At 35.8% G+C, this 66,480-nt stretch overlaps 10 protein-coding genes across 17 annotated transcripts in view; 5 read left to right on the top strand and 5 right to left on the bottom strand.

Moving 5' to 3' along the window:
• Positions 1-17,097: 17,097 nt before the first annotated feature.
• On the bottom strand, positions 17,098-21,148 carry LOC106635791 (tRNA pseudouridine(38/39) synthase). Of its 2 annotated transcripts, none has more exons than XM_089593844.1 (5): positions 21,069-21,148; positions 18,610-18,737; positions 17,672-18,541; positions 17,460-17,602; positions 17,098-17,376 (listed from the first exon to the last, which is right to left on the bottom strand). In XM_089593844.1, exons 1-5 carry the CDS (start codon positions 21,081-21,083, stop codon positions 17,312-17,314), a joined length of 1,221 nt encoding a protein of 406 aa, XP_089449970.1. In that variant the 5' UTR covers positions 21,084-21,148; the 3' UTR covers positions 17,098-17,311. The 2 variants fall into 2 exon arrangements, with proteins under 2 accessions (XP_089449970.1, XP_023246847.2); XM_023391079.2 differs by lacking the exon at positions 21,069-21,148 and adding an exon at positions 18,807-18,991.
• Positions 21,149-22,825: 1,677 nt separating this feature from the next.
• Positions 22,826-23,455, top strand: LOC149374361 (F-box only protein 17-like). The gene is given in 3 exon segments (XM_089593654.1): positions 22,826-23,110; positions 23,113-23,283; positions 23,357-23,455. Coding segments are annotated over 3 exon segments (528 nt in total). The 5' UTR covers positions 22,826-22,852.
• A 2,115-nt stretch (positions 23,456-25,570) lies between these two features.
• Positions 25,571-29,589, top strand: LOC106638344 (sorting and assembly machinery component 50 homolog). Of its 4 annotated transcripts, none has more exons than XM_014351470.3 (8): positions 25,571-25,676; positions 26,931-27,014; positions 27,102-27,179; positions 27,247-27,465; positions 27,551-27,765; positions 27,849-28,227; positions 28,311-28,605; positions 28,734-29,589. In XM_014351470.3, exons 2-8 carry the CDS (start codon positions 26,979-26,981, stop codon positions 28,916-28,918), a joined length of 1,407 nt encoding a protein of 468 aa, XP_014206956.2. In that variant the 5' UTR covers positions 25,571-25,676; positions 26,931-26,978; the 3' UTR covers positions 28,919-29,589. The 4 variants fall into 4 exon arrangements, with proteins under 4 accessions (XP_014206956.2, XP_089449915.1, XP_014206948.2 ...); XM_089593789.1 differs by having other exon boundaries at positions 25,591-25,699; XM_014351462.3 differs by lacking the exon at positions 25,571-25,676 and adding an exon at positions 25,723-25,966.
• A 927-nt stretch (positions 29,590-30,516) lies between these two features.
• On the top strand, positions 30,517-38,116 carry PPP1R15 (Protein phosphatase 1 regulatory subunit 15). Its single transcript, XM_014350066.2, has 6 exons — positions 30,517-31,001; positions 34,089-34,408; positions 34,591-35,168; positions 35,523-35,913; positions 36,009-36,603; positions 36,672-38,116. Exons 2-6 carry the CDS (start codon positions 34,194-34,196, stop codon positions 36,927-36,929), a joined length of 2,037 nt encoding a protein of 678 aa, XP_014205552.2. The 5' UTR covers positions 30,517-31,001; positions 34,089-34,193; the 3' UTR covers positions 36,930-38,116.
• Positions 38,117-39,759: 1,643 nt separating this feature from the next.
• LOC106637987 (serine--tRNA synthetase-like protein Slimp) lies at positions 39,760-41,292 on the bottom strand. The gene has a single exon (XM_014350988.2). The coding sequence runs from the start codon at positions 41,290-41,292 to the stop codon at positions 39,865-39,867; it is 1,428 nt and encodes a 475-aa protein (XP_014206474.2). The 3' UTR covers positions 39,760-39,864.
• Positions 41,293-41,346: 54 nt separating this feature from the next.
• Positions 41,347-42,064, bottom strand: LOC106637997 (zinc finger protein 593 homolog). 2 transcript variants are annotated; one of them, XM_089593758.1, is made up of 4 exons: positions 42,033-42,064; positions 41,876-41,954; positions 41,648-41,748; positions 41,347-41,563 (listed from the first exon to the last, which is right to left on the bottom strand). In XM_089593758.1, the coding sequence occupies exons 1-4, from the start codon at positions 42,041-42,043 to the stop codon at positions 41,347-41,349; spliced, it is 408 nt and encodes a 135-aa protein (XP_089449884.1). In that variant the 5' UTR covers positions 42,044-42,064. The 2 variants fall into 2 exon arrangements, with proteins under 2 accessions (XP_089449884.1, XP_014206485.1); XM_014350999.2 differs by having other exon boundaries at positions 41,876-42,064.
• Positions 42,065-47,745: 5,681 nt separating this feature from the next.
• On the top strand, positions 47,746-53,006 carry LOC106638493 (uncharacterized). Its single transcript, XM_014351669.2, has 2 exons — positions 47,746-47,981; positions 52,627-53,006. Exons 1-2 carry the CDS (start codon positions 47,858-47,860, stop codon positions 52,953-52,955), a joined length of 453 nt encoding a protein of 150 aa, XP_014207155.2. The 5' UTR covers positions 47,746-47,857; the 3' UTR covers positions 52,956-53,006.
• Positions 53,007-55,012: 2,006 nt separating this feature from the next.
• LOC106637008 (myotrophin homolog) lies at positions 55,013-56,629 on the top strand. Its single transcript, XM_014349628.2, has 3 exons — positions 55,013-55,161; positions 55,504-55,614; positions 55,690-56,629. The coding sequence occupies exons 1-3, from the start codon at positions 55,093-55,095 to the stop codon at positions 55,864-55,866; spliced, it is 357 nt and encodes a 118-aa protein (XP_014205114.1). The 5' UTR covers positions 55,013-55,092; the 3' UTR covers positions 55,867-56,629.
• Positions 56,628-61,332, bottom strand: egg (SET domain bifurcated histone lysine methyltransferase eggless). Of its 3 annotated transcripts, none has more exons than XM_089593793.1 (12): positions 60,828-61,332; positions 60,625-60,745; positions 60,395-60,541; positions 60,107-60,328; positions 59,778-59,929; positions 59,462-59,691; positions 58,987-59,395; positions 58,698-58,916; positions 58,277-58,621; positions 57,884-58,191; positions 57,077-57,806; positions 56,628-57,011 (listed from the first exon to the last, which is right to left on the bottom strand). In XM_089593793.1, the coding sequence occupies exons 1-12, from the start codon at positions 61,053-61,055 to the stop codon at positions 56,805-56,807; spliced, it is 3,318 nt and encodes a 1,105-aa protein (XP_089449919.1). In that variant the 5' UTR covers positions 61,056-61,332; the 3' UTR covers positions 56,628-56,804. The 3 variants fall into 3 exon arrangements, with proteins under 3 accessions (XP_089449919.1, XP_089449920.1, XP_014205106.2); XM_089593794.1 differs by having other exon boundaries at positions 58,277-58,647; positions 58,691-58,916; positions 59,778-59,961; positions 60,157-60,328; XM_014349620.2 differs by having other exon boundaries at positions 56,629-57,011; positions 59,778-60,328.
• Positions 61,333-64,506: 3,174 nt separating this feature from the next.
• The window catches only part of LOC106635783 (dual specificity protein phosphatase CDC14AB), a 2,300-nt gene continuing 326 nt past the window's right edge, over positions 64,507-66,480 (bottom strand). Inside the window, exons 2-7 of the mRNA XM_014347922.2 lie at positions 66,463-66,480; positions 66,133-66,374; positions 65,434-65,695; positions 65,223-65,352; positions 64,964-65,142; positions 64,507-64,654 (exon numbers count right to left, since the gene is read on the bottom strand). The exon at positions 66,463-66,480 is cut by the window's right edge and continues 199 nt beyond it. Of these exons, the coding sequence (XP_014203408.2) occupies positions 64,507-64,654; positions 64,964-65,142; positions 65,223-65,352; positions 65,434-65,695; positions 66,133-66,374; positions 66,463-66,480 (979 nt within the window). The remainder of the gene's footprint in view (positions 64,655-64,963; positions 65,143-65,222; positions 65,353-65,433; positions 65,696-66,132; positions 66,375-66,462) is intronic.

The following is a 66,480-nucleotide window of genomic DNA, read 5'->3' as shown; positions in this document are numbered from 1 at the left end:
TTGATTGAGTTGATGGAAACTATGTTTCTGAATAATCAGTTACTTAACATATACATACATATTGTGGAGTAACAATGAAAAAGAAAAACGAACGAAACACAAAAAAAAAGTGAGAGGGTGAATACAATCAGTCTATTATTTTTATTTGCACCAGTAAAAAATTTCTACCTCAAAATAAATACTTAAACGTACATTCACTCGTTGAAAAAATGTTGTTGGGTGGCAAAATAAACAGGCATTACCTGAATTAGTAAAAAATCATAAATGTAACTAGTAATCGAGATGATTCTACTAATCGCGCAGCAAAAAAAAAAAGTTGACTGACAAAATTATTCAATATTTAATTTACTGATTTTTAGAGTGTAAGCGCGTGAGCCTGGCATCCACTGTAGCACGTGGATGATACCGTATGTGACATGTATACCAAAACCCTATACTTATTAAGTACCGACGAGGCATTTTGTACACAACAAAAGTGATAAGTTCTAATAAAGTACAACAGCAGCAGAGAGAGAGAGAGCGCACGGTCAAAGTCCGCGGTGGCCCGTGACTCAGTATTATACATGTTACACACAAGTAATACAGTAGAGATGTTATGTAGGTACAGCTTCGATGTAAGCACAAAGAGTGAGAGTTAAGTGTAGAGCAAGGGGGGAGTCATAATCTAAGTATTTGTAAGCATACTGGTTCTTTTTTTTATTGTATTTATCGTATTGGATTGATTGCATTTACTACTCTTCTCGATTGTCTTTTTTTTTCTCCGTTACTAATATACTCTGGTCAATTAAAATAATATTCATTTTTAAATTGATTAACTAGAGCAAAGACAAAAAAACGTGTTGTTTTGGGCCAAGCAGCAGTGATGTGTATAGGTAGGTACACTGAAGGCATGGGTTCATTTTCGAACGTTGGGATTTATGGGACAAAAATTTGGTTTGTAAAATAACGCACACTTTAATCTGCTGAACTAGATTTTAATGAAAAAGCCAACATATGTATATATATGCATGCTATAGGAAGCCGTCCTTTAACTTTGTCGTGTCATTCGGTTCTTACACAAAAGCAAGATCATAATTTTATGTATGAAATTGAACACTTGTTGATCGTGAGCTCTATCAGGACAACCTACTTTATTTAACTTTATTTTTTTTTTTCGTTCAACACGATACAACCCTTTATTAATGACAGTTTAATTAAAAATTGTTTTATTCCAACTTGGAACAATGATGAAATAAAAGAAAGAGTTTTATTCTTTGTATATATACTCAATGTCAATAAAACAAGAGACGAGCTCAATTTTTTATCCATGCCCTCCTTTAAAATTGCGATAAAAAAATTCATAGTGCGAGCCAGAGAATCCAAGACATATTTAAGCATTCGAATGGCTTGTTTGTCCTTGTATTATGCATCTCACGCAATTGCCTGCACGTATTAAAATGTAGATCGGTAAATACACGTGGTGGCTATGTCGCTGCAGCATCACATAAAGGCTTTGTTGACGCGGATAAGCGATATCTTTCTCGCCTCTCTTTTGTGCGGGAAAACGCGAGCTGAGGCAATGAAAATAATAGCGTGCATGTGTACATCGAACGAGGGTAAGTATAGCGAAGAGCAGTGCATGACAACCAAGTGATCGCATTCATGCGGCAGGCGTGCAATTTTCCCCTGATTTTTCCGCAAGTTTAGAAACATGCTTAACCCATCATGGGGTAAAATCAAAAGATTAATTTTTATTCCTCTCGCAATTTTAATTACCTACTTACAGCATACAAGTAGTTTTTCTTGTACTACTTTGTTCAACATCAAATTAGTATTACAAATATTAACTATATAGAATTTATATATTCGCGCGTTAGCAATTAACTTTAGTATTTTGTAACCAATAGCGTGCGTACGATTAAGTTACTTTGGCTGCTCACGACTGCTCGCCTGTGAGCATTTAGTCAGTCCGCACCGATCGCTCGTCCAGTGAACCACAGTGTGGTCACTGTGTACACCAACCACGTAGACATTTTCTCGAGTAAATCATTTTAAATAGAAAAATAAAATGTCTTGTGTAATTTACTCGCGTGACTCAAACAACATCATTTTCAGTTAATTATATTAGTAAAATAACTGTTCTTCAACTTCGTTCAATATCCTTAAACTAGCGCACATAAAACGTAATTTTATTATTTACCACAGTTTTTCAATTTTTTCTCATCAAGTGTTGTAATTTCTGCTGTTAATATACTTTATTATTTTGTTATATATAAAAAGGTGTGAGTGTTAATCTTTCAATAAACCCAAGCAAATTGGCTCCCACTCTTTTCCCTCGCAACCGGTAAATCAAATCATACAGTCCACAATCGTTGGGTTTTCAATCCCAAACAACTTGAATACACCGACAGACGGCGTAGAAAAAAAAAACTCCTTTCTCATGAGTCTTACGATTCTCAATTAGGTCACACGTGCTAATAATATACAGTCGGTACGTACTGGAATTGCAATGGTCAACAATGGCACTTTCGATTCTCGCGCTTCCGCTCTTTCTTTAGGTGAACAGTACATGATGTACGTACCAAAGTTACATTACGCGGTACAGCCACAGGGAAGTGAATTATCAGGAGTGCAGGGTGTACATATATACTGTACTTGGAACGAATTACATGCTTAAGTGTGGCTGTGAATGTAATACTTGCGGAATGTGGAGGAATGCCATTAAGTATTGTTGCGCAAGCGTCGAAGAGCGGATGGAACGAGAAAAGTTGAGTGTGCACTCGTTTCGTGATTTCGGGGAGAATATTTTGATGGGTCACACGTTGCCGTGGGAAAGTTGATCGGTATCGTGATTTTTGAAATTAACTCACAAAGGTGCACCTACCAACATAATTACATATATATTAAACAAATCGGAATGCCTTACTTATTTGGAAACCTTGAAAAATATCTAATATTGGATTATTATAAATTTCATCGGATGGACTTCAAATTGTCAGAACTATAATGAATAAGTACTAGTTATTTTTCTGAGTCTGGGTAGTAAATTAATTAATATTATTAAAATATTTATTTTCAATGGTTTATTAAAAAAAAAAAAAAAAAAAAAAAAAAAAAAAAAAAAAAAAAAAAAAAAAATACTTGGGTCTATAATTGCTTATATATAGTGTGGCTAACTAAAGAGAAAGTGATCGGTTAATTTATATCAGGTGTATTATTTAATGACAATGTTTAGAGCATGATAAATTCAAAAGACTCGTAGTTTTGTTACAGCAGACAATCCGTATGAAATTAAAAGAAGTTGTTTCAAAATTTTTCAATCCTATAGCACATGAAATTGCGTCGACTGGTAAAGTATTATTAAATTGTTTATTTGTATATTTTTTTAATAACAATAATTTTATGAAGGAAACAACGATGACTCATTTACACCCTATGACTTTGTAAAATAAGAAAAAGCTTTTATATTATGCGATTTCACTTTACAGAAGATAGGCAATGACATAAAATCCACGCAATCTATCACAATGATCGTTATACGTTTAAACGGTATCGAGATGCACGAACGAGATACTTGAAATTTAATCTGACTATACGATAAACTGTAAGACAAAGAAAAACACTGCGGCACGACCTATACTCCACGCAAGATACATAGAAACTTTCCTTAAAAATGTATGTATGGTATCATATACAGTTATACGTATAAGAGCACAGATTCTGTTTTTTTTTTTTTTCCTTTTTAATCTTAGGTATTTAGAAATCTTTTTGTAACCCTGTTGTATCAGGCAGTAATCGCCGATATAAAAACACTGTAGATTAAACTTGATGTAGTATCAGTACCAAATATGTGTCTCGAGTGCACGCAAGACTGGTTTTTTTTTTTTCATGTCTTTATCAAGCCCACATTATATGTACTGAACACGAATAGATGATTCGAAGTTCTATTTATGCATGGACATTCTTTTTCACAAATGACACGAGAAAAATACATTTTTTTTCCATGCCTAGATAAAATGTAGTTAAGCCATATGAAGAAAAAAAAAATAAAAGCAAGTACGAGAGTTTGTAAAAAATAAAAGCTCAGAGAGGAGCGATTATAGAATTTGTCGAGTGTACGGAGATAAAAAAAAAAAAGGGAGGATGTATACATGATACGATGCGTGCTATGGCCGATCGAGTGCAATCTCTCTTAGCTCGTACGGGACAATTGGATATGGCTTCACTTGTCGTTGCAACCTATTAATTCCCATGCGTACGTAAATAGGCCCCTCGTGTTCGATTGAGTAGTAAAGTAAACATCTGATCCTCTCCCTCGGTTGGTTCCTGTGATTGTTGAATTTTTTTTCTGAATCGATAGGCAATTGATTGTAACATTGATTTTTTAAATGGCAAGAGCGGCTTTCCTTTTTTCTTTTCATAGAAAATAAACTATTGTTACAAGGGACGAACTTTAAATGTTTTTGCGGTTCATTTGCTGCTGGAAGGGCGATCGGATTTTCCTCGGAAACTAATTTGACAGTGGAAAATATAATAACTTGTTCGTCAAGTACTAAGAAAAAGACACGTAGGTATTCTCGAAATTTCATGATTCATGAAAGGTAGCGAATTACGAATAAATTAGCATCTTTTAAAGAAGACGAGTAAAAGTTACTTTTCCTTATACTTTTCGAGGCTGAAAATCATATGCCTATACAAGTTTTATTGCATCTTACGTATACTATACTTATTTTTGTGTCAACACGTAGTGTACCAAATAATAATGACGCTGTCCTCTTGACACAGTTTTTGTTGCTACAGAGAAATTGAAAAACTCAATTTTTCACTCTACTCTCGCTACGAGTCGAGAAGAAATGATAATGAACCAGATCAGAACAAAAGGAAATTTTCATGTGAAAATTAAAAAAAAAGAGGACAAAGCAAAAATGTTTGTGTTGCTACGCTGAAATTTAATTTTTGACGATGAACGTACGACGTATATGTAAGTTTCAATACAATCAGTCAAAACTTTATTTTTTATTAGAAATACACTAATCTCCAAACGAAAAAATGTTATATTTCTTGGAAATACAATGAGTGCTCCGATATTTTCACGCACGTAATGTAAGTGTAGTGCGCAAACCATTAATCGAGCAAAGTTTTTCTCCAAGTATAAATATAACATTAATTTCGAATCACATGCGAATGGAAAATTTTTATCACGCTCTTCCGCATGACGAGCAAAATATATATATATATATATACACAGTTCTCAGTTCTTTTATTGTGAGCTTATGCAAACATTGTCCGAGTGCATTTAACAAGTACTCTTTGTTTATATTTTTTGTTGTATTATATTTTTTGTTTTAATATTATTTGGAAAATTTTTAATCATATACCTCTGCCTATAATTATTTTTAATTTATTTAATCATAAACACGGACAGAGAGAAAAAGGATTAGATTAATCAGAAACCGTAGAAATCAATTAATTAAGATCTGTTACTCAATTGCCAGTGAGATTAAGATGATTTTTCTTTTTTGCTGGCGAAGTATTTATCTATATAGTACGTACAAACAGTTTAAGGCCAAATGTGTTGGTAAGCCTCTTGTATGTATGTATGTATGTATGTGTGTTTGCGAGAAAGATACCAATTTACCGAAACAGCTGTGGTGTGTACAAGTTAATAAACGTAACAATTTTTTTATTTATATATTTTCTTTGTCATAAGTCTATTATATATTAATATGAGTAAGTATTTTATTATAAACCACACTCTCTTCGAATATTTCATATGTACTTTATCGCCCTGAGGCGGAACCTCGTGTGTGTAGGTTTATTTCCAAATAGCAATAGTTCCGTATTCCACTATGTATACGTATAAGCTTTTTGGTGTAATGGTTGTTTACAAGAATATCAGTAATAGTTGAAAAATCTTCATTTTAGTTTTAATCCAAAATGTAATTGTTGGTAATTAATACAGAAAAATAAATAATCAAACTTTGATTTTGTTTGTCCTTTTATTTTTTCGTTCTTCGAATTGTACGAATGATATACATGTATTTCTCGATAAGATACGGACAAAGATTCGAAAATCGGCCCGATTAAATCGGTGATCGATCAGGCTCGAGAACAATGGAAAAATACGTATTCGACGTTCAAAAGTTTTTCTCTGCCAAACTCGTTTGAATTTTTATACTTCGATTAGCTTGCAATACGCAACTGCACGTTGACGCGGAAAATTGACGTAATAGAAAAAAAATTGTTTTTCATTACAGCCGAAAAAAAAACGAAACATTAATGCGTTACATCACGTCGTTAAATCCGGAAGAAGGACAAAAAAAAAAAACGATCCAAACGAAAGTTTTTTTGCGATTCTGAATTAGCACGAAAATTATATGCCGTGGAACGTCCATAAAAATTCGACGACTGTAATTTTCAAAAAAGCGAACCTGCCGAGACTCGACTACTTTCACTTGCACTGTAATACAACCGAATCCTTTTAGAGTGAAGTCTTTGCTACGTAGATTTTGAAAGCGTACCTCTGCAGAAAATACCTTTGTCAATTAATTCACTCCTTTTTCTCGAGTTTTTTTTTTTTTTTTTTTTTTTTCGTTTGTCACTCTGTTATCGTCGTAATTCCAGGCAAAAAAAAAGAGAATACGTAAAAATTCACATTAAGGCATTTACTAGGCATACGAACCGTTTTTTGCGCAAACTTCTCATTAGAGCAGATTAAACAACTTAATAAGTAAAAAAAAAACGCGTTTTTGGTTCATTAAATGCAAACTTAATTTCGTGGTATGATGGATAAAAAAAGCGCACTGTTCGACGAGTCTTATCGCTATTTAATGCTAAAGGCATATGTTCCTCTGCGAATGGAAATTGATGTCGCTGTTAAGTATATAGCTGCGCGCTATTTTACTTTTCTTTTTTATCACTTCGAAGCCTTACAAATAAAATGGATGGAACTATTGTTGAGGGGAAAAAACCGTCCATGAGTATACTGAGTCAAATTGCAGACAAAAAATCATTTTCTTTAATGATAAGTATCGAATTGGGACCCTGAACGATTATTTCCTTTAGCGATGAGTATCAAAATGGGGCTAAAAATTTAATTATAAATTTTTCTGATTAAATCATGTACTGATTCACTCCAGCTATAATACCATCAGTTTTGGTTTTCTATAACCTCTTGTTTTTCTTTAATTCATGATCCAAATAAATTAATCATTGTCCTCGCTCGCTCACATGAAGCTCCTTTGTTAAACGAGTCGTTTGAAAAAAAAAATATTGTAAAAAAAAAGATGTATGTACGTCTGGGTTACTAAAGAATCGAAGATATATTGTTGGTACCTGGTCAAGTTCCAAATACTTGTGTGTATAATCACAAGCATACAATGAAATAAACACGTAACCTACATAATTAAGTCATTAGACATCAGTCAATGAGTTGTTGATATACATACTTTCAAACAATTTTCAATCGAGCAGTGTAATATTAAAAAATAAACACTCAATGTAATTTATGTTCGTACGTGCTATTTAGAAATTCACACGAAATAACGATCTAACCCAAATTCGATACCGATATTGTTGATCACGAAAGGAGATAATCGCTCAGTGACGCATTTTCTCCTTTTCGGTCCCACTTCGGAATTTCCCGGAAAACTACACGTGGAGGGAGATTTTTAAAATCAATAATAAAATTGATTCACGCATTTTTATCGTAGATTATACAACATATACTTATATATGAGAAAGATTTAATTTACCTCTTTTGATTACCAATTATAGAATGTCCGCCACTCAAATATACTTGCAATGTGATTTGTGAAACAATAAGATTTCGACGTGACAGAGCTCATGGTAAAAAGTAATCAAGTAATTGAAACCTCAAACCAGCCAATCATATAGATTAGCAATGTATACATATAAATCACTAATGGAAATCGTATTCATAAAAGCGCTTTTTATTAATAGACTTCAGAAATGTTACGGACAACCGATGATAATTGTAATACTTATGTTAAATCTATTAATAATAAACAAATAATAATATGAAGCGAGAGGGGGGGGGGAATTAATTGTCAAGCGCCATAATGTCACAAATGTTTGACGAACGAAGACGAAATCTGCGCAAAAGCATATAATTATGCTATATAGCGGTTCTCTTTCGCGCAACGATGGCTTTGATGGTTTGTTTTGCTTCGGCTTTTAGCGAAAATGTCTTTTGGATACAGTCCAAATTACAAAGCCAAATTTCCACGTGAAATTCCACTGAGACATCTGCTATGAGCTTATTTTTCACTCTAAGCATGTATAGGTACCGTATGACAGTAAGTAGGAACTTAAATTGCTATTAATATTCCTACACCGTATATGTAACCACTGTGGATTTGTAGCAAGTGTTTTGATGTCGATGCACTCCGTTTCCCGCGATACCGCTTCGTCTTTTTTTTTATATTTTTTTTATTACTTTATTCGTATAAGTATAAGGTCAAACATTGATCTAAGGATTTATTAGTATTGCCTTCAACGTGACCGATTAAAGTTATTTGTTTTTTTGTTTTTTTTTTTTTTTTTTTTTTTTTTTTTTTTTTTCTTATCGGGATTTTAATAATAATAATATTATTAGTAGTATGTATTTTTTTTTATCAGAAATCTTATGCTAGTCATGTGATTCAGGTCTTGCATACAAAGTTTATTGAGTTGACGGACTAATTATGCGTTAAAAAAATTTACCCTATTCCACGCGGCTCATAGTGACAATTAAATAAAATATTGCAAAAGTTACAAATACCGTGATGATCTATGTGACATTTTCTATATGTAGTGTATCAAATGATCGCAAGTTGATGAGTCGATATGCAATGACTGCTTGAATTTACAAATTTCTTTGAATATCCTTCCGTAAAACTAAAGCGCACCCTATATCTTAGATCAACAAAAGTGCCATTACTCAAAATTAACGCGAGAGAAAAAAAAAGTTTTGCAAGTACTCACCAGCGAAGGGCTCGAAATTAAAGCTTCTTCGAATAACATGCGCTTGCGTGCGTCGCGGCAAAATTCAAACTCCACAATCAGCCAGCTGCGCTTTCGGTTCTCAACTACCACGAAACGGCACTTTTTCTTCGAGAAAAGGGTTCGAGAGACCTCTCGAAGATGATGAACCCACTCTAAACTCCAAATCGGCGAAAATACAAATATTTTAAAAAATCCTCGACGACAATATCGTCACGCTTCGACAATCATCGGTAAGAAAAAAAAAAAAAAAAACAACAACAAACATAAAAACTAAACAAAACAACGACGAGTCAATGCAGTGGAGGATAAGTTATCCATGCACGTATAAGTGTATATACCTTATTACCACTCGCTCGGCTCGTCCGGACGATTCTGTCCGCAGCGCGAAGTCCAACTGGCCATAGCGGCCTATCTCCTCCATAACTCCCTCTCTTTCCATCGAGAATCGGAGCCTATTCGGCATCTGTGTGTACATATACATATATCCGCGTGTCATTGTCATACACGTTGTGTCGAAGCTCGAGTCTCTTTCTATGATAAATGTGTTCACGTACTTATACACATCAACATGTATGCGTGCTCAAAAAGACGGGCCGGATGTTTTTTTTTTTTTTTTTTTTTTTTTCATTTACTTTTATTTCAAACATTATCTGATACATGTGTAGGTGTGCATCTGCATTGTGGGCATTAGTCACCAAATAGATATACTCACTTACTCCTTTACACTCTACCACCATGTTCTACGATTATATTTTTAACAGTTTGAACTGTTTTTAGTGTCCTTGCAATCGTGGACAGTGCAAAGTGCGAGCTTTGAAATATAGCAAATAAAATTTTTTTACTCCAAAAAATCGATTTGGGTCAACGAGTGATCAGATTATCGTGATTTTGATACGACAAATTGCAAGCCTCTTATACGTGGTGTACTTTTTTAAAACTCTTCTAGATCTCAGGATTTAATCGCGATATGTAAATTGTAATTTTAAGGAATATAATTTCCAGTCAATGGTCATACTATGCATGTGTGATTAAACATTCATACATACAGTTTTATATGTTTTTTTTTTATGTATTTATCACGTTAATGATGTAATAGTAAATGTGTAAATAATATCTGAATTTTTGTTCTCTCACTGACATTTTTAAGGAGTATAATATTAAAGTTAAGGAACTATAATAACAAGATTCTTGAATTGATATAAAATTTTTGCAATATTAATTTTTATCGGCTATTTAAAAAAATTTCTCAATAGGAAAATATGTAGTAGGTGGACAAAAAGATTAAATATCTGGTCTTGATTTTGACTCATGTACCCAAAAAAGTTATCGCGAGAAAAAAAAAAAAAAACAGATGAAACATAAAAATTTACCGATAATATGTTCGTAGGTATAGATCGACACACCGATTTGCGAGAACTCGAGATAAAATACATTATTCATGAATATTAACAAAGTGTCACTTTTAAATCAAATGTTTAAAAACCAATGAGTAAAATAATGATATTATGAGTGGAAATTCATCATATACATTTTTATGTATGCACGAATTTTCTCCCTCACTCCTAAAATCTATTTATTTTGTTGAGCGTGCTGTCAAAACAACATCACAGAAAGTTTTTTTTTTTCACTCTTATCTCGTGCTTTCTCGTAGCGTTTCAATAAAAACTTTTGAATTTTTTTTACCACGTATCGTTTGTTTACTCACTATTTTTCTTTTCACACGTTTACAACTTGGTTGGAACTTGGCTTCTTTTTCTTTCTCTTACTTCATCATGATATACTCTTTTGTTTCCTCGAATAAGAGTTAGGTGTGAAAATGTTTAATTATCGCATATATTTGAAAGACTCGAGATGTATTATGAAAATTCTTAGATAATTTTTTTTTATTTTTCATCCAAATCTATATCTTAGGATTGATACTTTGTACACATTGATTGTAAATTTAGCTCAAGTTGTGCAATGAGAGAATATGAGATTTAGTGTCGTTTGCGCGTTGTTTAGAGTACTTAAAATTTTCTGATCAACTTGTTTATCATTGAAAGCTCTGGAAACATTTATTTTATCGGCTCAGTTTGTCCAGCTCTTATTATCTTATTATTTATTATCTGACACACAAATGAGCTCCTTCATTTCTTTTTTTTTTTTTTTTTTTCTATACACCTAAAAGGTTTTAAACACATGTATAAACGCAACAAGTAACAGTATTGGGTGTTGTTATCAAACACAAAGAAAAAAAAAGCAAATATTGTTCTCGTTCCCAGTACAATTGTTGAGAAATGGATCCAAATTTTATCGGATTTTTCAATTAATCGATACAGATAAATCGACGAATTTATTTAAGAGTCAACAACCACAGCTACTACAATTTCCTGTCGTTGAGAAACGAGTTGAGAAACGAAATAACGTAACTCACCGACAACTTCTTGCTTTTTTTTTTCACGCTATCGACATTTTCACTTCCGCATTTTACCTTTTTTTTTTATCTTCTCCTCTACTATGACACTTCACCATTTTCCGATGCAAAAAGTCGTAAAGTTACCACCTACCACATCCATACCACGTGCTCCCATTCCAATAGTCATCTTTATCATAAATCGTTTCGTTTTGTCTTAAGTGACGCGCAATAATAATTATTCCGTGACACGCGTAAATGAACGCTCAATATCAATATAAATGCGAGTATCACAAAAGTGTGCCATCAGGCTGGATCACAAGATTTAAGAAGTCGAAAAGAATTATTTTAAGAGTAACCGAAATTCATACGGTCATAATTAAGGATGTAAAAAAAACTCTAATTTTTTTTTATAATAATATATTAATATTAAGAATAAACTTACGTGTTTTTGAAATACCCGAGTGTTTTTTCAAAATAATGAAAAATCACTGCTAGTACTTACGTTTTAAAGAATTTAATCGTAGAGTAAGAGTTTTTTTTTTTGTTTTTTTTTTTTACTTTGATAATTTATATTCTCAAGCATAAACTGACGAGAGAAAAATTTTCTTTTGAACGTCGCGACAAAAGTATCTCCTACCATAGGTCACACGGACTCGTAATAAAACTTGAGTTTTATATGCACGCAATTTTTTATTTATAATTGTACACGCACAATGATTTAAAATACATGCGATACGTTTTAAAATGTCCACGAGGTGGTGAAATCGACCAATAGATAGTTTGGACTCGGTTATTACAATTGCCTCGAATCGAGATTTTCCGGTTATTATTAAATTGTGTCGCACTTGTCACGCATCGACTCGTAAGCATTGCGGAATTCCAAAGCAAACAGTCAACAATTGAATTATCGTGTAAGTATACGTTCGTTTTACAATCGATGCGTTGACACAAGCTCCAAGCGACGATATCTCGTGAGCTACTTTGTTCCTGTATCAAAGTTCAAGGAGAGCGAGAAAACAGAGGCTTCGATGTAAAACTTGGCTCCCTCGACATCAATTTCGCAAGGAGAGATAAATATAGTCATGTGACAAACTGGCGCTATTGAAAATTATCCTTTTGTTGTTTTCCACTTCTTTTGCTTTTACGTAACAATATACTTCATAATAATATTTTTTGTTAATTTCATTGTTTACTACATTTAAAACGTTTATGCGAATTATTATTGTCTTGAGGACAACTATTTTCTACGTGCATGACCTGGTTGTTAGAGAACTCTTGTTCATCCCATTTTTAAGTTATTCCAGAAATTCTAGGAGGAATAAATCACATAGCAATTAAATAATACAGATTTTGTTCTTATAGGACTGACAATAGGGAACCAGATATAATTTCCACTACTAGAAAAAAAATCTGTATATTTCCGAAAAACTAGAAAATTTATTGTAAAGTAGTCGAAATTAAAGCTTAAATACTATTTCGAGTACTTTGCCTGTTTATTATTGTAATTTATTTTTTCTTTTAAATTATAGTGCATCATTTTTACTCGAAAAAATGTTGTCAAGTACTGTATGCGTTGTAAGTAGTTATTAAAAAATTTTTTCTTAGCACAAACAGTAAATTACGCTTATAGCAAAATAATAATATATTTGAAAAAAGTTTGTAAATTATTCATACCCAAGAAAAAACAAGCGCTTCAAATTATCGCCCTTTGAAACTTTTCGCACTTATTATAGATATATTTTTCATCGATAAATAATTAAAACCAATGAAACGCGAAATATGATCGACGTCGGTTGTCCAAGAGTCCACGGGCAGGTAAAAAATTTCAAACGCTGTTATCGAGCTCGTGTGTCCATCATATTAATCTATGATTAAATCCTAAAGTTTTCGCGACAACGTGCGAGATGTAGGTATGCCCGCGTGCGTGCGCATAATGTAAAAAAATTGTGCAATTAAGTATAAATATAAAAGCTATCGAGACCACCTGTAAGATTGATGCCTGCCTGCGTGCGCATGATACAAAAAAATTAAAATATGCCACCAGGTACTAAAAACTAGAGTCCATCGACGTGTTGTGCAAGTTTTAAAAAAAATTAGATTTTTGCGTCATTTAATATGATAATTTATTTCACTTTTTTTTTTCGCACGCGCTGGCAAACATTTTGTTTATCAGATCCATAGTTCAAATTTGTTGCGTTAACAAATCAATGCACGGAGTTGAAAAATCTCACAAAAATAATCGTGATGGTAAAACAAAGCGATTCACATAGAATAGAAGGCATATCATCGTGATATATAAGTACTTGAAAAAAAAAAAAAAAAATTTAACATAAAAATGGGAATTAAATATTTAATATCTAAAAGATTTACGCAGGTATTTACAATTGCCGTGATAGTAATAAGTAAACTTTCTAATGAATTTTTCTTTTACTCGCGTGAAAGTGTAAATATTTTATTTTGTAGTACATTTTTAGCTTGTATACAATTGTATAAATGTGTACCTACTGTAGGTTTATTATTTATGATCTTTAAAATATTTAAATAAAATGTCAAAATCGCTGTGGGCCATGTTCCATTCATTATGAAGATAAATTGCTGAACCTTTTTAATACATGGCAAATATTACGAAATATTACACGTCAAGACAAGAGCAAAATTTTCTTATTTTTTGTTTTACTATACGTAAAAAAATGCATACCCACATGCATGTACCACATTCAGTAATTTAATATTTAAATTGTACATATATAAGTCCCAAAGATTTAAAGAAAGGAAAAAAATGAAGATATGAATCACTTTGAAAATTTTTTCTCAGCTCAATGTATGTGGTGAACTTTGATTTACAATTCAATATTCATCAAGTGCCCTCTTTCTCTAGCGCGCACTCGCTTTTATCAAAAGCAGCTCAAGTGCTTTCCTCTCCCGTTGTTCTCTGAGAGCAAACACGTATACATGCACTTCTATGCTGCATCAGATTATCAAAGTCTCGCATGTATTATCTTCCTATATGTATATACATATATGTGTGTAACGCACAATGACCCAAGTGTTTGAGAAATCTTACGTATAATATATTGTACGTATTGGTTCTGTTGCCACTGTCGATTTTATTTGTTTTTTGATAGCAACCACTCGCACAACGATTAACAAATACATTTTTTTCTTTCTTTTTTTTTCCCTCCTATATCGCGGAAAGTATACATATAGCTTCCCGATTTTATGACGTACCACTGTTTTCATACAAGTATAAGTAATCTTGTTTTTGGATTCTTTTTTTTTTCTTTTGGTACTTTTGGATGTTTTATTATTACGTTAAAACACATAGAAGCGTATAGAAGCCACGCAGCACTATAACACAAGACTTTGCAATTATTATTTGTTGTCAAGGGATTTTTTATTAAAGTTCACGTCTACGGATCCACAAGACCAAAGCTTTGTTTCAGTGTTCGGGTGATGCCGTTGAGTTTCTTGACATGAGCCATCAAGCGCGCCAACGAGTCGTTCAACAGAACCCTGTCCTGTTCCACCAGGTCTTTTTTCTAATAAACATCACCAACCAACCAATTTATATACATATACGTGTAAAAAACACCCAAAAAGTACATCATCCACATGGACTGACGTTTGCCAATTTTTGCACGATTTCCTTGTCCACTCGGACATCCTTAACGATTGCTTGCGCTTCCTTTTGATTATTTATCACTTGATCAACTACGCAGGGATCGGTCAGGGAAATCCAGTCCATCATCAATGAGGCATGGTTATCCTCGTCCTCGTCACTTGGACCTTAACAAAAGTAAAAAAAACAAAAAGTTAATTGACAAGTGAGAATGAAAGACATCGCCGGGAGGCAAGGGTTTTTGGCACCTCCTGCTTCTTCGCCCCGACTAGCAACCGGTGACATTTTTCGCAAAGCTGTCACCTTCATACCCTTTGGCTCTTCTTTGATTGCAATATTGCTTGCACCCGCCTCTACTTCCATTATATTATTTCCTTTGGCTTGTGGAACTGGCTCCTCGTCTGACATATTCTATTGAAAAAAAGTCACCCAATTACTCTCTTGGATCGCTTTGGTTTTCAAAGGTCGAACAGATTCTTAATTAATTTCTTCGGTGTATCTACGTATACTTCGGACGCTTAGGTAATGACATGTGTGCCACTCCTGTTCTAATCGATATTTACTTGTGCTACGGTATTTTTTTGCGAAAAATCGTTTGTCTATCTGAAAAAAAAAATTTTAAAAAAAATATTACAAAGTAACATCAATTGTTTTTCACGTGCGGTCATACCGCGAACTGAAGAGCTCGTTGGACTATCTGTATAGCACTCGATTGTTTTACGCGATCACGATATACACTGCGCAAATAATCCTAAACCGATTTATTAATGTATAATCTTTTTGTAGTAGACATATCTTGAATTTACGAATATTTTGGTATTTATTCTGGCTTTTTCAGAAAATACCAATTTTATCCACTTTTAAATGTTTTTTAACTGTATTAATTTAAATACTGTACTTGAAATGTGTAACTTTATTCACAATTGGATAATCATCGAAATTTATGTAATTTTACTCCATCCGCCTTTGCGCTACTGATACACTGAACAACATAGCACTTTCTTACACCCATATTTCATAAGCGTTTTAATAATATAAATCACAATGATCATGTCTGATTTCGCGTAATTATCTTTCTTTTTGCCGTCTGTTTCTGAGAGTGTGCTCTGGATCGAAAACTAACGAGGCTTCATTAATGAGTATGTTGTTACATTCAAACATTTTACAACCGTTCTTGGCACCACATAGTTCATTTTTTTACATTTTTGTAACTGCAATTTTATAATACTGATACCATTCATGCATACGTGATGATAACATCTGTAAATTTGATGAGATACTGTTATTCTTTTCTTCATTAAGCAAAAATGACAGTAATTTGGAACCCAAGGTTTCCTTTTTTTTGCCACTACGTACGCTGGCGTCGACTCATCTATCCCATCACTTGCACCTGGCCAATATCTAATGTATGTGTACGAATATTTTCTAGTGTAAAAAAATTGTTTGTTTTCCCATCTAAGCATAAAAGTAATTTTCTCTCACAATCAGTAGTTTATCTCTCAGTTGGGAAGAAGAGCTACTTGACCAATACAATAAAGGTAGGTATCGGAAAAATACCGCATACTTATAACGTTTAGGTTGTCACGTGATAATAAAATTACCTAAATAAAGTATTTTTATTTACAATTAATTAAATCGTTTGATTTATTATACATATTAGTAGGTAACACGTTAAAATACTTATTTAGAAAAGCGCATTATATGTAATTTATTCAAGTACTTCCAAATGCAGCATTTTGGAGTAGAAAATTTTGTTTTGTATTTTAATAGTGTTTGGCCGATCTCTGGTTACATAATACTTTTTATAAGTTCGTTACAATAAAGTGATCATACGTACTAAATAAATGGTTTTGTCCTAACTTTATGTAAATTTTAGTACTTAATAAAAAGATTCTATGAAGTTGTCAATGAAGCAAGAAATAAATAAATAAAATTTTTTTAAACGATTTCGTATGATGTACTATGAGTAGTTATCATAGATCCATACGTTGCGGCAGTGTCACGAAATAAATGTAAAATGTATCGTGTTTCATAAATTTTATTTTAAGTTATATAATTTACAATGAATAAAAATTATTTATGATGTACTTCTGCATGTACACAACAAGTGTTTAATAAAAAAAGTATTCTATATTATAAAGTAATCTACATTATATAAAAGTATTATATCTAAAATATAAAGTTCCATGCATTTGGGAATTTTACTAGATTTTTTGAACTTCAGTAAGTAGATGATTTACGTTTGATTGTTTGCGTGGAATCAACTTTTTGTAATCTATACTGATGGATTGAATACATTTATTTGTGTATTTCTATTGACTTGTTTTTTCGAGTCTGCGTTTTTTCGTGTAATGCTCGATTCGATTCTCAAGGCTTTCTAAAAAAAAAATAATAAAAATAAAAATCATTTGTGATAATTTTTACACTGTATTGTACTGTTTTAGACAACCAAAATTTTACCACAGGTGTCCCGCTGCATTAATGGCTTATAAACTTTAGCCTCAGACCCTTGTAATAAGCTATCAGGTTGAAAATTGACATCGCTAATTTCTTTTGCGAATAATGTTCCTAAATCATTTAGCATACATCTTGTCATGGCACACCTAAAAAAATATAGTAATAAAATGAGAATTACAAATTTCATTAAGTTTTGTTATTTAGAGATTTCTCACTTGACAGATGCATTAGTCCATTCTTCTTGTAAATCTTTTATAACTTTTTCAAGTTCAGTTATGTCAGTATACCAATGAGTATTGTCATATTCACAATAAAATAAATTCAAAGGAGTATAATGAGCTAGACTGTACTGTGGTTTGCACGGACACTTTTCAATATCCAAAAGGTCTTGTACAATTTCAGGTGTTTCTTGTTCACGACCAACAAGGAACAAAATCCCTACTATGCAACGAATTTGATGCCATAAGAAAGCATTACTTTTAATTGTTAATGTGCACATGTCATAACCCATGATATCATTACTTTCTTCTTTCGTTGCACAAGTTATTTCAGCTTCGAGTATATTTCTAATATAACTAGTAACACCATTTGCCACATCCATTTTACATAAATTTCTAAAATCATGGCTACCAATCATATATTTTAAAGCAGCATTCATAGCACTTATATTCATGTTTCCTCTGGGAAAAAAATATTTGTAACATCTCCATTTGCAATCAAATCTGGCTGATACATCAGGTGCTGCGGAAGACCATGACAGACAACGAATATTTTTTGGCAGAAGCCTGTTCAAAATTTTACAGTATTTTATTTCTTTCTTAAAATTATCCAAATCATTCTGTTCATTTGGGGTCTGTGAACTTCTAATATCCAAGGATATCACTTGAGAATATGCGCTCACACCTTTGTCTGTTCTACCACAGCGATGGTAGTTAGACGTTTCTCTGCTCTGTATCAAACAACTTTGTATCAATGCATTGAATAAATGATGTTCAATGGTGCTTGTTGTATTTTCTTGAGTAGCAAACCCTTGATATTCCCATCCCAAGTAATAAAGCTTTAAAAGAATGTGCCTCTTGTGACATCTGCAACATACGTTTTCATTTTAAACTTATCAATAACAAAAGTGTACAATATGAATTATGATACTAACTTTGAAAAATCAAACTTCCTTTTTGAAGAGTGAGACTTTTGTACATCTTTTACGTTTGCATTTTTTTCCATAATCTGTTTTAGTTGGAAATTGTAAGCCTCAAGCTGTAAAATTCTGCTAATTAAATCCTGCAAATAATAAACAAAGAATTTATCAATGTTCCCGTAAACTTTATAGCTGCATTTTAACTTATATACATTTTTCTCTAAAGCTTCTAATTCCTCTCTGCTCAGTACTTTATTTTTTTTAACGACTTTAATCATTATTTTAACTTTTTTTTTATTACAAAACAAGGTACTTTTCAAAGTAGTTTGAGTAAAATATCAATGTGATGTGCGAGGTTAAATGTACATTTATGTTTGACATTTGACATGAAGATCGATCTACAATCGCCTATACGTGTACTAGCATGCTACTAGTACTTAATTTTTGGGTTAAAGATAGATAAAAAGTTGCCGCAAACAACACAGCAACGTCAACTATTTATTTCATATGTATAACATTAGTTGCGGCTGGTTTATAACTGATTGAATGGCTCTAGGGCTAAACTGCCTAAAGCTCTCCTTCAGAATTTCAGAAGCAATTTTTGGCCAAAAAAATCACGACCGCTAGATGGCGCTGATGCAAATAATTATTACTACTTATAGTAGAGCCATTTAATCAATGATAAACCAGCCGCAACTAATACAATAGATATGAATTAAAAAGTTAACGTTGCTTGCACTGCTAGCGGCAAGTTTACAATTAATCTTTTACCCAAAAGTATAAATATATAGGAAGTCAATATTCGTGTAGAAGATACATTGAAAACTTGCCGCATAAAATATTAACAATGTGGATTTTTTATTTTGTATTAAAAAAATTAGTTGCGGCTGGTTTATAATAAATTAAATGGATCTACTATAAGTAGTAATAATTATTTGGATCAGCGCCATCTAGCGGTCGTGATTTTTTTGGCCAAAAATTGCTTCTGAAATTCTGAAGGAGAGCTTTAGGCAGTTTGGCCCTAGAGCCATTTAATTACTTACAAACCAGCCGCAACTTATCAAATAAATACAAAACAAATAGTTAACGATGTTTGTGCTGTTTGCGGCAAGTTTGCAATTTATCTTCTACCCAAATATTGACTTTTTTAATATTTATACTTTCGGATAAAAGATAAATTAAAAACTTGCCGCAAACAGCACTAACATTGTTAAATATTCATTTTGTATCTCTTTGATAAGTTGCGGCTGGTTTGTAAGTAATTAAATGGCTCTGAGGCTAAACTACCTAAAGCTCTCCTTCAGAATTTCAGAAGAAATTTTTGGCCAAAAAAATCACGACCGCTAGATGGCGCTGATCCAAATAATTATTACTGCTTGTGGTAGATCCATTAAATCAATTATAAACCAGCCGCAACTAATTTTGTGGATAGGAAATAAGAAGTGGACATTTTCTGTGCTGTTTGCGGCAAGTTTTTAATATTAGTAATTTCGACACGTGCACATATTTCAATATAATTTTGTAGAAATTCCGTTAAAATAAAATTATTTTGTTAAAATATTAAATGTAAAAGTTCGTGTCATCCATCTGAATCTAATAAATATTAAAGTTTGAATGTGATATGTAATGATTGATAACAGAAGAGAAAAATATAAGTATATCACATGGTTAAAGTAGATGTAACGATATTATGATAAAAAGTCACTCTAGAATTATTTACAATAAAATTCTATACTGTTAGAAATTTAGACTATGGAAAAGTGTAACAGGGTTAATAGATAATGAATTAGTTTTTGTACAATACAAGAAATTACATTATTTACCGAAATCAGCATTTTTTAATCAAAGTTTAACAACAAGTTTAACATTTAGTTTGTACAACAAAAAAGTTGATTGCTTAAATAAAAAAACTTGGGATTATTATTATTTAAAATAAGTTATCGTAGCTCAGGATTTTCGATATGTTTGATGTAGATTTCAAATTTGTTCATACACAAGTAGAACATAAATATTTTTAATTATTAAAATTACACAAATACATTAAGAGTATGAAAATTAACAGTATACAATAATTTTGTTAGACTGTGATTATGCATGTAAGTACTGCGATATAAACGAACGTCGAATGTTTAAAAGTGTTATATTCTGTATAAAATAAATAAACCTTAGTAAAAAAAATGGTTGTTTATTTTTTTTTAATTTGTCTACACTACATTGTATTTTACAATGAAAACCTTAAAAATTGATACTTGTTCAATGTGAGTATAATAACTTTTCTTATCTTCTATCGATTCTTAAAATATAATTTGTACTTTTGTACCATACTGTTACTGTAATATTTTTTACCATAAAATTTTATCACATTAATTATGTAGTATATAGAGTTAATATTGTCTATTTACGTGCAGCAGAATTTTTGAATTATGCATTATTATATTGATCCATGTAAATTAGATATTTAGTTCTAATCTTACACTTGCCCCAGCCATTTTGCTGCCACGAAATCCACTTTAGTAAGATCTATCTTGTCCACTATGACAGAATTTAATTTTTCTCAACCCTTTTCCATAATCTTTAAATTCGTGACAGAATTTAAACCACTGATTCATTTGGTCTTTTTCAATAATTTTAGTATAATTCAATACTTCCATTGCTGTTCTGTCTGATTTTTGCTCTCTCAAGAGTTTAATGGTGCAATCATAAACTGCTGGTACATTAGGCCGACTACAAAACCACTCGCTGACCTTGAAAACAAGTAATAGTGACAATTTGAAAAATGTATCGTTGGTTGCAAAAAATCTAGCAAGTATTCGTTCATCCCTTCGTCAATTAAATCGATTGTTTGTTCCATGCAACACCTTCCAAAAAATGTGTCAAAGCAGAACTGTTTGTTTTCAAACACGGGATCAGCTGGCAGTGCCATGAGTACACAAAAACACGTAAATGAGATGCACGAAAGCGCGCACACAAGTTGCAAAGCGGACGGTTTCTAAGTATTTCATTTACTTATAAGTACAGCCGTACAGCCTGTTACATCGTTTTCGCGGCGCGGTGTAAAATATGCGTGAGGTTATATGTAGTAATTATACTTAGTAATCACTTCTAAGGTTCTAAGTAGTGCCATACGGTCGATTTTATTAAACCATGTAAGTAGAGAATATGTTAACTTTTAGAAAATTTTTGGGTAAAAGATAAATTGTCTACTTGCCGCAAACAGCACAGAAAATGTCCACTTCTTATCTCCTATCTTTAAAATTAGTTGCGGCTGGTTTATAATTGATTTAATGGATCTACCACAAGCAGTAATAATTATTTGGATCAGCGCCATCTAGCGGTCGTGATTTTTTTGGCCAAAAATTGCTTCTGAAATTCTGAAGGAGAGCTTTAGGCAGTTTGGCCCTAGAGCCATTTAATTACTTACAAACCAGCCGCAACTTATTAATTAAAATACAAAATAAATAGTTAACGATGTCTGTGCTGTTTGCGGCAGGTTTTCAATTTATTTTCTACCCAAATATTGACTTTTTCAATATTTATACTTTCGGATAAAAGATAAATTAGAAACTTGCCGCAAACAGCACAGACATTGTTAAATATTCATTTTGTATCTCTTTGATAAGTTGCGGCTGGTTTGTAAGTAATTAAATGGCTCTAGGGCCAAACTGCCTAAAGCTCTCCTTCAGAATTTCAGAAGCAATTTTTGGCCAAAAAAATCACGACCGCTAGATGGCGCTGATTTAAATAATTATTACTGCTTGTGGTAGATCCATTAAATCAATTATAAACCAGCCGCAACTAATTTTGTGGATAGGAAATAAGAAGTGGACATTTTTTGTGCTGTTTGCGGCAAGTTTACTACTTATCTTTTACCTGTAAGTTCACCTTCAAAAGTACAGATATTCCACTTATGTGGTTTAATGAAATCGACTTATGGCACTTACTTAGTAGACGTTTATCTTACCCGTGCTCTCTTAACTAAAATGATAAAATCAGTTGTAGATCACTCTTGTAACATACATTTTATAACAAATAAAACAACACAAGTTAGAAATTTAAAAATACTTTGATAACTAACGTGAATTTCGAAATATAATGTTAAGGATACTTTTTTAACTTTATTTGACAGCCAAAGAAAAAATTAAAAGTTTGTTTTACGGATCAAGTTCTCAGTCCCATTGATGATCATGACACTATCAATGGTTCCATCATACACTCTGTAATAATTTCAGACGAACTGCTATTAAGTATATTTTATGCAATGGATGCCAAAAGTTTGCTTCATTGTCACATGGTTTGCCGGCATTGGCGTTATCTCATTAGAAATCGAGTGTGGTATAAAAAAGCAGAACTGACAGTTGGTCAAAGTTTGCCACTTTCCGACAAAATTCCATGGACTGCGTATTATTTCATTTGTGCCAATAAGCCCTTTTACAAAAATTTAGTAAAAAATCATTCTGGAGAAGAAGGTTTATTTAAATACTGGAAAGTAACTGACAATGGAGGAGCAGGCTGGGATATATAGAGTGTCCTCCTCAAGGAGTCAAACCACTGCCAGCTGATCCCGTGTTTGAAAACAAACAGTTCTGCTTTGTCACATCTTTTGGAAGGTGTTGCATGGAACAAACAATCGATTTAATTGACGAAGGGATGAACGAATACTTGCTAGATTTTTTGCAACCAACGATTAAGGTTTGTTTGTTGCTTGAAAGTTGCATTCAACCGTGTCATATTTTTCAAATTGTCACTATTACTTGTTTTCAAGGTCAGTGAGTGGTTTTGTAGTAGGCCTAATGTACTAGCAGTTTATGCTAGTATTATGCCAAAAATTGCTTCTGAAATTCTGAAGGAGAGCTTTAGGTAGTTTAGCCCCAGAGCCATTTAATTACTTACAAACCAGCCGCAACTTATCAAAGAGATACAAAATAAATATCTAACGATGTCTGTGCTGTTTGCGGCAAATTTACAATTTATCTATTACCCGGAAGTATAAATATATAGGAAGTCGATATTCGTGTAAAAGATACATTGAAAACTTGCCGCAAACAGCACAAACAATGTTAACTTTATATTTTGTATCTACGAAATTAGTTGCGGCTGGTTTATAATTAATTAACTGGCTCTAGGGCTAAACTGCCTAAAGCTCTCCTTCAGAATTTCAGAAGCAAATTTTGGCCAAAAAAATCACGACCGCTAGATGGCGCTGATACGAATGATTATTACTACTTACAGGAGAGCCATTTAAATAATTATAAACCAGCCGCAACTAATTTCATAAATACAAAATAAATATATAACGATGTTTGTACTGTTTGCGGCAAGTTTGCAATTTATCTTTTACCTAAAAGTATAAATATATAGGAAGTCAATATTCGTGTAGAAGATACATTAAAAACTTGCCGCATACAGTATTAACAATGTGAATTTTTTATTTTGTGTTTGAAAATTAGTTGCGGCTGGTTTATAATCGATTAAATGGATCTACCACAAGCCGTAATAATCATTTGTATCAGCGCCATCTAGCGGTCGTGATTCTTTTGGCCAAAAATTGCTTCTGAAATTCTGAAGGAGAGCTTTAGGCAGTTTGGCCCTAGAGCCATTTAATTACTTACAAACCAGCCGCAACTTAACAAATAGATACAAAATGAGAAGTTAACACTGATTCTGCTGTTTGCGGCAAGTTTACAATGTATTTTTCACACGAATATCGACTTCCTATATATTTACACTGTCGGGTAATATATAAATTGTCAATTTGCCGCAAACAGCACAAACATCGTTAACTATTTATTTTGTATCTATACAACAAGTTGCGGCTGGTTTATAACTGATTAAATGGCTCTAGGGCTAAACTGCCTAAGGGTGTATTCCGCAAATGCTGCCAGCAGTTAAGTTACGTAGGTCGTGGTAACGCCGCATGGTCGGGCGGCGCTAGCGTCAACCTGTACTAACTGTCGGTGGGTTCCGCATGTCAACAAACTCCGAAATATCTGATATCAGATGGCATGGGAGCGAAAACAGTAAAAAATATCAAAGTTTGTTGACATGCGGAACCCACCGACAGTTAGTACAGGTTGACGCTAGCGCCGCCCGACCATGCGGCGTTACCACGACCTACGTAACTTAACTGCTGACAGCATTTGCGGAAGCGGAATACACCCTAAAGCTCTCCTTTAGAATTTCAGAAGCAATTTTTGGCCAAAAAAATCACGACCGCTAGATGGCGCTGATGCAAATAATTATTACTACTTATAGTAGAGCCATTTAATCAATGATAAACCAGCCGCAACTAATTTTATAGATACAAAATAAAAATTTTAATATTTTTGTGCTGTTTGCGGGTTTATTTTTTACCAAAAAATCGACCTTAAAAAGTATTAATACTCTACTTATCTTATATGGCTTATAAAATCGACCATGTTCCGATAAACAGTTAACTTACGGTGCGTTCAGTGCAATCTATTGGAATGAGAAGGCGAATGATCCTTCATCTCTCTCGCAGCCGTGCATTCATTGAAATACTTAGATTGGAGAAAGTATTGGCGTTGCGTCTGAACGCACCCTTAGTGATTAGTGATTACACATTATAGTGACCCAACTCGTTGCACAATTTTTTGATGTGTTGCAAAATGTGCGTAACCAAGAATTGTAATTTCAATGGAAATGATACATGAATAAAACAATTATCTACAAGCACATCTGAGATATAACTTGACTTAAGACTACCTTGAAAAAATGAAATGCGAAAGCGAAAGGATATAAGTTACAACTTAACATAATGGTTTTTTTATAACATAATATGTTTCAACTGATTGCGATAATGAAAATTTTGTCAAACAATATCCAATTTATGGTGCTGTATAAGTACAAAGTTCAATAATTGTTGGCAAAAGGTTTGTCATTTTTGTCGCACGCGCAAACAATAAACAAATCGGTTATCTGTAGTACATAGTATACATTTAACTGTGTATTGTAGTATAGGTGAATATTAGTTTATACAGTGCATATTTCGGACGTTGCTAGCAGATAACATGGTTTTTTAAGGGCGAAATCATCTGAAGTAAATTCTTCGGTCATCAATTCTGGTACACATCAAGTCACTGAAATGGTGTTAATTTAAATAATTGTTAGATTATTACAGTGTCAACAATAAAATAAGTAGACTAGGCAAGGGGTGTCATGCGCGCGCTTCGTGCTGCTGCTGTGTCGTTTGTCGTTTCGGGGGGGAGACGATTATTGTTTTTTCACGACCCTGATAATTTTGTGCTAGAAAGGGACGTTTTCTCGCCGACTTGCAGTTTTTGTTGCAAAGATTTCAAATTTTCAGTGTTGTCCATAGTAAATAAAACGAAATATGGGCGCGGTTCATGCGAAGGTATAACTTATTGCTGATTTGGTGATGTTGTATAACCTCCCAAGGCGATATGGATATTATTTATATTCTTGGAATCTATCTCTTTTCCTCTCCCTTTTCGATCTGTCGGCCTACTTATGCATTTAGCACGTGAACCTAATGTAATGATTTATAAAAAAATTAATTATAGGTACTTAGTGTGCATTGCTCGAACAGAGTTTTTCGAGATTGAATATATTGTTGTGCTTCATATTGATATTGGTTTCGTGATTTATACATGGATTTGTGACCAAAATGACTTCTAATCTCTTTGCCTTCTCCCTTGTTCGACTTTTTTTAGTGGCGCTGTTTTTTTATTGTTTAATTAAAAATTGTATGTTGCATTAGTTATGCGGTTTCTTGGCAAGAGAGAGTAGTTCGGATGAGCTGTTAGTTAACTTCTGTTGTCAAAAGTCGTGCTCGTGATATACAATTTTTTTGTTTGTTGACCTAATGACAAGTAAAATTTGTTTAGTTGAGTCAAGTTATTATTACATTAACGATTTTTAGTATTTTTCATTTTTGGCGAAGTTTAAGTTTCCAGAGGTCAAAGAGCATTGACAGTATTCACCTTAATCCTTCATTTTAATGTTGAAGATTTATTTTTTTTATAATATCTTGAATATTTTGTGTTCAGAAAAATTCATAACAAATAACGAATTAATTATTTTTTAGTTTTGGTAAATGTTTTGCCAAAATGTATTAGCTTTTATAACTGTAACTGCAATTACATAATACTACCCATTGCCCATAGTATCTGTGATGTATCAACAAACAATTTTTTAAATTCAAGGCAGCAAGGTGTTTAAAAATGTGATTTCTGGCATTATTTAAAAGTAAACAAAAAAATTATTTGTATTTTATACAGGGGGTTCCCTTAAACAATATAAAATTAAGTTTTTTGTTTGTAATTCAAAAAAATAATTTGAAATTTTTTAATACTTAGGAGCCTGATACGATAAAAAATTTCGAAGTGACACAGCCAAATCACACAATGAGTAACGAATCAGAAATTCCTAAGGACAATGATGTAAGAGTTGATAGTTTAGAAGAACTTTAATGTACTAAAATTATTAACAAAAACTACAATACATTGTTTCGATTTTTTTATGTGTAGACTTCATTTGGTAAGCAGGCATTCACAGAAAATCAACAAACAAACAAAGTGAAACCAGTCGATCTGAAAAATATAAAAGTAAATATGCCACATGGTTTTTGTTGCGATAATAAATATAAGTTATAAAGTTGATATTCTTTTTTAGGCTAGAGTTGATAAGGTTCACATAGATGGACTCAATAGGACTAAAGATGATGTTGTGCAGGCGCAAGTCAAGGAACTATTCAAGGCTAAAGATTTTCAAGACATTATTGTTAATGCACATGCAGTACGAGGAAAATTGGAGTCATTAGGATGTTTTAAAACTATTGGAGTTTATATAGACACTAGTCAAGGCCTTGATTCTACACCAGAAGGAGTAGAAGTTGGTTTAATTTTATAATTATTAATACCAACTAATTAATCTAAATTTAAAAAATAACTTTCTAACGATGTTTACATTTTTACAGGTCACGTTCAAAGTCCACGAATTAAAACGTATAATGGGAAGTATAAACACGATGGTTGGAAATAATGAAGCATCGCTTCTCGTTGGGGCAAAATCACCAAATTTGTTTGGTAGAGGAGAAAGACTCCAAGTAGACTATTCATATGGCCATAAAAATTCATCAAACATAAATATCTCTGCCATGAAGCCATTTTACACTGGCCGTCTAAGTAAAGTGTAAGTAAAAACGAGTATTTCAGTTAGCTTTTTGAGGATGAATGTCATTAGTTGATTGTCAAACGTTGTTTTTTATTTTGCAGATTAACAGCAAGCGTGTACAATACTTCGACAGAATTCCCATGGTCAGGGTACAGAGAAAACGACAAAGGCTTTTTATTAGATTTTGCATTCGACTCAAACGAATCTGGTACTTTTAAACACAATCTTCAGTATGAGGGTATTGTAAGAGATTTATCAGCAACTAAACAAGCAACTTTTAAAGTACGAGAACAATGTGGGCCAACGTTAAAGTCATCTCTCAGGCACATCTGTACAGTCGATAAAAGAGATGAAAAAATATTCCCATCTTATGGAACACTTGTCCAATGCACCACGGAGATAGCTGGACTTGGTGGGAATATTGGCTTTGTCAAAAACGAACTAGCTTTTCAAACTAATTATTCACCCGTTGATAGTCTTGTAAGGATCAAATTTTTTTCAACACTTCTCACAGTCATTCTAATAGTGTAAGAATGACTAACGAATCGTTATTCATTTTTCAGACATTTCAATTGGCTGCTCAAACTGGTTTTCTTAGAGGAATTAACAATGACATGCATATTACTATTGCTGACAACTTTTTCCTTGGAGGACCTATGAATGTTAGAGGTTTTGAAATAAGAGGCTGTGGACCCAGAGAGGAAGGATTTTCTCTTGGAGGAAACACATATTGGGCTGCAGCTCTTCATTTTTATAGTCCACTGCCATTTAGACCAGGAAAAAATACTTTCGGCAATCTCTTTAGGTTGCACGGTTTTGTAAATGGAGGCAACGTCAATAATGCCACCATAAAATTAGGTAAGCTATTTTTTCATGTAATCATTAATGTACAGATTTTTGCATTTTGAAGCGAATATTTTTTAGTAATTTTGTAGTGAAGATAACGATGTCAAATACAACATCAAATAAATAAACTTTTTTTGCAGGTGGAACCTATGAAGAAAACTTGAAGATATTAACAGAGAATGTTCGTTGCACAGCTGGCTGTGGCGTCGCGATGAAGATAGGAAACATAGCAAGAATCGAACTAAACTTTTGTGTTCCCTTAAAACTCTTGAGAACTGATGTATTTCAGCAAGTGCAACTAGGTTTGGGTGTTCAGTATTTATAAAATCGATTTTGTACTTCGATAGACACGGATAAATTGTCGCAATTTGATTCTTACTTAACTTATTTTTGTAAGAGTTATTAAAAACTTTTGTAAATTTATTTATTTGTTAATCCAAATCTTGTTTTTTGTTTTAATTGTATAAAAAAATAACTAAAGTTTGATTTCTACAAATTGAAAATTTAAGGATCACCCGAATCTTTTCATGAATGTTGAAGAAATTAGTTTCATCTATTATGTTATGACGTACGATTTTGATAAATTACATAAATACGGAGTATAAAAGTTCTCTAAAGATTTAAGTAAATCTTTTGTGCTACAACATACTAAGGAAATTCCGTTGGAATTAAAGTACGATAAAATTATTGAAAGTAGTAAATACGTTGTGAGCAAAAAAGTGCTGTTTCGCAATGACTTAGCTTTGTTAAACATCTAAAAGAATTGGGTTACATCTAAAAAATACTTCAATGAAGTGTATTACTGTGAAAATCTGTTAAACAATGTGTTAAATCAAACTGTAATGTACAGCATGAATATAGTACGGTATATTTTAAACTTGTTATTTTCATTGATTTTTTGGAGAAATTTATGGGAGCCAAAAGTTACATCTAAAACTCAGTAGCTTGCATCATGCTACCGAGATGTAATAGACATCCAATTACAACTAATTATATTCACTTGCGTTATGCACATATGTGTATACACTCTGTTGAAGATCTCTAATTTAGTTGGAAAGTTGATTGTAACTGTCCAATGCAAATTATAACTTTATTTTTTAATAAAGTAACAAGTAGGTACCATTATTATTAATTTTCCTTTACAGGAAAATTCAACTCTTCAAGGCTTTTGAATTCGTGTTATATATATCACTTGATTCGAACAGCGTTGCCACGTTGCATCATGCACCCCTCCCCTCCTCTGAGTTGTCTTTTCTTTCTCCGCGCCAATCGAGATGACAAATTCAATTACCTAAATAAATTTTATTAAGAAAGAGTATTAAATATTTACGAATAAAAAATCACAAGTGTATCATTTTATCCATGCTTATTTCGCTGAAAATTCACTAACACAATTTCTATTTATTTAAAACATTTCAATTAATAGCAATCATTAACATTTTTTTTGTATTGTAATTAATGTATCTGCAGCAATTATTTGATCCATAAACTCTTAATAATAATTACCACCATTTTACTACAGTTTTTTTCTATGTTTTTTATAATTAAAAAGTCTTACGCATCTAATTTAATCAATTTGTGGACATGACAAAAACGTTTCAAAAATAAAAAGCCACACCATATAAAAAAAAAAATAGTTGAAAGTAAACAATAGGACAGTTTATCGCGCTAACGCGCATTGCGACTTTTTTATTTTTATTTTTATTTTATAAGTATTTTGAAGTACACACAAAAAACGATTATTTCACACACTGTGCGACTTGTCAACGTTGCTTTCTTCTTCGTCACACACATACTTATATGCATTGCATTGCATTGCAGCATTTGCAGCACTATAGCAAAAATAAGGGGTAACGTAATGGGGGACCAAGAGGGGATACGCGACGTGGTGGGGAGACGGAAAAGAGAACGGGCCGACGGGCGCCGTGTTGCACCGAATCGCGACTCACTTCTCCGTCATTACCTTTGAAAATGGCCGCTTGAAAAGAGAACAGTTTACTACTTACAGTCACGTTTACTTTTGCTCTTAAAACTCTCGTAATCGGTAAAGTTGATAAACCTTGGTCTCCACGCCAACATTGTAAAACCCAGTGTTAAATCGTACATCATGGAATCGTACTTTAAATCGTCTACTGGAAGCAAAATTACGGAAAATTGTGTTGCTGCTGTTATTGCTACTACCACTCCTCGTTTTTGTGAACCCAACAACTTTATTATTTCGAGCACCACAGCAGCGAATTTGAAGTCGATTAAAAAAACGAAGTTTGTTTTAAAGAAGAAATTTTCTTCTGTTGCCTTGCGTTTTGTCGAGCCATCATCAGCTGCAATTGTAAAATACACTAGTGATTGTTGCGACAGATACCAAAACATCGATCAACACCAACACGCCCGCAGAGCCCGTCCTTGTGGTAAGTGTATGATTTCTTGCTGTTGACCGAACAAAAAAAAAGTATGAGTTCTCCCCTTCTCTTTTTTTTTGGACGCTCGACTCGAGTTTCAACATATTACACACACAATATTTGTATACACATTTTTTATTGTGCATTAGTTCTCCATATGACACATTTTACGTGCGTGCGTGTAAAAAATTGTCTCCACGTTTCGGGTATCTTTGCTTGTTTCGTGCTTGAAAGTGAATCATGTGCTAAAATCAGGAATGTGGACATCTCATCCTACAATCTATAAGCATGCGTATATTATATCTTGTTTTCAAGCTCATCGAATGCTCTAGCGCTTTCTGCTCCTCGGACAATATCTTGCTGAATTTCTTTTTTCTTTTTCTCTCCTCTCGTCCACTCTCGGCAATGGCGCTCGTTTCTGCTGTCTGCACTTCTGCAGTCGTCGTTTTACGCGCGAAATCGAGCTGATTTATGATATGGAACGGGACCTCGTGCTCTAGCACATAAGTAGCACAAGAGAAGAGCAAAGGGGATCAGACATTCGATTCATTGATTTTGTTGAATGCCGCAGAGAAAATATCTCGAGCTAAGTACCGAGACCACAATTATTATTTCTTTCGAGAAACGAAATTATTTATAGAGTTGATGATTTTATAGTCTGTGGGTTTGTGGGTGGCCGATTTTAGCGCTTTGTGTTGTTTTGAGCTCGTATATTTTGTTATTCCTAAAAGATTGTTGAATTTTTGCGGGCTTGCGGAGTATTTGCGAATAAAATGTACTTGTCATAAAGAAATCATTTGAAAAAAAATTGTTTGTACATTGATTTGTACAATATTATAATCAACTACGTTTATTAATTTTTTCATCATCAATAATAGGATTAATAGGTGTGACTAAACGTTAGATTTGTTTCATGACATCTTTTTTTTTTAAACTAGTTTGAATATCAACTCTCTTTGATATTTATAATAGTTGCGTATTTAATCAGCCCCACTAAAAAAAAAAAAAAAATCCCCAAATAAATCCAATGCAAAATATTGTAACTCTCAGGCCTTAAAGCTTCGCAAACATACATCAGTCTCCACACTATCAGCTCCTGCTCTCCACTATCGGCTCCCCTCCCGATAATTATATCGCTCATATTACATAAACAATAAGAAACGGCGTCCATTGCAATCTTGCCAAACTGTATATAGGTATTCCCCTGGCCAGCATTCGTGTAATGCATCGCTTCACTTGCTTAGTATTCGTTGTGTTTCCATGGCTATATTTACCATTGATGAAAATTGGTTAATTCATCATCACGAGGACACTCTTTTACACAAATTTCTTATAAAATCGACGACGACAAAACAATAATTATATAATTCTTTATCATCAATAGTTTGTTGACGTGGGTGATGGTGGGGACTGTTATAGTCTATAGCGTCATGAATAAGCCATATACATGTATATACACAATGATGTGTATAAAATACTCGAGTCCATGTGAGTGACTCACGTGGAACTTCCTCTTTCGCGATCGTGGTCCTAGCTAGCCTCACCTTACGTGTTCGTCGTTGTTCTGGTGATTTACTCGCAATGATGCATCACTTCTATCTACATTTTTTTATTCTTAAGTTGGGCGCAAAAGTATACCAAAGTACAGTTGGGTGATAAAAGAAATACTTCTTTCAAGATTAAAAAATATTTTTCAGTCGAGCTATGTGAACTCGCTGTTATCGATTATGAATTATGTATTTATATAAAAGTGAACGAATTACATTGTGGAGGCACTATTTTTATGTACAACTGTCATTTATTCCAGTAAACTTTTCTGTAATCTATATCCATACGGTTTTTGAAGAAATTATTCCGTCACGTATGGAAGTTATCAAAGCTTCCATTGTCGCGCTATTAAAGCTGTTATCTTTTAATAATTTCACTGTACTTTCGATTTATCGTTATCTCTAATCGTTCAATTGTATCGATAAAACCTTGTATTGTGAACAGAAATCGCGAGCTACTTAGCATTACTGGCGCGTGGAAATTTTCGCTGCCTATATAATATACAGGCAGGTCGATCGAAATTTCTCATCGACGAATACCCCACTGACGCGATTTTTTTCCCCCATCTCTCGCTCTCTTGCTACATAATGTAGATTCTGCTTTGTTTGCCTTCCGATTTTCCGTGTGATGAATATATATTTTGACATGCTAAGGTATGTAGCGTCAAGTGCCAAGTACAATGATCTTTGTTTTATATTTTTGTTTATAAAAGTACAAATGATAAGTTAGTTTAGCTTTCACATATTTCGGCAATTAATGAAAAAAATTAATCATCATTAAGTCAACAGTTGATTATGCATTTGAGGAAGTAAACTGAATTTTGTGTCATAGTAGTAAATGATAAGTGTAGATTATCAGATAGTGCACGCGTGAACGAATATTTTAGCTCTGTCCTCGGGCTTATCAACATTGGTATTCGTACTATCTGTATCATTCGCTTACACCCAACTTCGAGTCAAAACCAAACAAAATACCATCCTTTATTCTTCTACTTTTTCTCTCTGCTTCTTTGATCACTTCCATCTGACCACTTGTCTTCAAACAACATTCCGCATTCTGACTTGACCATATATTAATAACACAGTCCGAGAAACTGAAGAATGTAAACAAGATTTAAAAAAAAGTGATGACGACATTGAATGAAAACTCGTTTACAGTGCACTTGAACTATCTACTTCCAAAAGTCATTAAGAGGAGGAGGAAACGAAAACGATAAAGCTGCTTGTAAAACTGAAAATGCTGCACTTTTCTGCGCTATTGCATCAGAAAGTAATTAATATAGCTAAACAAGTGACTATTCATCAAATTGTTCACTTTGGTCTTTCTTCCTCTTTCTCTTTCTCCATATGTATATTAGCGTTTAAGCGAAAGTTAATTACTCTCAGGCAAGTCACGCATATCAAAATTTTGTATGTAATTTTCTTGATTCGTTTGAATAATTGATCAATTGATCTCTATGGATACAAATAATAGTGTGCAAAAAAAATATATTGGTACAAAAACAATAGAAGCATACAAAAAAAAGTAATAATCGAAATTCTTTTGTAGTGCCTCACAGCAGCGGCGTAAAGTTTCGTAGAGGCGGATCTTGGCGCGTTCAAGGTGCACCAATGATCGGCTACTAGTGCTGAGAAGCTTCAAGTCCAGAGCGAAATGGACTACCCGCCGAGGTATCCGGACGCTTGTCTAAACTCGGAATCCTCAACGAGCCCCTACTCGTTCAACGTCAACTATATTTATCACCAGCATCAACAACAACTCGATATCCAAAACATGCACTACGACGCAACTAAGATACCCTCGATGCAGCAACGCGCCCGCCAGATGCGAGCCGATCTGCATGAGAATATCAAAAACTCCAGTCTCGGGTACGTTTATTGTTAAACAAAGGAGCCTGACATTGAGTTAGATTTAAAATATTGTTTACTTTCACTATATCCTTCTTTTACATTTTTTGCGTCAACGGAAAAACTTGTTTCATTCAAATTAATTTTCTTGTAACTTCACGATAAGTACAAAAAAAAAAACTAACTTCGTTTTTTATCAACAGGAGCGACTACCCGACTAAACAGTCGTTAAGCGCCGACAGCATGATCGAGCAGCCGGAAAAGAAAGGCCTGTGGCAGAGCATGTTCAGAAGCGCAACGAATTTGCTGGGCGAGCATTTGAGTCGTGGTACTGGCTCGTTCATCAGAAACTGGACCAGCATGAACAGCAGTCCGCTGTCGGTGACCGTAGTTTCGCCTGACCTCTACAAAACTTTGCACACCACTGGCGTTCAGGAGTCGATGAACGTCGATGCCGGTACGTTATTTACAACGACCGCATGGTGTAACAGTGGCAGTAGTACTGATAATACAGACTCGAGAGACGAGACTCTAGCTAGTGTTTTATACAATAATGACAGTTTGAACGGTAGTTGTAAAGTTAAGCTGGTGAACTGTTGTAGTGTTAGTGATCCTAGTGACGTTGATAAGCGTTGGAAAGAGTACAAGAACATGTATGTTGATTGCAACGCTTTACAGCAAGAGCACGAAGAGAAAAACAAACCGGAGACTGTTGATACCGACGAGATGAGTGATGTGCATTTGGAGTCCATCGAAAGCATCATCATTAGAGACGAAAAAGGTATTTGCAGAAACTATTATATAAAATGAAAGCTATACGTTCAGTACTGTAAAGCTTTTTTTGGCACCTCAAATTTCCCGTCTGTTTTGAAGGACGATATTTATATTACTTAGCCTTCTGTCAGATTCTTTACCTTGTGTCAATTTGCGCTGACCATTAGTAAACTTTTTTGTGTTTGAATAGGAAAAGGGACAAAATGTAGGATATTTTGAAAGAGCTTGCAATTAGTGTTCTCTGAAAATTTATGAATTGTACAGCTTTATTTTTATTTTGTGTTCTATTGAAGTAAATAATAGCGATTCTATTTATAAAGTTATACATTATCTAGAGACAAATGTTTTTCTTTTTGTTCAGATGTAGATAAATCAGCAAATTTCGGCAGTACTCTATATCTCAATAACGACGAGTCAGTAACCTTGGAAGTAATAGAATCTGACTTACCAGTCGGAACGCATGAGACAATGCAACAGCAAACGACGATAAACTCGTCTCCCAATTCAAGCGTCGTCGGTACTATGCTCACGAACGCCTATAATAAGGTTGTAAATAGCGTCACCGACTTGCTGCAAATGCGCTCTTGCTCTCCGGAACCCGAACCCACTGCACTTTTCTCAAAGCGTGCCGGCGGCTATCCTAAGCCAAAAAAAGTTCACGCTATCTCCAGTGGTCGAGGCAGGGGTAGGGGTCGATCACAACTCAGACGGTCCGGGGTCAGTCAAAAGAGACACAGGAAAGAGCGCAGCAGGTATAACGAATCATCAAAGATTTTTTGTAATCGTAAAAAAATTCACGAAAATTTTACCAAAAGTTTAAATTAAGACGGATGACTATTATTTTCAGGTATGACAGAACAGATGATATCAAATTTGATATTGAAAATTGGGAACAAATGGAAAATTACACCGAAGCTGATGACGACGAAGCAAGTGAGGATGTCTGTGATTTTGCTGGTGGTGTCAACAGCATTCACAAGCATTTGCTCACCATTAGCTTTGAAGACATCATGCCTATGAAGATAAAACAAGAGCCCAAGGGCTTAGTACACTCCAATTTACCCGAAGTTTCCAGCAAACTTAGCTTTATCAGCGACGATGAAGAAGAAGAAGAATACGAAGATGATGATGATGTATATGACGATGACATCTATGACTATGAAGACGATAACGATGAGAGCGACGAGAGCAGCGAAGAGGAGTTTGTGCAATTCAGTTGTACTAATAGAATTAGATTGTCCTCTGTGAGCTCGGTCGATTCCGACGATAGCTTTTGTATCGTTTTCAATGACGGTAACGAGTGTAAGACTAGTATTAATCCTGAGGCTGAAGCACAAGTAGAGACTGAAGCTGAGGATGAAGTTGAGGCTGAGACTGAATGTATACTTAAGAATAAGAGTAAAGATTCTGATTTCAACGTAAAAGAGTGGAAACCATCTAAGGTAAATATACATGAAACAAAATTCTCGTTATACAGCATATATAACAAAACATATTCAACTTTTTATAGGTACGTTTCAACTTGAAGCCCATTGTTCATACAATCGTACATTGGAGATACGCGCACAGAGCAGCTCGCCGTGGTCCTTGGGAAGAATATGCACGTGACCGCGCACGATTTCAACGCCGCGTTATGGAAATCGGCACTGTGCTCAAGCCCGTATTCAGTACCCATCATCGAGAGCGAATCTGGAATGAACGTTTTGCCAACGACGTTCCTACTGCGGTCAGTATTCCTTACTTTGTCCAAAAAGGAATACTGGTATAATTTATAAAGACAAAATGAAAAGAACCCGTGAAAAAGCTGGAACAGTTTTATCTGCAAAACATGTGTATAAAGACTGTAAATTAAACAAAGTTATATCAAAATGCTTTTGTAATGAAATATATATCCATCGTTAAGAGGATGGGTAACGAAGCTCGTGTAAAAAAAAAGTACTCGCAGATAGAAAGAAATTAATGCTGGAATTTGTCAGGATGAAAAAAAATTCTTGATTTTTAAATAAGCACTTTTAAAACACTATTCCAAATCATTCTTTACATTTTTCAGTGATGTTAAAATCTTTCTAGTTGTCTCTTCTGTCACTTTGAGTGCTTATTTAATAAACAGAGTAGCGCGCGTTTTTTCCTAACAAATTCCTTCAAAGCGAATTGTTTTGTTTTATGCATATTCTATGCTAATTTGATTTTATTGGCGATTGATCGCGGTTGAACTAAATGAATAATCATTCCTAAGTCGGCTTGGTAAAAAAAGTATCACTCCTTGTGTCGTCTTCTGTTTGTAAATTTTACGTGTGCTAAGTCAATGCGGTATCATATTATCTAAATATATAAATGGAATTCGATGTTAATCGAGCTTGTACATACATACGAGAGACATATTTAGAAATTTTTCGATGCTTTTAAAAATGGTACTTTATAAAAGAAGCATTCTAAATTTTAATGTTGAAGTCATACATTTTCATTATTCACTTATAGACAAAATTGATTAATGATTAAAAAAATAAGAAAACTTATGTGTTGTCCTTAAAATAGATCAAACTGTAAAGATTTTCTTTTAAATTCATACAATGACTAATATTACCGTTTGTCAAAAGTTCAAAATCATTGTAAAACATATAAATACCATGTGTAATTAAAGGTTTATTGACTTGCTATATTATGTATATAAATACACTCATTAAATTTTTATGTATTTGTGCGTTCAAGGCAAAAAGTAGCCAATTTCGACGGCAATTATAGAAACTCGCCTAAAAACAATTTTAAAAGCGTTTTTATGAGTATCAATACATAGAGATATATTTAATCTGTAGTAAATTTTACTGTGTACATTAATTTTTTTTTTCTTTCATACATACTTCAAGCTAGGACCAATTTTTTTGTGAGTTTCTTTGTTGACGTCGAATGAAGTTGTTACTATTTATGTTCGAATATAGTTAATAAATTCATATACAATAATAATTCATTTCTTTTTTATTCACATGTTCAGTCAGCCGTAAACAGTTGTATACTTGAAAAAACGATCCTTACCCGTATTACAACGAAAATCTGCACTAACACGTGTAACAAAACAGACTGTGTCCACACGTGTAAAACATCAACATCCCGCTCTCTCCTTATCCTTTATCGCAAAATATTTAATCGTGGTAAAAAACATGGGAAGCTATTAAAGCGGATCTGCACCGATACCAAGAGGCGCGGTTAGCTGCACTTGCTCATATATTTCTTCTTTACATTTTCGTAATCCAGACAGTACGTGTACTATAATATACGTGCGCATAACGCTAATGACGTGTTAGAAATCGTGTCAAGGGCAAGTAGCCTTCTCCTTTTTTTCTTCTATTTCTTCATTGTCGCACCAATGAGAGATGCTCGCCACGTTCGTTACGTGATGTAAGTACTTATATGCGAAGGTTTTACAGGAGAGCGCCTATAAGTATAATAATGTATGTGTACAGGCACCTTAGGACACTCGATGAGGCAAGAGTGTTCTACGTAGATACATACAAACAGAGTCACATTTTTATGTCAAATCAAGGAAGCAAAACGAGCTGGTTGATTTAAAAAAAAAATTTGTTTCAAGCTTATCTTGAAAATTGATTGATGTAATCAGTAAATAATAGTTACATGGTAGATCAGTAGTTTTTTTATTTTTTACATTTAAAAAATCGGTAAAAATCGGTAAGAAAATTAAAACAAATTTGGTTTATATCTCAATCCTTTACATAAAAACGTAATGAAGATAACTCACAAGTACAAAGCTACCTTATAAATTTCACTACTATTTCTAGTTTCAATGTCGATGATGAAAGACAATGAATACCAAATTATATGGTTACAAGCATAATTGAAAAGGAAAGAAGAAAAAAAGAGAAACGAGAAGCCATTATTGCAAGGGACAATCGTTTCAGCGTAAATATACTTAGGCGTGGTACGGAGAGAGAAAAAATAATACAGACGCGTAAAGAAGCCGAGGACGACGTGGACTGAGAGCACCGGACCGTGCAAATTCAAACGAAAGCGTGTCTTATCGATATTCCATTCTTTTCACCATGTACAAGTGCGCTCGTGTTGTTATTAATTGGTCTTTTTAACAACATCCTTCTTACTTACTTTTCTCGTCGTTGAAAAATAATTACAATAACGAAAGTCTGACTAGCAAGATATGTTGGTCGAGTCTCTTGACTTCAACTTGCCGATTATTTTGCGGGACTTTGACGGACTTCAGTTGCGTTAATTCTCATTACGAAACTTGTGAAAGAAAAAAAAAGGGTCGCGAAAAACTTTGCTGCGGAGAAAAAAGGTCGTTCGCATCTGCCTCGAAGTCGTGTAGCAGAGAAGAAGCACCGGAAGAGGATAAGTCTGTGACTCGACTGTGTGTTTTGCAATCGAGGATGGCTGTTGTTACGGGCCGTTGACTGGCTTATTGGCACGTTTCTGTTACGTTCCAAAGACTTTTTTTTTCTCCCCTTTTACACATTTTGCAACACTCTCACGTCGCGTGTCACATAACATAGTCTGTATTGTATTAGAACTCCACTTGACTACATATTTGTTAACAATGTGAAAAAAAAAAAAAAAAATACTGATAAAACGTGTTTCGTTTGATTTTAAATTTTATTTAAAAACAGTGTTATGTATATATTTACATTTCGACAAATCAATACTTCAACAGACATTTTCTCTACCTTTCAACATGACGATCAATCGAATAATCCTCTCAACTTCTCTGGTGTGACAAACTCATCCGGATTCTCTTCGATCAAACAGCCTAGCATCTTGGGAACAGACAGCAGAGTGCCAGAAACAGCAGCCGGATAGCCGACACTCGTCGTCGTCGGGCAAGCGATCATCAGCCTCTTGGAGAAGTAATCGCCACACGCAGAAACGTGTCCGATTTCCACGTACTGATCGGCATGCACGGAATACATTTCAAAGGAAAGTCTCATGCTTTCGGCTAAATTCAACTCCTTGGCTGGCCTGATGACCACGCGATAATGGCAGCCGATATCGTTGTAGATTTTTGTGGCTGCTTCGATCAATCTTTCAAATTCTTCTTTGTACTCTTTGCTGTCTTTGTCCTTGACGAGGGTCAAAGCCTGTACCGCTGATGCTTGACAGACTGAGAAGAGGCCGTGCTGGACCGTCAAAGAGCTGGGGAAAGGTGTGTAATGCCGGCCAGCCGAGAATATCCTTATTGGAAAATCGGATGGTTTGAAGGCCTGTTTTGTGTACATGGCAAGCATAGCAGGTAAACTGGCACCTCCCACTAAATGCAAGCGATTCACCAAATACTCTTCCTTGACGTCGGTGTCGTTTTGCAGCATAAAAGATTCTACCGAGCTCTCGTGGTCCATACCACAACCCTCGACTATGATACTTCGACATAAGTCTGGTAGAGCTACTCTCATGGAGTTACTTTGTTTGAGGATTTCACCAGCTAGGGCTAAGGCTTCAAGTTCGAAAAGTGCTGCCTTGTCGCACAAGTAACATTGTATTGGGTTCTTGTACTCCAGCAAGCCTAAATTTTTACCGATATCTAAGTGACTGTGTCTTTCTCTGTTGATAAAGTTGGATCTCTCACCTACACTTTTCAATAGAAGAGGACTTTCTATTGGAGTACGCTTGTCAGTCTCATTTGGTAGCTTCAGAACTTGTGGGATGACGGATTCTTCAAGTTCCCAAACAGCTTCTTTAATTGCTTTTATGTCTTGTTTTATGAGTTTGTTTTGATGTTGTAAATCTTCTTTACGTTTTAGATCATCCGCTGATAGGTCGTTATTTTTAAAAAATTCTTGCAATTGACCATTGACTATAGAAAGTTTTTCTTCCAAAGCATCTCTATTCGATCTTACAAACTGATAGTAATCCCATGCTTTTTTCAACTCTTGAGCATCAATTTTAATATCTCGTTGATTGAGTTCTTTTTGTAGGTTTTGTATGTCTGCAAAGTAATCACTGAAATCTATATTTGGAGTTAAGTATGTGAAAGTTTTGTTTGCCTTATTTCCAGGAACAAATAAGGCAGAGGAGTAAAGCCTCTGACTGTTTGAAATTGATGACATGACAGGCTTTAAGCCCCTGAAACTCGCATTTCCCCTAACTAAAAAAAGTCTAATAAAATTTGCCATGTTAATTTAATTTTCTGTTTTCTTTGTGCACTTAAAATCCAACCACCTACAAAGTTACTCATCAACTTTCATACTCGAGTCTTTGTTTATATCATCCTCAGTTCGTAAGGTTTCAATTTTTCTTTTTTTTGGCAAAACAAAACTTCCCTGTCCAGCTGCTCTTTCTGAATCTTTTATTGTGTATGGTTCCAACTCTAGAGCTTTTAACCTCCTTTTGTGCACTTTTGTTCTAAAATGATCTTCCAGAGCTTTCTGATCAATGAAGTAACGCCTGAATACAATGAAATTTTCAACTATCAATAAGTTTTACCGGTAACTGCAACAAAGACATTGATAAAATGTATACAAGACTTACGCGCAATGTATGCAGTAGTGTTGTGCGGCTCCTGGTTTGTCCAAATCAATCTCCTGATTCAGCAGTTGCTTAACATTTTCTTCTATCAAGTCTTCATCGATCTAAAAAAAAAAAATTAAGCAAAATGTACTTACATTTTTCTAAAATTGTACCCTGAAGCTTACGCCTACAAGATTTATTTTGGAGCACATGACACGAACGAAGGTTATACACTGTTTTTATTTTTACCTCATCGAGATCTTTAGTTCTCCTTTTGGTCCTGTGGCTTTTTTTAATGTGTAGAATACCCTTATGATGCTTTTTGCGCCTGTAACTCATTGCACTTTTGCATTAAACTGTATATTTAAATAGAATTAATTTACTACTTTATTTGTCAAGCACATACAATTTACACATACGCACATGCACGTGCAGGTGAGTTTGTGCAGGAGTTGTGTCAGGTTAGGTATACGTCATACACGTATATATATTTTTTTCAGTTATGCGAATGAATTGTACATTGGTATACTTAGGTGTAATATGCATGCATAAAGTGTTAAAGGTATGATACTAACCGCGTGAGGCCTATATATTAAGCCTATAAGTTGTTTATATCGCTATTCATTATTCGTTATCCATATTATTATGAGATTTACACCTCTTATAATTTATTTAAATAGCCCATGAGTGTGGGTCGAAATAATATAGCATATCGGATGCCGCAGGGAGTGTATTCTGAAGTCTCGATTATCTTCGATGTGCCATTTTTGTGAATAATTAATGTATAAAAATTGATAATTGTTAACAAGCCAGTATTATGGGTATATAAATATAAACAACACAAAAACGTGACCTGTGAGTTTATTCTTACTTGGGGAACTTTTGATTGTGAATTAAAAAATTGTGTTCATAATTTGTACGTCACTTTTTTCTAAAATATAGCATCCGCTTGTACATTTCCCATTGTAATATTTATATACTTAGGTAGAATGTATCTTATTCCACGTATTGTATGATTTATAAAATATGTGTTTTATTTTACTTTGTTTCAAATTCGCGCTAAATTCGTTTGGTACGTTATTTTTTCAGTCCTTCAGAATTTTCTCATACAACAGTATAGGTTTTTAATAAAAGTACTAAAAATTATGAATTAATACGTATTACTGAAAACTGCAAGTATTTGTGGTTTTAACAATATGATCAAATGGAGAAAAAAAAACATTTCCATACCAGAAAGATAATTTAAATTTACGTTATTTATATATTGTATACAAATCAACTAGATGGTTTCGATACCTATTAAAATCATTGCCTTTTATGTATTTAAATCTTCGAAACCGTCAGAGATATGTAAAACTAAAAGGTTGAAGTTTTTTTAAATTCACAGCAACAATAATTGGCTTATGGGACCGCAAAAATCATCATGATGTAAAGTCGTTGAATAACGTCGATTTGATAGAAATGGGATATGTTTATGGATGAAACAGTGAACGATAAGTATTCATAATTCGACCATTAAAAAAATTATAGACACCATAATGAGACGAGAAGTATTATTTATTTATTTATTTTTTATTTTTTTCCAATACCGAAAGTCCATATTTCAGCGATAGAAAGAAAAAAAATTTTCAATGTCTCTTGCAATCATTTTCTTCAACATGCACGTTTCAACGAATAACTGAATCTGACGGTTGCACGTCTCAAAAACTTAATTGCGTAACATGGGAATTTTTACACTACGTCAATATTTTCTTCCTGAGAAATCCTTTGAGGAAGCCTTTTTTTTTTACTTCAAGAGATGTCGATATTTTCTTCCTGAGAAATCCTTTGAGGAAGCCTTTTTTTTTTACTTCAAGAGATGTTGATATTTAATGCAACGAAAAAATGAATTTCCAGCGTCCAGCTATGGATAAAAAACGTACAATCATGAGGATGACAATAAACCACATTACGTGGGTTTCGCCTTTCGTAAGTATGTCAAAAAGACGTTACGTGGATAAAGTACTTGGTGCAAGAAAAATAAATTTTCATTTTTTATTATTACAAGTATATGTATACCCGTAATATGACATCAGTGAGTGGCTACGAAAACCTTTTAGTGTATCCGGATGAGTATATACTTACTGAGTGAGAGGAAAAAAACAAAAACGAAAAGTAGATCGACTCAAACGTTTGTTTACTTCCCCGTTCTCTTGTCATATATTATTGTTATTATAGGCATACTCGGATGGGTTCGCCGTCGATTTTGACATAGCCTCGAATACTTACTTAGAAGATTGATTTTGTTTTTCTTCCAAATATTTGTGTACGTGTATAAAGCACGAGATCAGGGCGCAAATCCTTTGAAATCAAACGATTTTTTCAAAATTTTTACCATCTTTCTGTGTGCGTATTTTTTCAACTACACGTTTTTTGAGAAATCAGAGTCGCGGTTGCGAATAATATTTTAATTAATGTCAAAACTCACGCGCACTTGGCAAGGTTTTCGGCTAAACAGTCACAGGATACTTTTTTAACTTTTTAGAAGATAAAACTATTCCTGAAAGTGTAATGCATTATTTGCGCTAATGGTTATTTTTTCTTTAAACTACAACTTGTGACAGAGTGTTTTTAGCAAAATTTTTTTCCAGCAATAACCCATGTATGAAAAATTTGAAGGAAAAAAATTTTAATATTTGACTTCAAATACTTAACAAAATCAACTAAAATGTATTGCGCTTACTGTTTAAAAATTGATGAAATGATTGAGCCCAAGTATGCATGTAACCACACCCAATTATCATAGCAATAAAACTACTGTAAAGAAAAAAAAAAAAAAAAAAAAATAGTCACGTGAGTAATTATAACGAAATAAGCGCAGTACTGATGTCATTCCATTACAATAGCGCATTACTTAATTATAAGCCCCACGCACTATGGATCGTATATTATACATGTGTACATTTGTAATAAATTTAATGCCAAGGCATTACGTAAAGACGAAACGATGTGGCGCATTTACTTATACGTAGTACATATATAATATGTACCTATATATGTACAAAATATGTTGTTACTTCGCGTTAAGGAGCTGCAGTAGCGTGTGTGTCAGTTTTAACGATTGTTGATGCATCAGCCACCGACCGCAACAATCGTTAAAAAAAAAAAAAAAAAAAAAAAACACATTACGAAGCTATGTGTTATTTTATTCTGACGGCACATGGTACAGGTAAAAACAGACACACAGAAGCCTTACACGGTCTCTTAAAATTCCGGCACCTCATCCATATACCGATCTTTCAGAGGCGCATACATACATTTATAATACACATGTATTACAGTGTTACAGGGAAATAAATCAAACTTGCGCCGATTTACCTTTCACCCTTGAACAAAAGAAGAACTCGATACATCACCCACAAATGTAAGTATTACGAGGAAGGATAAAGTTGGAGGAGAAAAAAAAAAAAAAAAAAAAAAAAACCGGTACGTGCCATTTTAATTAAATGGAGATCGTACATAATATATTATGTGATGTAAGTGTACCTTTTCGCGTCCTCATCGAGACCAATGTTCTTTCTCATTTCGCACATGCCGTATTATTTTCGCAGCTCCCTGATGGACAGTGGGGAAGGCATAAATTTGTCCGGCCTGCCGTGTGTATGTGTAATTATAAGGTCCGCGGGAGTAGTTCGGTGGCAGTGAATGGTTTCGAAACAAGAGGCCAAACACATGGTTCTTGCGGATTGGCATTCGGGTCGCTTACTGGCTACTAAATTTTTTTTTTTTTCCCTTCAAAACGTGCTCAATACATCCGTACGGGGACGTTAATTTGAGTCACGCTCGACTTGGAGGCCACGGGGAGTCTTGGCTTTTTTTTTTTTTTTTTCAATTTTAGTTGCCCAAAAGTATACAACAATGTATTACCGCAACAGCTGAGAAACAAATGAAAAATCGAAGGCCAACTCTATACAATTTACTCCGTGGTTCGGGGCGAAACGCGCCATCATCACACGCAGAGAGAGAATCGGCTTCACACTCAACTCTCTGATGCCTTCATTGCAAAAGACGTAAAAATCTTTGTTCCGTGACTTTTAAACAAAGCCATTCGTCAAAGCAAATACATACGTATGTGTATGTTTCCTCGAAGGTCCCATCACCCGGAATTCGCGATAAAACATATACAAGTGGACTTATTTTTGTAAATTTTTGCAACTCGCCACATTTTCGTACAAATCGATGGAGCCCTCGATTCTTACGCTATCACGTTTGTACACAATACTTGTGTAAATCAATCGACCGACAGTCATTGACCTACTGCTGCGAGAACCCGTGACTCAAGATTTAATTAAAATACTCGCGACTCGCGTTCGGTGGTTTGATACACTTTAGCAGTACATCGTGTAATCATGTATGTGCACCAACATCAGCGTTTCCGTTGCACCGGATTTTATAAATAAAAAAGCGTCTTTAGCCAACCGATTTCGCCAGGGAAGCGATTTTTGTTTAGCAATTACGGTTCTCTCGTATGAACAAGTCAAAAAAAAAAATACTTCCGCGACGACGTTTGTTTCTCTGGACGCGTGTGTACATAAACAAGCACTCGCCGCAGGTTTTCCGTAACGAACGACGATTTTAACGCTCGGCAATCACAACGTCGCGAAAGGATAATATATCGAAGGTGCATCGTTATGATTTTTATTATTGTTTTTACACGCAAACGAAAAAAAAAAAATTTAAACAAAAACACGAGCACGCTGCAGTGGTATACTGGAATGCAAACGCTGCACGAGGCGATTCCGCGTTACCGATCTTCTCCATGCACCCAAGGTCGACGCACTCCTGCCCGTGTATAGAAATCGCTATTGTTATAAAACTGCACGCACATATGGGAACGTAAGAAGAAAAGTTCCTCCGTGATGCTCGTTGACTATCTGGTTGTGACAGTTGAACAATTTTTTATGCGATGATAAAGAAAAAATAAGAAAGAAAGAAACAAAACTATATTTAACCGTAAAAATTTCAATTGATTATATAAATATATACGTACACGCGCGTATACAGCTCCCAAGGTGTTCATCGGTATTGCGTTACGTAAACGAGTCGTGGACAGAGTGTTGATCATTTCATGGATTTGTATATCATAAGTACACTTACCTTCTTGCCTCCTTTATGCATACTGGTAAAATACAAATCAAATGAAATATACATTTTTACATACATAATTGTATGAAATAAATATTTAAAAAAAGTACATTTAATGTAACCGGAAAATTGCGCTCATCGTGGAAAATAATAGCAGTATTACAGGAATAAAACACAAACGTTATAAATAATTCTACACCATCAATAATTAATCTTAACTAAAAGTTGACGGCTACGGGCAAAAGAAAGTAAGATCACCCTGCGTGACGTATACTCGTATGATCACGATCGCGCGCAGCAGCAAATGCTCAAAATTCAACCCTCTTGGAGTGGCACGAGCGTCACGTCTCAACAGAGCTGAGTTACTTTCGGTCGCTCTGAGAGAAAAAAAAAAAAAAAAAAAACAACTGGTAAATCGATCCAATCATAAATATCGGTAAGGCCGAGATTCACCGATAAAAGATTCAATTCATTCGGCTTCTTTGTTTTCTCATCCGATCGCTCTTCGAGCATCGCGAACTTTCTTCAGATTCGAAAAAAAGAAGATCTCAAATCACGATGCCGCGAACTCGGGCTTAGGTCCCGACTTGAAATCGTGCTTTCATCTCCCCTCCCCCACAGGGTGAAACCGAGTACGTGAACTTGCCGAGAAAAAGTGTCCCACGCCAGGAGAGATACGCTCATACGAATCGGATTAGAAATTCACAAAAACCCTGAGATGCCCATGCGACATCCGGTATGAAAACCAAAGGTCAACATCGGCAAATACGTCCACATATCCATACCGATCGTCTACCGATCTCCCGAGCAACCTTTTCCCTCTTACAGCCAATGCAGAGCTAAGAAAGAACCATCTGTTATAAATATATTATACACCAGCTCGTTGTCAGTCCCCGCTTGTCGGAGGTACGTACACAAGGGGTGGGAGAGCCGCGCCCGGCGATCGGCTATAAAAGCCGGTTGCGCGACTCGGGCCCAACCAGTCCTGAATTCGCCGGTCTTTCGCACGCTCTTTCTTTCCCCTGCACTCGACGCGAGAGGACGCGCGCTGCCGTTACCCTCATTTTACTTTTATTGTCCAAGGATTTTACACCACTGCCGGCAAACATGAAGCTCCCGATCGTCCTTGCTGTTGTTTTCGCTGTCGTCGCCGTTTACGCGGCTGACACGAAGAACGAGGAGTACGGGCCCAAGTTATTCCGCAGGGTCATTCCCGCTGATGTGCTCAGGGGTGAGAATTCTTTTTTTTTTCTCTCTCTTATTCAGTTTGAGCTTTACGGGGGGAGGATTTTTTTTTCTTTCAATTGACACTTACTACGATTAGTTTCCAACGAATCGTTATTGAAAATTGAGTTCGCTCTTGGCGTGCGTTGCAGTTTCCTTGGACGTTATTGGCAATGCACGTCCACACGCGTGCTCACACACTTGAAATAAAATACAAAAGCCATCGAAGGGTTACAGATGCTCGTCCTTACGGTTATTACAAGTCGCTCTTTGGCGAGTGAACGAGAAATCGGGAGAAAATTTTCTCAAAGCAAAAAAAAACACCGGCTCGGTCACTTTCGCTCGAGTATATACTTGTAAGGTGGCTCGCCGATGAGCGGAAACCGGGCGGAGATAAATCGACCCGTCCCTCACCCACTCGCGACTCGGACTCTGTTTCCTGCATTTGTCGCGCGACGATTTTTGTTTTCGTCCAGCTGCACGTGACGGCGTACACAATTGGAGCGCGCATTTATTGTTTCCGTGTATGCTAATCGCGGACAAAGAAATCCGCTGCAGGAACTCTTTTCGTGCCATTTGGGCTGGAATGATTTTTTTTTTTTTTTCCTTCATTCTTTCACACGACCTCTTTATCAACGGTGATGATTTAGGAACAGCTTCGCGAGCGTGTAGTGTGGGGTAATTAAACTGATAGCCGCCACCTTCTTGGTCACGAGTCATCGTCGAATCTTTGATCGGAGTTGGGAAAAAAAAGATTTTTTTTTTTTTTTTTTCATCCAAGTTTACGAGCACAATAAAAAACAAAAAAAAAACACGATTCCCTCGGTTGCACCTACAAAATTTCAGGGGGAAAAAAACTCAACTCTCTCTACTCCAAGCGGGTGGATTGTCAATTAAATTTTTTTTGTTTACCCGATACTCCGATGGTGAAACATTTGATCCGACACAAGCTGGTAATTAAGTTCAAACAATCGGAGTAACGACAAAAGCCACGGGGCGGACCCGCCCACGCGATGCGTTTGATGAACTCCGAAATGACACATACGCTCTGTGTTTTATTTGAAACGACAGATCGCGCATACACATGGTAATGCATACGTACCTTTGAAAGAGAGACACGCTTTACAAACCAGTAGTTTCCTTTGAAAAAAAAAAAAAAAAAAAAAAACTTGTTATTGACCTTTTCCCATTTTTTTTTTTTTTGTAGGAACACACATACATTGCAGCCATCATACAATATAACATATTTCTCGAGTTTCGCAATGGTTTACACAGTGCTCTCTCTCGCTCTCTGCGACAATCAGCCATAAATCCAGTTCTGCGACTAAACCGTAACGACACCAAAAGCAAATATCCAAAGCCCACACGAGCTCTCCCTCGTTAGTATACATATTAAGTGGAATTCTTGGCGCTTAAAGAGCGCGTTTTACCGTGCATAGTAGAGAGGGAGAGATGATTCAGAAAAGAATCGCTCCGAACTATTGTATATACAAAAGAGTCCTATATCTCACCTTGGGTCCGATCTGATTTGTTATGCAAGTATACCGCGGCGATTTAATTGCTGCCAGGAGACTACTCCTTTTCACCGTGCAATCTTGAGCTTATTACCACACGCGCACACACACGGATAAGTGCCTTCCCATCTGCAAAAATTAACTTTTCGTGCAACTATACAGCTGAGCTTTTACTGCAAGATAATAAACAAAATTGGGATTGTCCTCGTTGTTCTTGATATTCAATAATGTACTCTCTGCGCACCCAATGGAACAAACAAACAAATCATCCATATGAATTTCAAGCCATAAACAAACGCGGTTGGTTACATCATCATTCCCGCGGGTTTCCACATAACGTGCAAATTAAAAATGCATATCGCTCGGTTCATTAGCATCGGTGCTCACTCCGACGACATCCTTCGCACATGTAATACATATAATATATATATGTACGACGATGGTATAAACAACTTGAGAGGTGTATTTCTAAATGGCCAGCGAGTGTCTCAAACCGCGTGTAATAGTTGGCGTGTGCTCTGGAAAAAGACAACTCCGGTGCCTAATGAGTCCGACCTGATGTAAATGCGCACAGGTACGGTATCGGCGAAAATCGCCCATTATCCTTGTCATTCCTCGCGCGTATAAGGCGCTCTCGCGCTACCCACTTGCATCGTTTCTCGCATTTTGCCCTGGCCTACTTGCTCTCTCTCTCTCTCTTTTTTTTTCCCTCCTCTCTTTGATCTCTCTTTTTTTTTTCTTTTTTAATTTATCGATCTCGCGACTGTCGCAACAACGCACGCGACGAATCCGCGGAATCCCCCTCGGGTCGCGCAATCGCTCTGCTCGCGTAGGCGTGAATTTTCGGTTTGCTCGACAAATCAATCGTCAGCGCTGATTTACGAGGACGATGGATGCCTTTTTTTTTTTTCGGCCCCCGAGACGAATGGATTTATTTATCAAAGGCGATCGCGGATACAAAACGACGCCTTGTTATATATTATCCTCAATACTTATATACAATTTGCACGCTCTCAAAAGATTTCGATGTTTCGTAACGATAATGAACAAAGTGTGGATGATGTACAATCATTTAGCGAACATTGAATTTTTTTTTTTTTTCTCGTTGGTTGCGCAAAATTTCGACTACCACGTACACGTACGATATGTATAAATGGGGGGGGGGAAGGCAATCTCGATCATTGATTCCGGACCAAGGATCCTTTCGGATTTAACGGTTTCCTCGCGTCATCGGGTACATTCATACAGGTATACAGATCTGTTTTGGCCGAACAACGGTAAATTGCACTGTACACGCTTGTTTGTCACGGGTCACGGTGTTTTCTTTTTTTTTTTTTTTTTCCTTTGTAAGATACATTTTACGCTTCCAAACTCACGCTCGTCACAGTTTCGCGAGATAATAGATACACTCAAATGGGTCGACCCATTTGATATGCATTCAATGAGAAATCGCATTGTGCCATTGTGGCCTACACTTGTAACATATAAGCTCTTAGACATTGTCTAAATTAATCCTCACTCGTCTTTTTTTTCACGCGGACGCTGATTAGGACGTTTGCTCGGTTCATCGGTATAATACATCGATTTTTAGCGTAATCGAAACTTTTTTTCGCATGCAATACAAGTGAGAGTACTCGTGTACGTGTATGCATCAGGTTGCACAATAACATATTAGCCGATCTCTCTCTCTCGCTTGACAGCGAAAGTGCCGATTACCTTGGGGGGCCTTTTATCGAACGTGTGGTCCTCTCCCTCGTTTCGCCTCTTACACAACACTCTTGAGTTTTCGGCTTTTTCGTTCAAACAACGATGACGGTGGTATTCGGTGTAACTGCACTGGCCGTCACGCATCCAAGTGTCAAAAAAGTACCAAGACAAAAAAAAAAAAAAAAAAAAAAAAAAAAAAAAAAAAAAAAAAACATCCGAAGAAAGACAAATGGCTGTCGTCACCCCATTCTCCTCCGACAGAGTTAAAGGGAAGACAAAATTACAGTCCATTGTCAAACTCGGATGCATCGGTTAATATAGTACAAGCCAGAGAGTCATCTCGCGCCGGACGTACAATGGAACAATGGAATTGCCATCGCGATCTCTCTCGCTTTGCGTGTGATTTGAATAATATCGTTGTACATGGACACCACTGACGGGGACGAGGAAAAGTAAGACATCCTTGCCTTACATGCGAAAGTAATACCTATATCAGATAACTATATATCTTTTGCCGTCATAATTTATACATCGGTGCGAGTTGGACTTTTTTTGTGTACCTATATATATATAAATATGTTGTATATAGATACGGTGATAATATAGTACAGGTACATTGTTCGTTCTTTGGATCAGTGATCACATTTTTTTTTTTTTTTTTTTTTTTTTTTCATCAGGAAAACAGGTATATATACCTATACAAGGGGATACAGTACAATGGGGACGTTTCTTGCAATGTTTTTTTGTTTGGCTCGGACTTGTGCTGGTGCAGCGATCGGCATGGAAATTAGTTTGCGGCAAATTTCGACGACCAATCTCGTTGAGTTCTCTCACGTTATATTACGTATACATATACTGTTGATTATTAATTATTATCGGTAAAACCGTTTGCGTCGTATAAGCTGAATCATAACTTGGGTGTACACACTTTTTGCGAAATTTGTTTTAACAATGATACCGCTTTCGAGGCAGAGGTATCTTTTTTATACGCTTGCTTCGTCTATTACACTGTAAATCCAAGTGTTGCGATTTAAACATTTCCATGCCCTTAGAAAATATGTATATTTAAAAAATGGATTTATTTTCAAAAGGATTTATTAATCAAGCCATATATATATATTTATATAGGTATCACGTTAATTATCCTTATTGAACAAACCCTGCGTGTACATCGAATCGCATACTTTGCCGAGGGGCTGCGCACTCTTCGAGTCTTTGAAAGAAACACTGCAAAAGTCTCGAAAAGACTCTAGACTCTTTATCGAGACCTCGAGAGTGCGCAGCACCTCGCACTTTGTTGAAGAGCAAAAGCTATATAACACGAGAGAGCGACAGAGAACGCAAGATATACGAATGCAGATGAAATTTGCTCGATTCAACTCCAATGTATTGAGAATATAGGAATGAAAAAAATAAACGAATGAATTCCAGATTTCCCGAACATGTGCTTCGCCTCGACCAAGTGCAAGACGATCATGCTCAACGAGACCTGGGACCTGACGCCCTTCTGCGGCCTGTCGAGGTGCGTCGAGGGACCGGATGGCCGTCTGTTGGAGGTGGTCGATGACTGCGGTCCCCTGCCGAAGCCCAACCCCAAGTGCAGCCTCAGCCAGAAGACCAACAAGACCGCGCCCTTCCCCGGCTGCTGTCCCATCTTCGAGTGCGAGGGCGGCGCCAAGCTCGAGTACCCCGAGATCTCGACCGTACCTCCCGAGATTCCCGAGGAGCCCGAGGTCGTCAAAGCTGCCGCCAAGGCATAAGTGGATCACCATCTACCCCCTTCGTCCTACCCTCCGTGAATATATATATATATATCTCGATCGTTCATTTCTTCATTTATTTTTCAATACTCCTTTCGATCCTCCCAACGCGCCGATTTCAGTGTATATGCCTTGCTCGCTATCGGCAAACAACAAATCGAACGGATACATAAACACACGAGAGACGCGCTGGAATTCTCGATCGCGAGTTGGGCAACAGCTATACATTTTTTTTTTTTTTTTATATTATAGTGCTCTACGTCCGGCTCCTTTTTAATAAGGGCACTACAATGGGCACTTAGCACTTGGGAGAAGGAAGGGAAGAGGGATGGGAAGCCTCCCATCACTGGGAGGGGGGTAGGGGGAATTAGGCAAATTTGCTGCGAGAAGGTCGCCTAAACCCTCCTCGAGGAGCATTGCGTGGTGAAAAAGCACATGTGAAAGACACAGAGGTACTTTGCCCGTAAAAGTCGCACTGGCCGGGAATTGAACCACGGTCTCCCGCGTGCCAATCCACGACCTAGCCGACCGAGCCACCGCGCGCTCAACAGCTATACATAATGTACTTACGCGCAGCGTTGCGTGCTTTTTTTTTTTTTTTTTTTTTAATTGGGTGTGTTGGACGCGGTGGCCTTTAAGGGAAAAACGTGTGTACCGCGGGGGGGAGCGCTTGATTGGGGAATAAATAGGCGATCGAGGTCTCCCAAGTGGATTAGTTGCTTCGTATTTTTTTTTTTTTTTTTTTTTTCTCTTCTTTTCTCTTCTTTTCAAGTTTCAGGGGACGGACGAGGAGAAGAAATGACTACGGCCGGGGTGTAAAGTCACTCGAGCGGGGAGGCGTGGATCTTTTCTTTTTTTTTTTTTTTCTTTTCGTTTTTGTTTTGTTTTTATCAACTTTCGCTTGATAATATTAACACAACACGATTACGGTTTGGGTATCCTACGATTGACGTAAAATCAGCTGTGAGTAATATAATTTAGTAGATGTGATCTGAAAAAAAAAAAAAAAAAAAAAAATGATGTCTCAACGTGAATTTTTGCAGATGCTGTATTTGGATCTTCTTATATCACTTTTTTACCTCATTTTAATAACTTGCGTGCGTTATCTTCTCCCTCCCCCCCCCACCCCCACATCTTTTTCTTCTTCATGCGCAAGTTGGCGATTTTTGTGTTTCTGAAAAATTGTATTCGAAAAGCGCTTACTTAATTTGTACATTGTGAAAATTGTAGCCTCATGCACGTTATGTATTAATTTTACCATACATGTGGATTGATATGTAAAATGAAAAACTTGTGTGATTGTAATTTTATTGTGATTAAATTGAGTATTTAATTTTACATAATTCCCTTGTTTTTCTTTATTTTCCCTGTACTTTTGTTATCCAAAATCGAACACAATAATTTGTTGTACATGGCAATCACAGTTGATGTTTCGTGTATACTTGACCGTTTCCGATGCAATACTATCATTACATTACAATTGTACAACTCTGATGGAAAATAATTTGACTAATCCATAATAATGGATACGTACATGTTGCCTAATAACGTTGTTTTTATACTAAAAAATACATCAAAATTCGTCGTGCTGTCTGAATAAACTATTCCCTACAAGTCAAGATAATTTTATATTTTCTATTATTATAACATTCTAATCTATTTTATATTTTTAACTGGTACGTTCTTGGTTGCCCAAATTTTCGTACCGCTAATTTCTCTGAAAATTTAAATAAAAATATAATTGACCGATGGGTTTTTATTTCAATAACTAGTCGACGTATGCAAATATTTAAGATAATACAAGGTGCAACACGTGCTGACTATATAGTGTCCCACGTCGAAGCGATAAAATAAGAGAGAAAGTGCGAAGCTGTAGAGTGAGTAATCATAAATATTATTGTTTCGATAATTATTCGGTATACATTACGGTTTTGTGTTTTGCGCGTCGCTTCGCTGCCGATCATCATATCATCCCTGAACATAGGCTGCACGCACAACATCGCGCAGAAAGAGAGAGGGAGAGTAGGTCCATGTACATACATCAGTGCCATCAGTGGTCAGTGCAGTACTGTTGGGTATATTGTTCTGTCGTGTAGCATTTTTTTTGAGTATCAATTCGACCGAAACAATCGCCGAAATGGGCGAACTTGTCTGGGGCATTAAAAACGGCGATCTTGACCAAGTTCGCGATATCTTCGAGAACAAGGTAAGCCAAAGGTTCTTCTCTTTCGCTGATATATGTGTACGTGTAACCTCACTTTTATATCTTCTCTTACTCACTCTGATATCATTGGTGCCTATACACAAGCTATACACACATATTTTTGCGGCTTGCGGTTTTTCGAACTATTTTTGTTGTCACTATTTTTTTAACTTCATTTGAGTTTCTACTTTCATTTATCAAGTTTTTGCAGTTTCTCGATCATTTCTTTAAAGTCATTGCGTCAACTCCGAGCTTTCTTTACCTTAGTCTAAAATTAATTTGTGAACACATCAATTACTTAGTCAGACGAATCAGTTGTTGAAAAAATCAATGTTTATGTTACAGAATATCAATGTTAACAAGATGATAGATAATAGGACACCATTACATTATGCAGCTGACTATGGACAGAAAGAAGTAGTTAGGTATCTTCTTGACAAAGGAGCTGATATACATGTATGGTTTTTGTTCAATTATTACTTACAACGTATGCATTGCTTTTTAATGGGTGCTTTATTTTTTACTTTGCAGGCAAAAGACAAACATGGGATCACAGTCATTTTAGCAGCGATATGGGAAGGTCACACAGATGTTGTCAAGCTATTGTTGGAAAATGGTGCAGATCCCAATGGTGAGACCCCGGATGGACAAAAATACTTGGATGTTGCCGAGAAAGATGAAATTAAGGAACTTTTAAAGTCGCACTAGCACCAAACCAAACAATGTGAGAAGAGACTTACACATTTTGTTATTTAAGAACTTTCATGTTCCTTATAGGATATTTACAACTGCTTTGTTAATCATTTATCGCGTGTATGACTAGAGCCACTGCATTTACGAGCTTTACCGTAAAGATGTAGTGTGCTACTATGGTAGTTTTATGAAAAAAACGAAATCACGAGATAACAGAATTTTTAATTAAGTATATCTACGATCAAAACGGTTATTTAACAAAAGCTTAAGAGAGAGAGAGAGAGAGAGAGAGACATTTTGGAATAATTATAGTTTTTCCTAACGATTTTTTAACTTGAATATCTCATCTAGAGTTACAGTCTTGAAAAAGCACTTGAAGAATTTTAAAATACAAAGTGCTGTAAGCGCTATACAAATAAATGTGATTAATTCCGTAAGGGAAAAGACTAAATACTTTCCATGTCTTGCTAGATATTTTAATAAAAATCTTCCAATAAGAATATAATATAGACTGGTCTAAACCTGGTCCACAACTCACTATTTACGCTTTTAATTTATGCTTATACTAGTATCAGTACTATGGAAATTTTTTTTACGTATTTTGTAAATTGTATCACAGTAAATTGATGATGTAAAAACATCCATGAAAATGTGTGATGGATAAACTTCACGTTTTGTTTTACTAGTGTCTTACGTTCATTTTAATTATTTAAATTATACTAATAAATTATTCGACTTGAGAAAGAAGTTGTAAAATAACAGAGTATAAAATTATATGACGATGTATTTGTTAGAAGTACGAATAAAGCATCATTTGCTAAATTTTTTTAAACAAAATTTTTTTTATTAATTATATCATTCCTCATTGTTCTTAAGCACTTATTTACAAACTCTGTTTACGCATGATCAGTGGAGAAAAATGTCGTGAAAGCTCAGAGTTGAGAATCCATTGTTTACAGTAATCGTCCTCTGCAGTTACTTGCTCCGCATTTACATGGAATAACTTTGCCAGGAATGCTGCCGACATCGTAACTATAATTCCACGTCAATTCTTGCCCGGCCCTGATGTAGCTCAACGCAAAAAAAGCCACCCAGGGAAACCGGACGTCATGCGTGTCCACAAACACGTTCTGTACAAATACGTTAGGGTCACAAGAGTGCTGAAACATAAAAACGTTCGTAAAAAAAAAAAAAAAAGTTTAGATATTGAGTTTACAACACTCACATTCAGATAGCGTCCAATATTTCCAGTAGTCTTTGCATCCATAATATACACAGACTCCTCCTCGCCAAAGAATTCTCGAACAGATTTGAAGGTTCCTTTTTCGATTTTTCTGGTATCAACAGCGAGATCTAGCTTACTTGGCTCGCGCATGTTGTTGTCATCTTCATCGCTACCCGCTTTATCCTGACCATCTTTTAACGACTGTCCGTCTTCTGACCCCTTATCTTCTAATCCTTGATTACTATCGTCCTTCTTCCTCTTTCTCAATCGACTTCTGATCGAACCATCGTTCGAATCCTCATCAATGTTCAGAGTCTTCTGCAACTTCTTGTCAATTTTGTACTCGTCGTCCGAGTCGTTCGAGCCAGTCTTGTGTGATTCTGTATCATCGTGTTTTCCTTTTTCCTTGTACTTTGGATCGGAGTCGGGATCGCCGCCAAGTGGCAGTTCAGGGTCGAGAACGTCGCTCTCGTAGCCTTCTTTGATACCCTCGACCACCTCCACGTAATCCAGCTCAGCTAGATACTCATCGCCGTAGTTTTTACCGCCTTCGTTAGCTCCCTGTTCCGTCAACAGACGACCCGCGTAGATACAGATGAAAGAGCCCAAGGGAATATCGTTGAGACATCTGATGCCCCAGCCACGTGGGGCTGTTTTGAATACTTGTAGTTTCAAGTTCAACGGATGTTGGACTACTCGGTTTAGGCACGTTTTCACTGAACACTTGCATCTTTGTGAAACATATAGATGAGTAGTTATTTTCAGACAATGGTTTTTTTTTTTTTTTTTTTTTTAATGCATGCTTACCTAGAGTTGCACTCATAGATACCAGTAGTAACAGCCTCGGGTAGGCGTTTGTAAACGTAGCCGACAGCGGCGTTGGGCACACGGCCACCGAGGGTCGCTCCTTGTATGGTTAATTGCCAGCACTGGCACTTGTTCTTGTCGGCACAATCGTCTTCGCAGTCGCAGCTGCATAGGAAATCCGGATCAAGATTGATGTGGACATCATCCGTAGGCTCACGTTGCGTTGTGTACTTGATTGTGTCGGGATAGGCGTGATCTATTTCATTAACACATGGGATCGCAACACTTTCTACGCCATAACTCAGATCCTAAAAATTTTGCAGTAGTATTGAATTCCTATTATTCCCTATGTTCATTCAGATACTTTGAAAGACAATTGGAAGATTACATTACCTTGATATTAACAAAACATTTGTCAAGAACAAATTCAGCAAGGCAATGCACCCAGAAGTCAAACTCAAACAGATCGACAGACATTGGGCAGTTGGTTTTTCTCAGGTACTTGTGAAGCTCCTCCATGTTACGCAGACGAACACCACATGGGGCTTGATAGAAAATAATTTTTTTTCCTTTCGGAAATCTGCAAAACTGTCGATTCCAGCCACACAAGAGGGGAATAGACAGAGGTGAGTAGCCACGCAACTCGTCAGGCGTGAATGAGATACTTTCGACACACTTGGGCCCACATCTGTGGGGCACAAACTTCTTAGTCTGGATCTTATTTTGCGTTTGGTAGTACTGAAAGAAGAAGAATTTTCTCAGTGCATCAATAAAAATGATGAATTACATAAAATTAAATTTAAGAGATTCTTACAACGATACTGTGAGAAGATTTTGTTTCCACGGGATTGTAATTGGCCGTTGAAGTCTCGGGTGCCATTGTCTTTTTTGCTGTGCTTTTTTTGGCAACAGCTCTGCTCTGCTGAGGAGTAGTCGAGACCTCTTGAATATTGCTAGGAGTCGATTGCTTTTCCTTATTCGCGTCTTGTTCGTCCGTCGTATTAGACGTGTACTCCACATACGGACCATTTTTCTACAATGATAATTATCGCTGATCAAGAAAAAATTCATCATATTTTTCACTCATACTAAAAGTAACGTACGCTCATAAACAGTCCTCCACGATGGCGACTGGGCGTGTTAATGGACGAGTGACAGCCTTGTTGTCTGAGATTGGCTTTCATCAACTCGACGTAAAGCGGTCCTAGTCTCGCGGAGCCACGATAAATCCATTCAGTTCTGTTGTCGGCGTCAAAGTGCATTTGTACCAAGCTAGCATCGACTTCTCGAACACGCGCTATCCACCATTTCCCGTTCCACTCTGTTTTAACGACCTGACCGCGTTGCAGTTTCACCATAGGTCGTTCTGGATACGATTCTAGGTACTTTTTGACGAAATCACGAGATTCTGGGGGTATGTCCTCCCAGACGCGTGCGGAACTTTCGCAGACGAGAAATATGTGCTTGTGTTTGACATACTGTGCATATCCATCGTCAAAGAAAACTAGGTATCTGCAAAAGTTTTGTAAAGATTAGTTAAAAGTAATTTTTAATAGAAAAATAGATTTTCTCACGTACCTGTATTTGTTTGTGGATTTGGGGGGTTCAGCAATTACTCCACTGTAGTAATTGCTACAGTAAGTGTCGTGGAAGATTGCAACCACTCGAGTGCCCACAGGAATAATGACTTCGCTGGGTGTACTCGATGCTAGTTGCTTTCCAGGTAGAGTCTTTACTTTGCCGGCGTATTTCTTTTGCAACAGTTTAACGGAGTAATTCATTGGACTCTTAGAAACAATGGATTGAATCTGTTAAAAAAAAAAAAAAAAAATTGATTACATGAATAAATACTTTTTCAATTTAATGAAAATCACGAAAAGAAGTTATTTAGAACCTTTGCTTTGATCCAAGGGAACAGAGGATGTTTCATTATAAATACAAAGTCATCGATTTTAGGTACTGGCCTAATCAGTTGACCAGCTGGTGGTAAATCCGATGAGCGAGCTACGCCTCCTCCAACTTCTTGTAAAATTTCGGGCTGGTTGTCTTGCTGGGTTTGAATTTGAATTGGCGCTTGTGGTTTAATTTGTATTTGAGTTTGTGATTGAACTGGTGTTTGAGCTTTTGTTTGAGCTTGAATCGTTATTGAAGGTGGAGTTAGAGGCTGTGATTGAGGCTTGGGTTTAGGTTGAGGACCAGGGGTAGGATGAGGTTGACGCTGACGCTGAGGAGGCTGAGGATGAAGCTGGATTTGAGGCCTTGGTGGTGGGCAAATTTGTGTAACTTTTTTAGTTGCTATCATTGGAAAACTCGGAATTTCATCCTCTATTTTTAACTCTTCTAACATCTTGATATTCGGTTTGAATTCATTATAAAATGTTGAACGTATTAAATCCAACCGTTTCATCGTTTTTGATATAGAATCGTTTAGCTTAGCTTCGGTTGCTGTAAAAATAAGATTTGCCAAATTACTGTATTTTTTCAATTTATTTACATTAAAATGCATTTTACCATCAATGAGATTCCACTCAGTTTTCAAGGCTGTATTAGCTTCTTCGAGTTGAAAGTTAATGTCATACTTTTCAAATATAGTAGTCAATGTTGAATCAACTTTTTTTTCAAATTCAGCAAGGGCATTTCCCTCTATTAGAAACATATCTACAAATGACAGTAGGTAATTAAAGTAAATAATCATGAAATTCTCAAAAAATTCAATTCTCTTGCAAAACCAAGCTATATACCTTTTCCATCCTTGGTCTCACTGTCAGATTCGTCACTGTCAGAAATTTCGACTTCCATCGTATGGTCTGGAAAATCACACTGGAGTAGCGGTTTGTGGCCAATCAGTGCATCGACAAGTTGCTAAAAATTTAATTAATAATTATATTCCTGATTTTGCACATATAATTGTTGGGATGGTTTGTCGTTGGATTGATATGGTTACCTCTTGATGATCCAAAGCCGCATCTAAACAAGCTTTGCATATGAATCGTTTCTTTTTTTTCTGCATGTTTACTCCATAAAATGAACAAGCAAAGGAGGTGGTTGGCCTCATGTCAACTCCAGAAGAGCATTTAAAATTAATACAATTGGTATTGCAAGGCTTTTTCTTGCCTTTCTCGCTCTGATCATCGTCAGAGTCGAGATCTATGACCACTGCAGCTTTAGCCATTCTTAAAAAGTTCGGATCACTTTGCGTTGGGTTATTGTTGTACCAACAACACTTTTAGTTTGAATTTAAATAGGTTATGTACACCCACTGATTTGAGTTTTATGGAAAAACAACACCATTGGTAAAAAGTTATTTCACTTTACAGCTAAAACTTAATCTCGAATTATCTACAATTAGACTTGACTGGAAACCAGGAGTGCTAATCGGTACGTATACAATAAAATAAGCACTTATTAAATTGTTGCTTAACTTCAGTTACTTTAGATTTTAGTTTAGACTCAATGAAAGTATAGTAAGTAGTAGTACGGAAGCCTGCGCCTGCAGGCCATGGTCACGACATCTACATAAAAACACAGAAGCGCGCACACAACAAGTCGCAAAGCAGACGATTTCTATTTCGTTTACTTAAGTATAAGTATACACTGGTACAGCCTGTTATACAGCTGTTACATGCGGTTACATCGTTTTCACGGCACGGTGTAACATATACGTATAAAGTTATGCATGTGTAGTAATTGTTATAAGTAGTGCCATTTGCCATATGGTCGATTTTATTAAACCATATTAAAATACTGGAGGTAGATTTTTGGGTAAAAGATACATTGCAAACTTGCCGCATACAGTATAAACAATGTTAACTATTTATTTTGTGTCTATGTAACAAGTTGCGGCTGGTTTATAATTGACTAAATGGCTCTAGGGCTAAACTGCCCAAAGCTCTCCTTCAGAATTTCAGAAGCAATTTTTGGCCAAAAAAATCACGACCGCTAGATGGCGCTGATACGAATGATTATTACTACTTACAGTAGAGCCATTTAATCAATTATAAACCAGCCGCAACTAATTTCATAAATACAAAATAAATATATAACGATGTTTGTACTGTTTGCGGCAAGTTTGCAATTTATCTTTTACCTAAAAGTATAAATATATAGGAAGTCAATAATCGTGTAGAAGATACATTGCAAACTTGCCGCATATAGTATTAACGATGTTAATTTTTTATTTTATATCTAAAAAATCAGTTGCGGCTGGTTTATAATTGATTAAATAGCTTTACTATAAGTACATAGTAATAATCATGTGTATCAGCGCCATCTAGCGGTCGTGATTTTTTTGGCCAAAAATTGCCTCTGAAATTCTGAAGGAGAGCTTTAGGCAGTTTAGCCCTAGAGCCATTTAGTCAATTATAAACCAGCCGCAACTAATTTCGTAGATACAAAATAAAAAGTTAACATTATTTGTGCTGTTTGCGGCAAGTTTGCAATGTATCTTTTATATGAATATTGACCTCCTATATATTTATACTTTCGGGTCAAAGATACATTGCAAACTTGCCGCAAACAGCACAGACATTGTTAAATATTTATTTTGTAACTATGTAACAAGTTGCGGCTGGTTTCTAATCGATAAAAATGGCTCCACTATAAGGATAGTAATAATCATTTGTATCAGCGCCATCTAGCGGTCGTGATTTTTTTGGCCAAAAATTGCTTCTGAAATTCTGAAGGAGAGCTTTAGGCAGCTTAGCCCTAGAGCCATTTAATTAATTATAAACCAGCCGCAACTAATTTCGTAGATACAAAATAAAAAGTTAACATTATTTGTGCTGTTTGCGGCAAGTTTGCAATGTATCTTTTATATGAATATTGACCTCCTATATATTTATACTTTCGGGTCAAAGATACATTGCAAACTTGCCGCAAACAGCACAGACATTGTTAAATATTTATTTTGTAACTATGTAACAAGTTGCGGCTGGTTTCTAATCGATAAAAATGGCTCCACTATAAGGATAGTAATAATCATTTGTATCAGCGCCATCTAGCGGTCGTGATTTTTTTGGCCAAAAATTGCTTCTGAAATTCTGAAGGAGAGCTTTAGGCAGCTTAGCCCTAGAGCCATTTAATTAATTATAAACCAGCCGCAACTAATTTCGTAGATACAAAATAAAAAGTTAAGATTGTTTGTGCTATTTGCGGCAAGTTTGCAATTTATCTTTTACCCGAAAGTATAAATATATAGGAGGTTGATATTCGTGAAAAAGATACATTGCAAACGTGCCGCAAACAGCACAAACATTGTAAACTATTTATTTTGTATCTACGTAACAAGTTGCGGCTGGTTTATTATCGATAAAAATGGCTCTCCTATAAGTATAGTAATAATTATTTGTATCAGCGCCATCTAGCGGTCATGATTTTTTTGGCCAAAAATTGCTTCTGAAATTCTGAAGGAGAGCTTTAGGCAGTTTAGCCCTAGAGCCATTTAATTAATTATAAACCAGCCGCAACAAATTTTGTAGATACGAAATAAAAAGTTAAGATTGTTTGTGCTGTTTGCGGCAAGTTTGCAATGTATCTTTTATACGAATATCGACTTCCTATATATTTATACTTTCGGGTAATAGATAAATTGTAAACTTGCCGCCAACAAAACAAACAACAAAATCTTTTTATTTTATATCAATAATATTAGTTGCGGCTGGTTTATAATTGTTTAAATGGCTCTAGGGCCTAAACTGCCTAAAGCTCTCGTTCAGAATTCTAGGGCCACTTTTTAGTTCAGAAATCCGCAACGCTAGATCGCGCTGATTGTAAATTAAATAATTATTATATTTATTATTTAATTTTCTCTCAGTATCAGACCAACAGCTGAGGTCCAAGGGTGGTCGAAAATCTAAACCAGCTGCCACACTGTATCAGAATTCAATTAGTACCATATAGATTAGTTTATATCATAAACCAGGCATAATTTGGACCAATGGATATTGAATAAGAGTAGTCAACTGAAACTGTCATTTGCGAGATTATAAGAATTCATTTACTTTTGTATGGAGACGCGAGTGCGAATATTTTTGTTTCATCAGTAAGTTTTGAGTTACCTTGAAAAAGGTCACGCAAGTGTTTGTATACGTGCAATCGGCAATTATTGCGACGTGGCCTTGTTTGAAGTCAACGTGATTTCTAATCGAGTTTCCAAGAAAACCAACAACAAATCTAATCTACCGCCATACTTATACACAAATATACTATAATGCACTAGATACCCGACCATTCGAAAATTATGTCTTTTTTTGTGACAGATCAATATTTGCAGTATGCCAAAACGATTCGACCTGTTTTCATGTACATGTATTAATTATCAAGTATCACGTGCAAAACGACTCTCATTGGGCGTTCCATACATATTATCGTTTCTTTTCATTTTTATACTGTTCCATTCGCCGCCTTGAGTCGTCGTAGACGTATTGCGTGCGCGTTTAATCGTCTCTCGGTCTGCCGATCGGCAAATTTTACACCGATTTTCTTCATCTCGAGTAGATGACGGGCCGCGCTGTGCCTTCGTACCCAACGCCTCGCGATCCTCAAGGTAATTTTTTCCTACAACATGTAGGGGTATATATTTAATTTGCGCGTCGATGACACCTAATGGTTTGTAATGCAAAATTTCAGCTCGTACTTCCTCTGGTTGCCAACAAACACCTTCTCTCGAAACGCCGCTCGTCCAGCCTGGCCTTTTTATCCAACTTTTCGGCTATCGAGTATATACCTCTCTTGTGGTGGAGTATCAAATTATCGTCCCCGTGGTACTTAAGCCTGAAATTTCAAAACGAGCGTTTCAACCAAACGGAAAAATCTTCATCTTTCATCTTGTCTCCGGACAAAATAAGCGGCAATGGTTATGTTTCAAATACTACGCGAGTACTTGGTCCTTTGAAGACAAGACACAGTAAGTAGGTACCGCGACTCAATGATGAAAATTCTTCGAAACATTGCAGTCTGCTCATTTTTATATTTCACTTGGGGGGGGGGGAATGAAAAAAGCCGGAGCATCAATAAGATTGTATACTAGTGGTAAATAAGTCCCGGGACGATTGTGAAGTTGTAGGTACTCGAGAGCCCCACCTGAATTGTCGGCCCTCCCGCCACATGTCCCCTTGGATACTCTCCAGCCACACTTGCTGCGCCCCGATGACAGAACCAGGCCGGCAGATCCTCAGCCACGCGATAGCTTCCCGCGCCGAGAACACGTAGTGCTTCATCATGTACGCCGCGATCAGCGTACCCGTGCGTCCAAGTCCAGCCTGCCTAGCACAACCGGATTTGATATTGCACCGGCAAGCGAAAATGTATAAGTTATATACTTGTGTACCTATATATGTACCTTGCAGTGCACCGCCAGGGCGCCTCGCGTGCTCTCGGCCACGTGCAAAAACTCCCTCAGGACGTTCATCGGCGGCGTCGAACCGTCCGGGAAGTACATCTCGTAGTGGAGAATTCCGGCACTCGTGAACCTAAGACGACCACATTGTTTCTCAAAAGAGCCACCCTCATTTGTAACAATATATACACGTTTGGTGTGGGGCGTGGCGTGCCTGTGAGCTTCGTAGTTGGCCTTGTTGAGTCTGAGGACGGTGGCGACGTCGTTTTTCATGAAGTAGTTCAAGTACTTTTCGGGGTAGTGGAGCGCGGTGCCGGCCTCGGTGCTCGGGCCCAGGAAGGCGATGAATTTCCTGGGGACGATCCAGTTGAGGTCGCCGTTGCGGATCTTCCCGTATTTCTCGTAGTCGTGCACGTCGAAGTCCTCGAAGTCGAAGAAACCCAGCGACGCGGATTTTTTGAGCGCGTTCAGGCAGTCTGGTCCCGAGGAAGGCAAGGTCATTTTTTCATTTCGACCCACGGAATTGGAGAAGTTTTGCAAAAAAATTATCATTTTTCACACCACGTCATAAGTACTTGGCGTGCTCTTTTCTTTCATCGATTTTACGAAAAAAAAAAAAAAAAAAAAAAAAAAAAAAACACCCTACACATTAACTTTTATTTTTCACGCGAGTTCCATCGCATTGTTCAAGCCCCGAAGGTAATAATTTAAATAAATTATTTTTCAATCGGAACCTTTTTTTTTTTTTAGTTTTTGTGGAGCTCACATAGTTTGAGGAACTTGAGGATGGACATTATTTTTCAAATATTTTTCACAAGCACGATTTTTTCATTATTTATGGTGGAAATAGTACTTAGTTTCCAGTAAAAAATAATGCTCTACAATGAAGGAAAACCAGGAATCAAAGACACACCCAGAAGATCGATGGTATAGCGCGAGATGCCGATCGACGCGTCCTGAAACGGTCTGAGCATCACTCCAACGTCACCCCGCATCGATTTGTAAACGTCACTCGGCGATTGGTCCAAATACAAAACTGAGTAGGAAGCCGCGAGGTAAACAGCGTTCGCCCTCAGCTTAGCGTTCGACGACGTGTAATGCACGATTAGCTTGAAACGGGGATTCGCCAGGACTTTGTTGACCTCTCGACAGTACCTGTGTCATGTTGGCAAATAAAAAAAAATCTAGGGCACAATTGTTATTGAAAAGAAGAAGAAGAAGAAAACAAAAAACAACACTTTACTTGTACAGACAGGCCAAG

Source organism: Copidosoma floridanum, unplaced genomic scaffold, assembly GCF_036245765.1.
Source record: "Copidosoma floridanum isolate Cflo_tuat_1 unplaced genomic scaffold, Cflo_Japanese_pri ptg000020l, whole genome shotgun sequence".
Taxonomy (NCBI): Eukaryota; Metazoa; Arthropoda; class Insecta; order Hymenoptera; family Encyrtidae; genus Copidosoma; species Copidosoma floridanum.
The sequence above is the reverse complement of the archived record's forward strand: the minus strand, read 5'-3'. Positions and strand labels throughout refer to the sequence as shown.

What these genes read in the sequence shown, in the direction of transcription:
- LOC106638344 (XM_014351462.3), top strand. Translation starts at nt 25,946, where the DNA reads ATGGGCGCGGTTCATGCGAAG. An exon ending in TCGATCTGAAAAATATAAAA is followed by an intron (nt 27,180 to 27,246) that starts GTAAATATGCCA and finishes ATTCTTTTTTAG; the next exon opens with GCTAGAGTTGATAAGGTTCA. An exon ending in CTACACCAGAAGGAGTAGAA is followed by an intron (nt 27,466 to 27,550) that starts GTTGGTTTAATT and finishes ACATTTTTACAG; the next exon opens with GTCACGTTCAAAGTCCACGA.
- LOC106637987 (XM_014350988.2), bottom strand. Translation starts at nt 41,292, where the DNA reads ATGGCAAATTTTATTAGACTTTTTTTAGTTAGGGGAAATGCGAGTTTC.
- LOC106638493 (XM_014351669.2), top strand. Translation starts at nt 47,858, where the DNA reads ATGAAGCTCCCGATCGTCCTTGCTGTTGTTTTCGCTGTCGTCGCCGTT. An exon ending in TCCCGCTGATGTGCTCAGGG is followed by an intron (nt 47,982 to 52,626) that starts GTGAGAATTCTT and finishes AATGAATTCCAG; the next exon opens with ATTTCCCGAACATGTGCTTC.
- PPP1R15 (XM_014350066.2), top strand. Translation starts at nt 34,194, where the DNA reads ATGGACTACCCGCCGAGGTATCCGGACGCTTGTCTAAACTCGGAATCC. An exon ending in CATCATTAGAGACGAAAAAG is followed by an intron (nt 35,169 to 35,522) that starts GTATTTGCAGAA and finishes CTTTTTGTTCAG; the next exon opens with ATGTAGATAAATCAGCAAAT. An exon ending in CACAGGAAAGAGCGCAGCAG is followed by an intron (nt 35,914 to 36,008) that starts GTATAACGAATC and finishes TATTATTTTCAG; the next exon opens with GTATGACAGAACAGATGATA.
- egg (XM_014349620.2), bottom strand. Translation starts at nt 61,055, where the DNA reads ATGGCTAAAGCTGCAGTGGTCATAGATCTCGACTCTGACGATGATCAG. An exon ending in CGGCTTTGGATCATCAAGAG is followed by an intron (nt 60,746 to 60,827) that starts GTAACCATATCA and finishes TTAAATTTTTAG; the next exon opens with CAACTTGTCGATGCACTGAT. An exon ending in GTGGAGGACTGTTTATGAGC is followed by an intron (nt 58,917 to 58,986) that starts GTACGTTACTTT and finishes TTATCATTGTAG; the next exon opens with AAAAATGGTCCGTATGTGGA.
- LOC106637997 (XM_014350999.2), bottom strand. Translation starts at nt 41,965, where the DNA reads ATGAGTTACAGGCGCAAAAAGCATCATAAGGGTATTCTACACATTAAA. An exon ending in GAACTAAAGATCTCGATGAG is followed by an intron (nt 41,749 to 41,875) that starts GTAAAAATAAAA and finishes TTTTTTTTTTAG; the next exon opens with ATCGATGAAGACTTGATAGA. An exon ending in CACTACTGCATACATTGCGC is followed by an intron (nt 41,564 to 41,647) that starts GTAAGTCTTGTA and finishes CATTGTATTCAG; the next exon opens with GCGTTACTTCATTGATCAGA.
- LOC106637008 (XM_014349628.2), top strand. Translation starts at nt 55,093, where the DNA reads ATGGGCGAACTTGTCTGGGGCATTAAAAACGGCGATCTTGACCAAGTT. An exon ending in GCGATATCTTCGAGAACAAG is followed by an intron (nt 55,162 to 55,503) that starts GTAAGCCAAAGG and finishes TTTATGTTACAG; the next exon opens with AATATCAATGTTAACAAGAT. An exon ending in ACAAAGGAGCTGATATACAT is followed by an intron (nt 55,615 to 55,689) that starts GTATGGTTTTTG and finishes TTTACTTTGCAG; the next exon opens with GCAAAAGACAAACATGGGAT.
- LOC106635791 (XM_023391079.2), bottom strand. Translation starts at nt 18,872, where the DNA reads ATGATTAAAGTCGTTAAAAAAAATAAAGTACTGAGCAGAGAGGAATTA. An exon ending in TAGAAGCTTTAGAGAAAAAT is followed by an intron (nt 18,738 to 18,806) that starts GTATATAAGTTA and finishes TATTATTTGCAG; the next exon opens with GATTTAATTAGCAGAATTTT. An exon ending in TGGACTAATGCATCTGTCAA is followed by an intron (nt 17,603 to 17,671) that starts GTGAGAAATCTC and finishes ATATTTTTTTAG; the next exon opens with GTGTGCCATGACAAGATGTA.